This window comes from Hibiscus syriacus, unplaced genomic scaffold (genome assembly GCF_006381635.1).
Source record: "Hibiscus syriacus cultivar Baekdansim isolate YM2019G1 unplaced genomic scaffold, ASM638163v2 tig00110550_pilon, whole genome shotgun sequence".
In the NCBI taxonomy this organism is placed as follows: domain Eukaryota; kingdom Viridiplantae; phylum Streptophyta; class Magnoliopsida; order Malvales; family Malvaceae; genus Hibiscus; species Hibiscus syriacus.
In genome coordinates, this window is record NW_024062777.1 from 43068 (window position 1) to 115156 (window position 72089).

The 72089-nt window shown below is 35.6% G+C and overlaps 2 protein-coding genes and 1 pseudogene across 2 annotated transcripts; 1 reads left to right on the forward strand and 2 right to left on the reverse strand.

Annotated features, from left to right (window-relative positions):
- Positions 1-31534: 31534 nt before the first annotated feature.
- Positions 31535-32448, reverse strand: LOC120131229 (annotated as a pseudogene).
- A 1880-nt stretch (positions 32449-34328) lies between these two features.
- LOC120131225 (secoisolariciresinol dehydrogenase-like) lies at positions 34329-35336 on the reverse strand. The gene is made up of 2 exons (XM_039148268.1): positions 35240-35336; positions 34329-35147 (listed from the first exon to the last, which is right to left on the reverse strand). The coding sequence occupies exons 1-2, from the start codon at positions 35266-35268 to the stop codon at positions 34352-34354; spliced, it is 825 nt and encodes a 274-aa protein (XP_039004199.1). The 5' UTR covers positions 35269-35336; the 3' UTR covers positions 34329-34351.
- A 20556-nt stretch (positions 35337-55892) lies between these two features.
- Positions 55893-56893, forward strand: LOC120131227 (tropinone reductase-like 1). Its single transcript, XM_039148269.1, has 2 exons — positions 55893-55985; positions 56107-56893. The coding sequence occupies exons 1-2, from the start codon at positions 55972-55974 to the stop codon at positions 56891-56893; spliced, it is 801 nt and encodes a 266-aa protein (XP_039004200.1). The 5' UTR covers positions 55893-55971.
- The last annotated feature ends 15196 nt before the right edge of the window (positions 56894-72089 follow it).

Consider the following 72089-nt stretch of genomic DNA (forward strand, 5'->3'; position numbering starts at 1 on the left):
AAAGTTTGCAAAACATTCATTGCATTTAATAAGTGTGTTGTTCATTCAAGCATGCATTGCATTTAAATCATCTAGTTCATTTAGGGAAGTAGTTCATTAATTAAACTAGTTCATTTATTAAATTAACTCTTAATTGTTTCATGCATGTTTTCAATTAAATATTGAATAAAGTTCACCTTGGTGTCTAGGTGTATGAGAGAAGTTGAATGGTTTCATCATATGCAAGAATGTCATTCAGAATTGCTTCCAATTCTGGATGTAATAGAGATTTGTTTGGTTATATAAATCAATTTGAAATTATTCCTCTATCTATTAGCTTTCCAACGCCTTTTGAATCACCTTAATCCGATATCAGGAGCTTGAGAGATGATTGATTTATTGAAGACAGTGCAGGCTGGAATTTTGTTATGAGAATTTTATACATGGATGATTTGGATGAGTTTGATCCAAGGGAGACTCTTTTCAACTTCAGCCAAGTGACAAGCCATTTAAGGACTCTTAATTCACCCATTCAAGGCATTCAAAGCTGATTGTTATCATCTAAGTTCAAGGGTTGTTCATATTCTTCAAGGGAGCATGCAATGAAGGGTGATTTAATTCACTTGTTAAGACAATTTTCAGCATGTAATAACAAGAGTTTTCACCCATTGGACTAAATTAAGGTCAAATTCAGCTTCAAATTGTCTAGATTCATCCCCAAAATGATCTAGAATATTCATCCAACCTTAAAGATAAGAAGACAAAGCATTCAAGTGCATTTTATTGCTAAATTGATGAGAATGTTTTCATCTTTTGAGTCTTTTCATATGCTGCTTAGAAACACTATAAATAGGCACATTTGTGATCATTTGTAGACACACATTGAATATATAAAACATCTTTGAGAGGTTTCTTTCATTCTTTTTCTCTTGTAGAACTTTATCGGCTTCAAGATAGTCTTGTTGTCTTCATCCATTTCCTTTTGTTATAGCGTTGGTTCCTAGCTCATCTATAGCTAGTGGGTCACGTTCCATCTACTTCCACTTTGATTCCATTTATTTATATTTTTGGTTTCTAACTCGATATAGTTAGAGGGTCACAATCCATTTTCTTTTCAATCCATCTTTCATATTCCATGCCATTACCAACCCATACATTCGCCATACTTTCATTACATCCAAACTACAACTTACATCATCTTCCATTCAAAGAAAGCAATTCAATTTCTTACTAGAATCATGATCGGACAATCATATATATGATTCAAAACTCATAATCAAGATCATATCATTTGACATCAGAGCTAGTCGATTCAGTAAGCGTATCGTTTCATTTTCTCTCTCCCGGGTTAGTAAAAAAAAGAAATAAAAAATACAAAAGAAAGAAAAAGTTTAAAGAGGGAGGGAGTAATTCTTTTCATATTTAAAAAAATATTTACTTCATCTTTGTATTCAATTATTCAATTTTGTTACCTTTATTTACCATCTCTTTTCCTTGTAGCCAATTTCTTTTCACCATCCTTACTACCAAGCCACAATTGTTTAGCCAAAGTCAACTAGACCTTGTAAGCCTTGAGGAAGTTCCCAAAAGGACTTGAAATCAAAGCATGAGTGGTAAAAGGCAAGAGTGATCATGAAGGGTAAAAGTCATCCCGAGTGAAACACGAGTGGGAGTGAGTTTTCTTAGAGTGTTTGGTGAGCTTTTGTTTTTATTTTGTGAGGTTATTTTTTTATTACTAATTATGTCTCATCATTCGGGATAAAATTCTCAAGTTACATGTAACATTGAACCAACCTACAAATGCAAGCCATGGTGCGTGAATTGACCATGATTTTGAGGGAAGAGTTGGAACTTCTCCATGAACATATTGACTGTATTGAAGAGAAGCGTACCCAAGGATTTTGAGAGCAAGAAGATGCCAATCAAGGAGGAAATGAAGAACTGGAAAGACCAGAAGAAGATCATGCATCAAAATAAAGAATGAGAAATCGAGGTATAAGGCCCCAAAGGTTTCATTCATTAATATATGATAATCTTGTTAATATAAAGATTTCCATTCCACCATTCCAAGGCAAGACGAATCCCGAGGCTTACTGTTGAAAACATTTTGATGTTTCGATATAACAAATTAAGTTAAATGAATTTTAAGATTTTACAAAAGAATTTCTAAGTATATTCGATATAATTTATTCGAATATCAAAATATTACTCCAAGTCTTTCAAATATATTTTTAAACCTTACCAAAGTGTAAAATTAAGTTTCAATTTTAAAATATTCTCAAAACAATTTTACAAAGTGTTTCGAACCAAAAATAAGCCAAAATTCTAGATTGTCCAGAGGGAACCGATTCCCCCCTGAATGGTTTGGCTCCGAGAAATAACAGAATGCTCGGAGGGAACCGATTCCCCCTAATTCAACGGTTGAAATATTTGAATTTTACATTAAGGGAATTGATTCCCTATGAGGGGGTATTATTCCCCCCATGCTCCAAGCAGTTTTATTAATTGTTTTCACACTTAAACGGCTCCATTGACTTCACTAATCATCCCCAACGTTCAAAATCAATTGAAGGAGTATATAAACAAGCTTAGAAGCCATTGATCAACAACAAGAAACAACAATCAAGAAGAATCAATAGAGAATCAAAGAGAAAGCATCAAACCTCAAGTTTGAGCATTTTCAAGCCTATTTTATTCAATATTCATTTTTGCTTTCAAGAACACTTATTGAGATCAATTGTATTATTCTTGAGTGTTCTTTCTTTGTTCTAGAATTGTGCAAACATCTTGCCCTGTGAGGATTTTCTTGTAAGTTTGCAAAATTTGTATTGTTCTCTTTGGGAGAGAGTGTTCTCAAGAATTTGGGGTATAATTCTTGAGGGATTTGTAAGGTTACTCTTTGTCCTCAAAAGAAAGACAAATTAGTGAATTTGTGGAAAATTCTTAGTGTGGATAGCTAAGGTAGTGGACATAGACTTTGGTCGATAAAGTCGAACCACTCTAAATTGTTGTGCAAATATTTTCAATTTTCTGCAAAAGCCTCCACCAAATTTTAATTGCCAATTCACCCCCTCTTGGCCATATTCGTCGATCGATTAACTCAATAATTGGCATCAAAGCTTGGCTCATTTGAAGGTTTAATCGCCTCTTAAGTAGATCCAAGAAAAGTTACATCGATAATCAAGTCATCAATGGCCTCCACTTCAAACTCCGACTTCGGTCTTGATTCATTACCCGTCAACAAGCCACATTTCTTCAATGGAGCTAATTATGCTTATTGGAAGAATAAGATGATGTATTTCATTCAATAAAGTGACATGAGTATGGAATATTATAGAAGATGGATACATCAAACCTTCCACTCATCCAAGATTGTGGAGTGATGGAGATATAAGAATGTTCCAGCTCAACTCCAAAGCCATCCATATTATCTGTTGTGCTCTTGGACAAGATGAATATGGGAAAGTTTCATCTTGTACAACCGCCATGGAGATATGGGACAAACTACAAGTCACTCATGAAGGCACCGACGAGGTAAAAGAATCTAAAATTAGTCTTCTAACTCATAGCTATGAAAATTTTAGGATGAAATCGGATGAAGATATCAAAGCTATGACGAATAGATTTTCAATGATTGTCAATGGTCTCAAATCATATGGAGAGATCATTCCAATTGAAAAGCTTGTGAGGAAGCTGGTTTACTCACTTCCAAAATCATGGCAATCAAAGAAGACGACAATTATCGAGGCTAAGAACTTAAAGTCCTTAACCCTTAAAGAACTAATTGGCTCACTCCTCACTCATGAAATGATGCTTCAAGATGTGGTAGACCTCGATAAGATTGATTCGGATGAAGATGACGATGACAAGAAAATGAAAATGGCATTATTTTCCAAACGGTTCAGAAAATTGATGAGGCCAAACCGAGGAAGAAAATTCAAATAAAATGAAGGCTTCAAAACTGAACCAAAGGAGAAAGACCCAATCATTTGCTACGAATACAAAAAGCCGGGGCATGTCAAATACGATTACCCTAAATTAAAGAAAAAGGGTCAATCAAAGAAGAAGCACAAGGCTCATGTAGTTACATGGAGCGATGAAGAAGGTTCCGATGAAGAGGAACAAGAAGTAGCAAACTTGTGCTTGATGGCATTCGGGGAAGATTCTAAGGTAACCTCTAACTCATTCGATTATTAGAGGATTATAATGGGTTGTCTTCAGATTATTAGACTTTATTTTCAAAATAAAAAAATGATATTTCAAAATTAAAAAATGAAAATAGTCTTATGTCCAAAACCAACAATGATCTTGAAAGTAAAATAAAAAATTTGCAAATCAAACTAGAAGAGTTTGAAAAGAAAAATCTTGATTTGCAAAATTTACTTTCAAAGGTCAATGATGATCATCAAAAGAAAATTGATGATCTTAAAGCTTCTTTTGATAAAGTTGGAACAAAACGTTTTGAAAATGGAGAAAATTCAAAATCCAACTTTGTTAGAAAAAGTTTTAAAAACTACAATCATAGAGGTCCCCGAAGAATCTCTAATGGAAAAATCGTTAGAAGTATATGGGTTCCTAAAGAACTCGTTACTACCAAAGATAAGGATATCTTACACAAATGGATACCTAAGGGGACTAGGATGTTGGAAACTAATGAATATGGACCCAAAAGAATTTGGGGACCAAAAATAAAAAATTAATCTATGTTTGTAGGAAAATGAGCATTGCTACAAGGCACGGGAAACACACTCAAACTCATGGTACCTTGATAGTGGATGCTCAAGAAACATGACCGGAGACAAAAGCCGGTTCATAGAGCTCAACGCCAAAAATGGAGGAGATGCGACTTTTGGTGATAACTCAAAAGGTCACATTGAAGGTATAGGTATTATAGGTAACACCTCTTCTATACAAATTAAGAATGTTTTATATGTGAATGGATTAAAGCATAATCTATTGAGTATTAGTCAATTGTGTGATAAGGGATTCAATGTCATGTTTGATATTAATGGTTGTAAAGTCATTGACATTGCATCTAATAGGATTATGCTTGTTGGTCATAGAATAGTAAACATTTACATGGTGCATTTAGACTTTATAGATATGACTAATTTATGCCTAGTTGCTAAGGATGAGCCTGATAGTTGGTTATGGCATAGGAGACTAGGACATGCTAGTATGAGTATTTTGCAACGGTTAATTCAAGGAGATTTAGTTCGAGGGTTGCCTAAACTAAAATTTGATAATGATAAAATCTGTGATTCTTGTGCTAAAGGAAAACAAAAGCGAGTTTCTTTTAAATCCATTAACGACGTATCCACTAGTAGAGTATTACAATTGATCAATTTAGATCTTTTTGGGTCATCTAGAACTACTAGCTTGGGTGGAAAACAATATGCATTTGTATTGGTAGATGACTATTCTAGATATACTTGGGTTCTATTCTTAAGTACTAAAGATGAAGCATTAGAAAAATTTATCACGTTTTCAAAAGTAATCCAAAATGAAAAAGGTTACTCTATAACTAGTGTTAGGAGTGATCATGGAACTGAATTTGAAAATCTTGGATTTACTGAATTTTGTAATTCTAATGGTATTAGCCATATTTTTTCAGTACCTAGAACCCCTCAACAAAATGGAGTTGTTGAGAGGAAAAATCAAACTTTAGAAGAAATGGCTAGAACCATGCTTCGTGAAAACAATTTGCCAAAATATTTTTAGGCGAAAGCCACAAATACCGCTTGTTATGTTATTAATTGAGTAATGATTAGGCCTATTTTGAAAAAACTCCATATGAACTTTTTAAAAATAAAAAGCCTAATATTAGCTATTTTCATCCTTTTGGATGTAAATGTTTTGTTTTAAACAACTGTAAAGACAATCTTGGAAAATTTGATGCTAAAAGTGATGAAGGAATTTTTTTGGGTTATTCCTTAAATTCTAAAGCTTATCGAGTATTTAATAAAAGAAATTTAGTTGTAGAAGAGTCCATACATGTTGTTTTCGATGATAATCCCCTTCCGAGGAAGGATTCTTGTGTGAATAATGATGTAGGTATTATAAACATAAATAACGTTGGACATGACATTGGAGAACCATCATCAAAGGAAGAAACGAAAGATGAGGAAACTCAAGATCCTCTCCAGAATCCAACCATTGAAGAAAGGGAAATCTCTTACCTAAGGGAATACAACTATGTCAAGGATGGTGAAATAATAGGTGATCCATCAAAAGGGGTAACAAATCGATCTTCTCTTAGAAATATTTGTAATTATGTTGCATTTATCTCATGCATAGAGCCTAAGAATATTAAAGAAGCATTAAATGATGAACATTGGATTATGGCTATGCAAGAAGAGTTAAATCAATTTGAGAGAAGTAAAGTATGAACATTAGTTGAAAGGCCTAGTAATAAATCTACTGTAGGTACTAGATGGGTATTTAGGAATAAGCTTGATGAAAGTGGTAATATAGTGAGAAACAAGGCTAGACTGTTGCTCAAGGGTATACTCAAGAAGAGGGCATAGACTATGATGAAACATACGCTATCGTAGCTAGGATGGAAGCAATTAGAATGTTATTAACATTTGCATGTTTCAATGAATTTAAATTATATCAAATGGATGTTAAAAGTGCATTTTTAAATGGTTTTATAAAAGAAGAAGTGTATGTGGAACAACCTCCTGGTTTTGAAGATTCAAAATTTCCAGATCATGTTTTTAAATTGACAAAAGCTCTTTATGGTTTAAAACAAGCTCCTAGAGCTTGGTATGAAAGACTGTCAATTTTTTTAATTGAAAAAGGTTTTTCAAAAGGGAAGGTTGACACTATATTGTTTTTAATGCATAAAGGTAAAGATTTATTAGTAGTACAAATTTATGTTGATGATATAATATTTGGTTCTTCTAATGTTCTTTGCCAAGAATTTTCTAAGCTAATGCAAAGTGAATTTGAGATGAGCATGAAGGGGGAGCTCTCATTTTTCTTGGGATTCCAAATCAAGCAAAGAAAAGATGACACCTTCATCAATCAAGCTAAGTACGTCAAGGATATGCTAAAGAAGTTTGGACTGGAAAATGGGAAACCTCGTGACACTCCAATGAGCTCATCTACAAAGCTTGACAAAGATGAAAGAGGTAAATGTGTGGATGTTAAATTATATGGGTAAATGATTGGCTCTTTGCTTTATTTAACCGCAAGTAGACCAGACATTATGTTTAGTGTTTGCTTATGTGCAAGATTTCTATCATGTCCTAAGGATTCACATTTACTAGCTGTTAAGAGAATCTTTAGATACCTTAAGGATACTCCTAGTTTAGGACTTTGGTATCCTAGAGACTCTAGCTTTAGCTTACATGCCTTCTCTGATGCGGATTATGGAGGATGCAAATTAGATAGGAAAAGTACCTCCGGTACTTTCCAATTCCTTGAAAATATACTGATTTCTTGGTTTTCAAAGAAACAAAATTGTGTTGCATTGTCTACAACTGAAGCGGAATACATTTAAGCTGGTAGTTGTTGTGCACAAGTTTTATAGATGAAACAACAACTTTTTGATTATGGAATTGAACTAGGTATCATTCCTATCAAGTGTGACAATAGTAGTGCTATTTGTCTCACTAAGAATCCCATCCAACACTCTAGAACTAAGCACATTGAAATTAGACATCACTTCATTAGAGACCATGTCGCTAAGGAAGAAGTAGTTCTAGAATTTGTTGATACTTTGCACCAATTAGCGGATATCTTTACAAAGCCTTTGATTTTGGACACTTAGGAGAGAATTAGGTTTAACTGACCTATCTTCACTTAGTGTTTAGAATAATTTTAGCCCTTTTAAAAAATAAATGAAAAATTCTTATAATAATTGCATTCTTTGCTTTTGGTTAGGGGGAGTTTATGATTCTTAGTGAAGATTAATTTTTTTGTTCAAATGTAGTTTAAGGATAAAATTGATTGATTGAAAATAATTAATTTTCAATATATGAGTTGCCAATACCATCAGAGCAAATTAATTTAGCATTTTGAGTGTTTAAAATTTGATTTTTAGCATTTTGGTGCAAAGGGAATCTATACCCCCTGGCAGGGGAACCGATTCCCCCTAGGGGAATCGATACCCCCCACAGGGTCTGGAATTTAAGTTCCCAAATACCCTCATTTTCTCAAAACTCTTTCTCTTCTTCATGTCGTTCACCTCTTCTCTTTCACCCTATCTCCACTTTGCTTTAAAACTTCGATTTCTAGTATGAATCACTCCATATTTCATCTCCTAAACCTGTTGGAATCATCAAAATAATGCAAAAATCATCACATTCTCTCAAATTCCAAATTTTCAAGGTAAGTTTTTCTAAACTCACTAGTTTAATTTATTTTGAACATAGGTCGTAGACAAAATCTACTATTTAGGTATTCTCAAATTCCAATAAATTCCTCATCCCAATCCCGATGACCCTTCTATGACTATTTTTAATTCGTGCTTCAATGAACCAGGTCGTAGACAAAATCTACTATTTAGGTATTCTCAATACTTTGAGTCTTACAAAATCCGGGAAGAACGAATCCCATATATTCAAGCTATGTTAGAGATTAATTTTAGATATCTTCCTTCCATTAGAGAGTGGAAATTTGATAAACTCTGTGAACTTGAACCAATAGTTTATCACCAACTTGTTCGTATCTTCTACTCTAATGCCGTTTGCGTCCAAAACCATGATAAAACCGCAACCATAGGAATTTGATCCTATCTTCTAGGAAAATTCTTTTACATTGACCCGAAATACATATCCAGAGCATTAGGATTAGATAATGAGGGCTTAGACAATGAAAAACAAATGGTAGGTTCTCAGTATAAACGGAGGGATAGTGCGAGTGTTTTAGATCTTCATGACCTTTTCCTTCATCTTATGATCTCTTGGTGGTTCAACCATCTGGAGGCCGATACTCCACTCTTCGAGCCTTGGATCTCTTTTGGATACATTGTATCCAAAATAATCTTAAACTCAACCTACCTCATATTATTTTTCTGAAATTGTCGAAACCGTAAATCTTGTTCCTAATAATAAACTCTGTTCATCTCTAGTTTACGGTTGTATTTTGAGTAATATGTTTTCAAAAGCTGAGCTTAGGGTTGGTCTTGATGCGCTTTTCCACTCAAAAACCAAATTAACCTCTTATCTTTAACTAAATTGGGATGGAAGATCAATGAAGAAACTGGTCAATGGGTTCGTACCGGTGAGCAACCTCCGGAAGCACACGACGCCGACGATGAGCCAAAGCAGCACGAGGAACAGGCATGACCAGAGGATCAAATGCCTCCATATTTTCAACCTTTATGGAGACATTTGTTTTCCGGTATGCATTCATGGATTCACGCTTCACTTCCATAGAGTCTCATTTATCCACAATGGAGCTCAACAATTGGAAATTCTTTGGGATATGCGCAAACAACGCAATATGAATGAACGTATTGATGCGCTCTCACATGAGATGGCCGTAATACGAGCTCATTTTCCTCCTCCGATCCTCCTACGAATGTTTGATTCTTGTTGTGCTTTACTTCACTTAGATGAGACTTAGAAAGTATTGTTTTTAAAATTTTGGATGTTTGAATTTTTGGATTGTTTGAATTTGGATGCTTATATGTTTAGATTTATGTTTTGGATGTTATGGATGATTTGAACTTATATGTGGATTTGCGTCAGTTTTAATTTTGTGCATCATTTTAGATTTTTGACCAATTTTACCATTTCACTTTTGTTTATGAATATTGATTATGAAACTAATGACTAATATCTCTTTTGATTATGTTCTTAGTAGCTTAAGCTTTAAATTCCTAAATATCAATTCGCTATTTTTTAAAAAAAACCTTGTTTAAAAATCTTTCAATTCTTTTTGATTTAACAAAAAGGGTGATAAGTGTTATAGTAAGGGGGAGTAATTTCAAAACTTGATTTCAAAAGTTTTAGAAAATCTTAATATTACTAAAATGTTTTGTTATATCAAAAAGGGGAGATTGTTGAAAACATTTTGATGTTTCGATATAACAAATTAAGTTAAATGAATTTTAAGATTTTACAAAAGAATTTCTAAGTATGTTCGATATAATTTATTCGAATATAAAAATATTACTCCAAGTCTTTCAAAGATCTTTTTAAACCTTACCAAAGTGTAAAATTAAGTTTCAATCTTAAAATATTCTCAAAACAATTTTACAAAGTATTTCGAACAAAAAATAAGCCAAAATTCCAGATTGTCCAGAGGGAATCGATTCCCCCTAAATGGTTTGGCTCCGAGAAATAACAGAATGCTCGGAGGGAACCGATTCCCCCTATTCAACGGTCGAAATATTTGAATTTTACACTAAGAGAATCGATTCCCTATGAGGGGGTACCGATTCCCCCCACGCTCCAAGCAGTTTTATTAATTGTTTTCACACTTAAACGACTCCATTGACTTCACTAATCATCCTAATGTTCAGAATCAATTGAAGAAATATTTAAACAAGCTTAGAAGCCATTGATCAACAACAAGAAACAACAATAAACAAGAATCAAAGAGTAAGCATCAAACCTTAAGTTTGAGTATTTTCAAGCCTATTTTATTCAATATTCATTTTTTCTTTCAAGAACACTTATTGAGCTCAATTGTATTATTCTTGAGTGTTCTTTCTTTGTTCTAGAATTGTGCAAACATCTTGCATTGTGAGGATTTTCTTGTAAGTTTGCAAAATTTGTATTGTTCTCTTTGGGAGAGAGTGTTCTCAAGAATTTGGGGTATAATTCTTGAGGGATTTGTAAGGTTACTCTTTGTCCAAAAAAGAAAGTCAAATTAGTGAATTTGTGTAAAATCCTTAGTGTGGATAGATAAGGTATTGGACGTAGACTTTGGTTGAGAAAGTCGAACCACTCTAAATTGTTGTGCAAATATTTTCAATTTTCTGCAAAAGCATCCACCAAATTTTAATTGCCAATTCACCCCCTCTTGGCCATATTCGTCAATCGATTAACTCAACACTTACCTAGCATAGGAAAAGAAGGTAGAGCACATCTTCGGGTGCCATGATTATTTCAAACTCAAGAAGGTAAAACTCGATGCCCTTGAGTTTATGGATTCTGCACTAATATGGTGGGATCAATTGACATCAAGTAGGAGACACAATGGAGAACATCATATCACTACATGGGATGAAATGAAAGCAGTGATGCGAAGGTGATTCATTTCAACCCACTACCATCGGGAGTTATTCAACCATCTTCAAAACCTTTCACAAGGTAACCAAAGTGTTGAAGATTATCATAAAGAGATTATAACAAGGTAACATCGATGAGGATCGAGAAGCCACAATGGTAAGATTCCTAGCGAGACTTAATTTGGATATTGCGAACGTGGTTGAGTTGCAACATTATGTGGAGATGGAAGACATTGTGTATATGGCTGTAAAGGGGAAAAATAACTCAAAAGGAAGGGTGCCACACGATCTTATGAGAGTGTAACTTCAAAATGGGGGCAAAGTTTATACAAGAAGACTCCTCCATTTCCATCCCACGAAAGAGGAGGACCACCCAAAGGAAGTAAGCCTATTACCGAAACCAGCAAGGGTAAGACTGTCGCCACTCTAAATCGTTCCCATGACATACAATGTTTTAAGTGTATAGGGTGTGGACATATTGCAAGCCAATGTCTAAATCGCAACACCATGATTCTTCGAGATGATAGAGAAGTTAAATTGGAACAAGAAGAGGATAAGAATGAATATGCTACCATTGATATGGAAGAATTAGAGCATGCCGTGGAAGGAAAGATTATTGTTGTCAAAAAGAGCCTAAACGTGCAATCCAATGGAGGAGATGAATAACGTAAAAATATCTTTCATACTCGTTGCCACGTTGGAGGAAATATATGCTTTGTTATTATTGATAGAGGTAGTTGCACTAATGTTTCTAGTACCTTAATGGTAGATATACTTGGCTTGGCAACAACAAAGAATCCATAACCTTATAAACTGCAATAGCTCAACGATGGAGGAGAACTCAAGGTAGCCAAGAAAGTTCGAATTGATTTCTCCATTGGGAAGTACAAAGACGAGGTGTTATGTGATGTCGTTCCAATGTACACAAGCCATTTACTACTTGGAAGGCCTTGGCAATTTGATAGGCGAGTGATCCATGACGATTATACTAACCGGTATTGATAACTCCATAAAAAGGTCACAATTTGGGACCTTTTCACTTAAGTTATTGAATGTCTAAGAGCTCATTTAGGACCATGTAGATGCATTTAGGAACATATAATTGCATGTGGTGGAAATCGATTTGCCGCGACATTTTATTTTTAAAGCGGTGATGCCTTATGGGAAAGATGCTTGTCTAATGATGTGCAGGAATTGAGAGCAAGGAAAAGAAGAAAGGAAATGTCGTGACATAAGGAGACTGCTGAGCATAATAAAAATGCTTAGTTGGATTGGCATTTTGAGAAGGATCAAAGTGAAAGAAGATATTTTTGAAACCAGCTATCCCCTACTTTTACGAGACATCTGTCTGATAAATCTGCCTCGAAGATCCGTCCGGAGGGATCATCGTTGCTACAACCAATCCTGCTGACCGTGCAGCCTGCTCTGAAGATCCTGTTTGTCCTTGAGGTTCTGTAGTAGGATTATGCCGAGTACTCAGCCATCAACCCAGGCTGGATCATAGCCAGCTCTGACTGATCTCCACGTGATTTAACTATGGTTTGAGGTATCCTAGGAATTTTAATACCAAGTCCTAGGGTTAATTTCACCCTATAAATAGAGGATGAAGCCACAATGAAGAAGCCTTTGGTTCCACGTCGTTTTGAGGTTAAATAGAGAAAGAAAAAGGCCTCTTCTTTTTCTGTCAATCCTACTTGCCGTGGCATTTCTCTGTGACAAGCCTGAGGGAGTGGCGTTCTAGGCGTTCGCTGGGGGCAGTTCGTGGTGGTTGAGGGAATCTCCGGCAGTTCACGTCGAAGGTTTTTCCTCCTTCCCTTTGTTCTTTGCTTTCATATTTTATCATTTGGGTTGTAAGGAACGAATAAACTTGCTTTTTTCTTGCTTATTTCGAACCCCACCATGAACTAATCCTATTTGGTGGGAGTTTATTTTGGATGTTTAAGTTTTATTTCAATGAATAATTTTTTTCTTTGCTTTAATCTGTTTTGTTTATGAAGTTTAGTGCCTTAAGGTTATAGGAGCTACTAGAGTAACCATTCCTTAGGAGATTCTTAGGGTTTGAGAGATTACTTAGGTAACACATCCTTAGTGTTCAAGAGAAACTATGGAGGAGCCATATAAGCAAGGGGTTCTAGATAGTAACTAGGCCTAATCCACCTTAGGAATAAGGCTAGGATTTCATTCGACTAAAAGTAGTTGTGCATGAGTGATAGGTTAGATGTTAATGATGCCACAAAAAGGTTTTCCCGAGACATATCTTGTTATTTGGACAATTAGGACCAATGCAGGGGTTTACTCCAACCGGTTTTGTCAGAGCATCTTCAATCTGTCGTGTCCCTTACTAGAGATAGCATAAGGCACCCTAGTAGACTCTTTCGGGAAGACAAGGCATAAAAGTAAGACCATTATGAGAAGTAGACTTAGATTTTCCTTAGTGACTCCTATCACTCGTTCCCACTTAGCTTGTCGTGCGAGAAATACAAAGTCATATTAATCAAATCCTAGATTTACTTTTTATTTTGCCTTGACATTTTCATTTGTTTGCACTAAACACAATCCACTTTTCCACGACATATCCATTTGCTACCATACTACCACTATTCCATTTCCACAACATCCATCTCATTTTGCCACAACATTCTCATTTGTACATACCATCACTAACTTTACTTAGGTGATAGAGTAAATTGCTTTGACAAAATTGTTAAATTTCCTCCAATCCCTGTGGAGACGATACTCACTTATCACTGTATTACTTGTTCGATTGTGTATACTTGAACATATATCCGCACCCATATTTAGTACTCATATCGAGTGAACAAGTTTTTGGTGCTATTACCGGGGATTAGCAACTGGAAGTTAATTTGTTTTGTCATAGAATTTTTATTTTACTTGTTTATTTTTCTTTTATATATAGTTTTACTTTTTATTTTCCTTATATTTTTCTTGGTGTATGACTAGATGACATCCTGATGAGCCATTAGAACCGGTTGAACCTGAGATCAAGAGGCTATTTAGGAGAAGAAGACGTGCTCAACATGCAAATATGTATCAAATCACAAGTCAAGGAATTAGTCATGAGGAAGATCAAGATGCCGAGGCAATTCTAAATGCTGGGAATACGGCCAAACCTCGTGCCATTCATGATTACTTAAATCCGATATTAGATGACTTAAATCATGTAATTGTAGCACCAAAAATTCAGGCAGCCCACTTCGAGCTCAAACTTGTCTTGTTCAATATGTTGAATTCCATACGGCAAATCGGGGGCATGCCAAATGAAGATGCCAGGCAGCATATTCGTAACTTCTTGGAGGTGTGCGATTCTTTTTGCCAACAAGGAGTGCACGAAGATGTTTTGAAATTGTTAGGTATGGCTCATAAATATACCGGTAAAGAGGACAAAAGATGTTAGGAGCAAAATTCAAAGTTACGAAATTCGATGGTCAGGGTAACTTCGGATTATGGGAAGCAAGGGTGAATGATCTGTTGGTGCAGCAAGGGATCCTGAAGGCTTTGCGACCTACAAAGCCAACGTCAATGGAGGAGGAAGATTGGGAAGAATTGTAACAGAGAGCGGCAGGAACCATACGGTTATGTTTGGCAGACGAGGTCATGTATCACATCATGCATCTATCGTCTCCAGATGAAATTTGGAAGAAGTTGGAAAGCCAAAATTATGTCGAAATCCGTAACGACTAAACTGTATCTAAAGCAGCGACTGTATAGGCTGAAAATGCAGGACGATAATGATTTGGCGCAACACGTGAATGTATTCAATCAAATCATTTCTGATTTGTGAAAATTGAGGATGAAGACAAAGCGATGATTTTGTTTTGTTCGTTGCCTCCCTCTTACGAACACATGGACTATAAAAGTTGAAAAGATTACTGCAGCCTTGTTGGCTCACAACCAGTAGAAGAAAATTACAAGGGGAAGCTCTCAATCTGATAGCTTTTATATCAAGGGTAATCAAGACCGTGGACAGAAGCCAGAGAAGGCAGGGTTTGGGAAACAAAATTCTAGATCCAAATCCAGGGACAAAAAGACAATTCACTGTTACAAGTGCAAGGAGGCGGGAGATATGAAGCGAGACTGTCCAAAGTTAAAAAAGCATACTGATGAGAAGCGTGATGACTCATATAAGTCTGTGAATGTGGTCGAGGATGACAATTCTGATTGCAGCGAGGGTGATATGCTCTCTATTTCAACGACTCAATTGACAGATGTTTGGATTCTTGATTTTGGATGTTCTTATCACATCACACCAAATAGTTCGACATACAGGTTGGTTAATTATGGTTCTGTTTATTTGGGTGATGATCGTTGTTGCAATATTGTTGGTATTGGTGAGGTCAGAATTAAGATGTATGATGGCTCTGTTTAGACGTTGAGTAGTGTTTGGCATATCCCAGATTTGAAGAAGAATTTGATTTCTTTGGGGACTTTGCACAAGAATGGTTTTATCCCTAAGGCTGATGAGGATAGGGAAACCATTCGGATTGTTAAAGGAGTTTTGACTGTGATGAAAGGAAATATGACTGCAGGGAATATTTACAGATTGTTAGGGAGTACCGTTGTAGGTGGAGTTCATTCGATTGAGTCCTGTGATGATACTACCAAACTGTGGCATATGTGTCTTGCTCATCTTAGTGAACGTGGTATGGCTGAGTTACATAAAAGAAATATGTTGCATTGTGTTAAAAGTTGTTAGTTCAACTTTTGCAAGTATTGTGTTCTTCGTAAACAAACTAAATTTCTTTTCAAGACTGCAAGGTACACAACTGAAGGGATTCTTGATTATGTGCATTCTGATATATGGGGGCCTTCAACGACATCGTCTTTTGGTGGATCTCTGTATTATGTTACATTTATTGACGATTTTTCATGGAAAGTTTGTGTGTATTTTTTGAAACAAAAGGCTGATGTTTTTGAGAAGTTCAAGCTGTGGAAAGCTGAGGTAGAAAACCAAACAGGACAAAAAATCAAGTGTTTGCGGTCTGAAAATGGTATGGAGTACACAGATTCACAGTTTCTATACTTCTGTAAGGAGCATGGGATTAAGAGGCATTTTACAGTGCGCAAGACACCATAACAAAATGGCGTTACGGAACGGATGAACATGTCATTGAATGAATGAGCAAGATGTTTGCGGTTGAATACGGGCCTTCCCAAACACTTCTGGGCTGAAGCTGTTAACACGGTGTGTTATCGTATCAATAGATCACCAAGGGCATCATTGGCTGGGAAAGTTGCAGAAGACGTATGGACTGGTCATGATGTTACTTTTGATCACTTACGGATTTTTGGTTGTCCTGCTTATGTACATGTACCTGTTGATGAGAGATCCAAACTTGTTGCAAAATTGAAGGAGTGCATTTTTCTGGGTTGCAAGAAAGGTATAAAAGGATTCAAGTTCTGGGATCCAGTTGCGAAGAAAATTGTGATTAGTAGAGATGTTGTTTTTGATGAACATTCCATGTTGCAGCAGAAGAAAGACACGACAGTGGTGGATTTCGAGCAGTTTCCAGTTGAGAAAACAGAAACTTCTCAACCGACTTCCGGTGGTTTCGCTACAATGATTTGTAGAATTATAGTCTCGCCAAAGATAGAGTGAGACAGACGAATATAAAGCCTCCAAACAGATTGGGTTTTGAATACTTGGTCTCTTTGGCACTTACTGTTAGCAGTGATGATCCGGTTACTTTTCATGATGCAGTTACTAGTCAGGAAAATAACAAGTAGATTGTTGCCATGGTCGAGGAGATGGAGTCTTTGAATCACAATTGTACATGGGAGTTAGTTCGTCTTCATTAGGGTAAGAAACTGATTGGTTGCAAATAGGTGTATAAGAAGAAACCAACAGTAATAGAAAAAGAGGGGGAGAAATTCAAGGCTCGTTTGATAGCAAAGGGTTTTTCATAGAAGAAAAGAGTTGATTATGATGAAATTTTTTCTCATGTGGTCTGGCACACTTCAATCCGAGCAGTACTTGCATTGGTGGCTAGTTGGGATTTGCATTTAGAGCAGATGGATGTAAAAACTGCTTTTTTGCATGGTGATTTAGAGGAACAGATCTATATGCGACAGCCTGAAGGTTTCACTCAACCTGGAAACGAGCATTTAGTTTGCAGATTAAAGAAATCTTTGTATGGGTTAAAGTAGTCTCCGAGACAGTGGTACAAACAGTTTGACTCCTATATAATCAAGATTGGCTACAAGTGATGTGAGTATGATTGTTGTGTCTATGTTAAGAGCCTTGATGATGGTTGTTTTATTTTTATGTTATTGTACGTTGATGATATGTTAATTGCTGCGAAGAACATGGATGATGCTATCAGTTTGAAAACTTTATTGAGTCAGGAATTTGATATGAATGATTTAGGTGTTGCAAAGAAAATTCTTGGAATGGAAATTTGCAGGGATAAAGACTCGAGGAAACTGTGGCTATCTCAACGGGGTTATGTTGAGAAAATTCTAGAAAGGTTTACGATGAGTAGTGCAAAACCATATAGCACTCCATTGGCGAATCACTTTAAGCTCTCATCAGAACAGTGCCCTAAGATAGATAAGGAAGCTGAAGATATGGCAAAGGTTTCGTATTCTAATGCTGTTGGCTACTTGATGTATGCAATGTTATGTACTCGTCCTGATTTAGCCCATGTTGTTAGTCAAGTTTGTAAGTACATGTCTAAACCTGGTAAGCAACATTGAGAAGAAGTCAAGTGGATCTTTCGATACTTAAAGGGTACTATGGGACATGGAATTGTCTTTTGTATTCAGTGGGATAATCCTTTGGTTGTAGGATATGTGGATTCAGACTATGCATGTGACTTGGATAATAGAAGATATATGACAAGGTATGTCTTTACTCTTGGTGGAGGGCCTATTTGTTGGAAGTCTACTGTTCAATCTGTTGTGGCACTGTCTACAACTGAAGCTGAATACATGGCAGCGGCTGAAGCTGCAAAAGAAGCTTTATGGCTTACTGGTCTAGTGAAGGAGTTGGGTGTTCAATAAGGTGGAGTTCAGTTACTTTGCGACAATCAAAGTACTATTCACTTGGCTAAGAATCAGGTATATCGTGCTAGAACTAAGCATATTGATGTACGTTTTCACAAGATCAGAGAGTTGGTTGCATCTGGAGAGATTCTGTTTCAGAAGGTACATAATGATGAGAATGCCGCTGATATGTTCACCAAGCCAGTTACTACAGACAAGTTCAAGCATTTCTTGGACTTGTTGAAAGTTTCGAGTTGTTAAAGAAGTAAGGTAACCCAACCCACATTGAATGTCTCCTAAGGGGGATGATATTCGCCAAGGTGGAGATTTGTTAGGTATGGCTCCTAATTGTTAATTTTATAATTATGTACCAAGTTTATCTATTATAAATAGAGATATAACCTAAACCTAAGAGACATTGAATAAAACTTCTAGCGCTGCCCTAGAAACCGAGGACGTAAGCACATTGCTGAACCTCATTAAAATTCTTGTGTTCTTTCATTTTTCTTTACCCGATTCATTAATAGAAATTAAAGCTATTTCCATATTCTCTGCGTGACCGAGCAAGAGATTGGTTGAGTGGTTTTCCAGCGGGTTCAATGGAGTCGTGGATTGGTCTATGCAAAAATTGTTTGCTGCGGTATAATCCTCTGAACATGAACACCAAAATGAGGAACGGGCATCGCTTCTTTTCGTCAGGCTGATGACGAATTGATGTATGAGTGCTGGGATTATTACAAAGGATTTCTTCGTAAATGTTTGAATCATGGTTTTCAAGATTAGACACAAGTGGTGATATTCTATAATGGAGTAAATGCACCCACGAGGATGATGCTAGATGCCTCGGTAAATGGGAAATTACTTGACAAATCACCAGCAGAGGCATTTGACATTCTGAATAGGATTGCCACCAACGATTATCAATTTCGATCCATAAGGCTTGGACTTGGGCGCAAATCACACGGAGCTTTCGAGCTAGACTCTAAGGATACAGTTTCCACCCAACTTGCTGCTATTACCAATATGTTGAAGAATTTGCAAAGGCCAAGCGAGGTGAGAGAAGTGAAGGGATCCAATTCAGCATGTTTATTATGCCACAGCAATCACAATGAGAGTGACTACCCGACCAATCAAGAATCCATCAATTATGTAGGCAATTTCAACCGAGGCAACAACAACCCCTATTCTAACACATATAATCCTGGATGGCGTTAACATCTAAACTTTTCGTGGGGAAATCAAGAAACCAACAATGCTCATCAACCAGTTCGGTAGCAGAATTTCAATGACTCCAGGGTTTTTAATCGAATATGCCTTGGCGTAATTCTTACAAGGGAGGTCTATCTTCATCTAATACCAGTTCTTTTGGAGGATACAATGTAAGAGTTCATAGCAACAATGAAGACAATACTGTAAGACCATACGATATCCATCAAAAATCAAGGAGCCTTGTTTCAGAGCCACATTTTGTCACTGAGGGCGTTGGAGAGTCAGGTTGGTCAAATTGTCACGACATTACAAGAACGAAGACCAGGACATCGAAGAAAAGTTTGGGGGAAGACAGAATGATAGTTCACCCCCTGTGACCGTGCAAGCTGATCAAGAAGTGCCGAAAGAAGTATCAGTATAAGAGGATAAGGATGAGGGTTCATCTAGTAAAATGACTGAGGAAAGACCCCCATCTTCGTTTCCGCAAAGACTGAAGAAGCATAACGAGGATATTCAATTCAAAAAGTTTGTTAACATTCTGAGTCAACTTCAAATCAATGTTCCTTTTCTGGAGGCTATGGAACAAATGCCTACATATGCTAAATTCCTTAAGGAAATTGTTACCAAGAAAAGAAAGGCTGAGTAGTACGAGACAATTACCACGAAAAAAGAATTTTGCTCTTCTTTAAGCAAGCTACCAAAGAGACATAATCTGGGCAGTTTTATCATCCCATGTTCGATAGGAGACAAATTTGTTGGGAAGGCACTATGTGGCCTTAGCTCAAGTGTGAACTTGATGCCTAAGTTAATTTTCGTGAAGCTTGGGATAGGACATGTGAGACCCACATTTGTCATCTTGTAATTAGCCGATCGTTCACATGTTCGTCCCGAAGGGCGAATCAAAGATGTCATTGTGCGGGTTAAAAAATTCAATTTTCCAGTCGATTTTATGATTCTGGACTGTGAGGTCGATGCCATAGCACCGATAATCTTGGGAAGACCCTTTCTAGCTACCGGTCGTATTCTCATCGACTGCGAGAGGGGCGAGTTGACCATGAGAGTGGCCAACCAACATGTCACTGTGAATGTCTTCCGTTTCTCAAATACATGGATGATTCTGAAGAATGCCAGAGCATTTTAGAAGTGGATACATTAATCACAAGAGAAACATGTTAATTTTTCCATGGCAATTTCATTCAGCTGGAAACTGATGAGGGGCTACTAGAAGACTTAAGGGCCGAAGAGCTTAATGATTTTTCGTCTGATGAACATCAGGCTAGCTTCCTCAAAGCTAGCCCAGGTATATGTTTTGAACCTTTGAATTTTGATGAGTTTGTACCTCCTAAGCCCTCATTACAGCATGCTCCTACCCTAGAACTTAAGAATTTGCCACAACATCTTAAATATACTTATCTGGTAGTAACGAAACTTTGCCTGTGATTATTTCCTCTACCCTTACTTCTAACCAAGAATCTAGTTTGTTAAGTGTTTTGTCACAGAATAAGGAAGTGTTAGAATGGATGATAGCAGATCTAAATGGAATAAGTCCAACAATCTGCATGCACAAAATCCTGCTGGAAGAATGGCATGGAAAATCCATAGAGCTGCAACGAATATTAAACCTAATCATGAAACAAGTTGTGATGAAAGAGATTCTCAAATGGCTTGACGCTGGAGTGATTTACCCCATTTTTTATAGTTCTTGGGTGAGCCCCGTTCAATGTGTGCCAAAGAAGGGAGGCACGACCGTGGTGACGAGTGAAGACAACGAGTTGTTACCTACACACACTGTCATCGGGTGGCGAATCTGTATGGACTATCGCAAGCTCAACAAGGCCACCAAGAAGGATCACATTCCTTTGCCGTCTATCTATCAAATGCTGGATCGACTTGCTGGCAAGGCATATTATTGTTTCTTGGATGGTTACTTGGGGTATAATCAAATTGCCATTGAACCAAAGGACCAAGAGAAGACAATATTCACGTGCCCCTATGGCTTTTATGCTTTTCGAAGAATACCTTTTGGACTCTGTAATGCCTCGGTAACTTTTCAACGCTGCATGCAAGATATATTTTCAGACATGGTTGAGGATTTTCTGGATATTTTTCTGTTTCCGGTGATGACTTTTAAAAATCCTCAGCAATCTGACAAAGGTATTGAAGCGATGCGAGGAGGTCAATCTTGTGCTGAATTGGGAAAAATGTCACTTCATGGTGACCGAAGGCATTGTTCTAGGCCATAAAATTTCTGTAAAGGGTATTGAGGTGGACAAAGCCAAGATCGAGAAGCTACCCCCGCCAACTTCTGTCAAGGGTATTTGGAGTTTCCTTGGACATGCTGGGTTTTATAGATGATTCATCAAGGACTTCTCCACGATATCCAAGCCCTTGTGCACCCTGCTTCAACAGAACCAGCCATTCGTGTTCGATCAGAAATACCATGGCGCATTCAATGAGCTGAAGTGAAGACTTATCTCTGCATCGATCGTGGTTCCCCCATATTAGACATCACCTTTCGAGTTAATGTGTGATGCAAGTGATTTTGTTGTGGGAGCTGTGCATGGACAACGTAAAGGTAAAATCTTTCATGTTATATATTATGCTAGCCGTACCTTGAATGAGGCACAACTGAACTATACTACCACTGAGAAAGAAATACTTGCCGTGGTATTTGCATTTGACAAGTTTAGGCCATACTTGATAGGCACCAAATTCATAGTTCACATCGATCACTAAGCCATAAAATACTTAGTGAACAAGAAAGATGCCAAGCCTGGACTGATTAGGTGGATATTAATATTGCAGGAGTTCGACTTAGAGGTAATCGATAGGAAAGGTACTGAAAACCAGGTTGCAGATCATTTATCTAGGCTAGAAAACATTTCAGAATGCCATGACATTTTTTATATTAAAGAAGAATTCCCTGATGAGAAAATTGTATATGCCACGACAATCCCGTAGTACGCTGACCTTGTTAATTTTCTTGTTAGTGGTGTTTTTCCTTATGAATTGAATAGTCAGGGTAAGAAGAATTTCTATCATTATGCTAAGTTCTATTTTTGGGATGAGTCGTACTTGTTTAAACAATGCACTGATCAAATGATTCAACGATGTGTCCCTGAAGAGGAGCAACGAGACATCTTATACCATTGCCACACGTCACCCTGTTGAGGGCATTTTAGATGTGCGAGGACTTCTGAAAAGGTCCTCCAATCAGGCTTCTATTGGCTATCACTGTTTAAGGATGCCCACGAGTTTTGCAGAGCATGCGATAGATGCCAGCACATTGGAAATATTTCCAGACGACACGAAATGCCACTGCAAAATATTTTGGAAATAGAGCTCTTTGACGTTTGGGGCATTGATTTCATGGGACCGTTTCCATCCTCCTTTGGAGACTTGTACATTTTGCTTGCGGTGGACTACGTATCTAAGTGGGTTGAAGCGATTGCTACACCGAGGAATGACTCTAAGACGGTGCTCAAGTTCCTTCAAAAGAATATTTTTACTTAATTTTGGGTACCAAGAGCCATCATCAGTGACGAGGGAACTCACTTTGATAAGAAGCTAATTGCCAAGGCATTACAAAAATATGGAGTGCGACATAAAATTGCCACGTCATATCACCCAAAAACAAATGGGCAAGCTGAAGTGTCCAATCGTGAAATCAAGCAAATCCTCGATAAGGTGGTGAACCCTAGAAGGAAAGACTAGTCCCCAAAATTAGACAAAGCACTCTGGGCGTACCGGACGACATTCAAAACACCTCTGGGAATGTCGGCTTACAAGATGGTATTTGGAAAAGCCTGTCACCTACCAGTGGAGTTAGAATATAAGGCATATTGGGCAATCAAGAAGTTGAACTTCAACACACAACTCACTGGGGAGAAAAGGTTGCTTGATCTGAAAGAATTGGAAGAGTTTCAAGAACAAGCATATGAAAATGCCAAGCTCTACAAAGAAAAGACTAAGAAGTGGCATGAAAAAATGCTTTTGCCATGACATTTTCATGTTGGACAGCAAGTGCTCTTATTTAACTCTAGGTTCAAGCTCTTCCCGGGCAAACTGAAGTCACGATGGGTCCATCTTTAAAGTCAATGGCCAACGTCTGAAGGCTTACCAAAGAGTCCCACCCATGCATGACAAGTTTGCACTCCTTTTGCACGATGTCGATAATGGCCAAGCATCTTGAGGACGCCGTGACATTTTATCTTTACTGTTGTGCATAAATAATTTTACCTTGCTATTATTTTATTATATCTTCTTTTTAAGTAATTATTTTATTTTTTTTGCAAGAACTATCCACGTAGTTAGCACGTGAGGTGTACAGTGAAAGCAAATGAAATTTAAGCGGCAACGAGAACAGTAAAAGGAGGGAAACACTTTTCACTTTTTCAATGTTTACTTTTACATTAGAGTTAAAAATTTTCACTTTTCCTTTTAATTTTCTTCCCGCCCATACCCCACCATCTCATTTAATATTCCCCCCAAAATCTTTATTTTGCTCTTATCTATCCCACTTTTCAATTTACTTTTTTACTTCACTTTTTTCACTTTACTTTCTTTCATCTTCTCCTTCCCTCATTTGCTGAAACCACCATAGCCACCAAAGCTCCAAGCGTTTTCACTCCTTATTTGTTTTGTACTATCATCATGGTGTGATCCCGTCCATCTTCCTCTGCTACTGCATCTTCGCCCTGCTTTATGGATGAAGCCACCCGCGATCGGTTCCAAAACATCAAGAACCGACAAGTATTCTTCGAGTTGGGATTTTTCTTCTCCGAGGAGGAGGATACCGACTTAGGCAATGATGTACTCGACGTCGTCAACATGCACAAGTGGTAAAAATTTTCCAGGCACCCAGCTAACGTAAAGGCGTCGTTGGTGAAGGAATTCTACGCCAACATAACTGAGTCGAACCAACATGTCATTGTGGTTCGTGGTATTTCCATTCGACTTACTACCTCTGCTATTAATCGCTATTTTAAACTGCATGTTGTTGAAGATCGCCATACCACTTTCGCACAAGAAGCAGACAACGAAACATACCAAGGCATTCTGGAAGACCTCTGTCTTTCCGACACCCAATGGAATGACCAGCAATTGAGCTGTAGGACGATGGACCGAGAGAAGCTGCTTCCGCAAGTCAAGTTGTGGAATCACTTTATGAAGCACAAGCTTCTTCCCACCTCCCACAATACCACCCTTTCCTGTCAGTGGATGCTTCTCTTGCATTCAATTATTTTTGGGCATCCCATTGACGTAGGGAAAATCATTATAGAGCAAGCTCACTTATGCCTTAAGCGACCTGCAAGTGCCCTGGTATTCCCAAATCTCATCACGACTTTATGCCATAAAAAAAGGTGCATGAAGAACAGTTTGATGAGATTTTACCTGGCATTGCGAGTATTACCAATGCCAAAATCCTTATGTTATTGGACTTGAAGGAAGCCAAAGGAAATGAGAAGAAGGCAACCACGTCTCGCGTTACTGCAACTCCACATGCCAGGGAAAAACCAGATGCCCTTGAAGCGGCCATTCAGCGTACTCAAGAGCAAGTTGGGTAGCTGTCCAACAAAATGATGACCTATTTTGCCTACGCCAAGCGCCGAGACGAGTTCCTCACTAACGCTTTCTTGGAGATTCTCCCGCATACCAATGTCAACATCCCTGTCTTCCCTGAAACGCTTGTGCCACCAACTGAGAATGTCGAAACATCTACAGATGTTCCCCATCCTGCCATTTACGATGCTCACAAATCAGCCAGTGAAGAAGTCACCCAACCCACTGAAGAAGATGAACCCGCTGACCCTGATTCATTCCATTCTGTGTTGCCCGTTGAAGATTGAGAAGCCAACCTCCAACTCGCACGTGGTCTAAAATCCCCACAATTTGTTGAACCCATGATGGCAGAACATCCTGACATGCCGCAACCTGACACGCCAATGGAAGAAGAGCACCCTGAAGTAACGCAGCCCACCGAGTCAATGGAAGAAGAACAATCCGAGATGCCACGACAATTTCCTTTGCGAAGAAGTAGACGCTGACTAAAGAAGGCGTCTAAACACAAGGAGCCCCAATTCTCAACCGTCCTAGAAGGGCCCACTACTCCTCTAGTTGCACCAGCTTTTGACTTCGAACACTCCAGCCCTGCAAAACTGAGAAAGTGCACCCGTCGTGCGACCGCTGCACCACCACCTACATTAAGTCATGGTATCTTGCATTGCATTGCATTCATAGCATGTAGTTTCATTTTCCTTAGTTTTAGTAATCATTGAGGACATTGCTACTCTTAAGTTTGGGGGAGGTAGGGTTCTCAACACATTGCATGATAGTATTAGTAAAATAAATATGTCATGACATTAGTAAGTGTTTGAATAGTTTTCTAGAATTAGTTAAGGATGCCTGATGATGATGAATTCTTGATGGCTAGGATAGAATGTACATAACTGGTTGAGGATGATAGAACCAACTCTAGGACTTGCTTCTTTGAAACCTTTGAATACATGATTGTATGTTTTCTATGCTTAAGAAACTTAGATTTTTTTATAAGAATTCTTAAATGTTGTGGCATAAAACTTTGAATGATGAAAACCCTACAAAAAAAAAAGAAATGAATGAATGAATGAGTGAAACTATAAATAAATGCCTCGACATATCTGTAGAGGGACACTCCGCTATACCATGGCATATGAGTGAATGAAAGTAGTCACGGGATGACTCTACCTGACTAGTTCGGGGGTGGAAGGTATGCTCCCTTTCACCTAGAGTGTGGGATGGTAGAGTGATGGGCTGACTCCCCTCGTAGCAGAATTAATGAAAGAAAAGAAAACAAGGTGGGAGTAAACATTTGTAAATGTCATGGCAATTTAAGAAATCTTGCTTAGAAAACTTTTAGGTTTGTTAAGCATGGACTGGATACAAACACGTACGCACCCACACAAAGAATCTTGCTCTAGGGGGCGGTACTTGAATTCTCAAACTAGTCGAGTATGTTGAAGCCAAATGTTGATGGCTAAAATTTTATCCCATATAACTATTCTGCTTCTGAACTTGTCATGGTATTTTTGTTTTGCTTGATACTATCCATTGCTTGAGGGCAAGAAATAGCTTAAGTTTGGGGGTGTGATAACTCCGTAAAAATGTCAAAATTTGGGACCTTTTCACTTAAGTTATTGAATGTCTAAGAGCTCATTTAGGACCATGTAGATGCATTTAGGAGCATATCATTGCATGTAGTGGAATTCGATTTTCCGCGATATTTTATTTTTAAAAGGGTGCTACCTTATGGGAAAGGTGCTTGTCTAATGATGTGCAGGAATTAAGAGCAAGGAAAAGAGGAAAGGAAATGTCGTGGCATAAGGAGTCTGCTGAGTAGAATAAAAATGCCGAGTTGGATTGGCATTTTGAGAACGATCAAAGTGAAAGAAGATATTTTTGAAGCCAGTTGTCCCCTACTTTCACGAGACCTATGCCCGAGAAATCTGCCTCGAAGATCCTCTTGGAGGGATTAGCGCTGCTACAACTGATCCTACTGATTGCGCCACCTTCTTTGTAAATCTTGTCTATCCTTGAGCTTCTGCAGCGGGATTATGTCGGGTACTCAGCCAGCAACCCAGGCTAGATCATAGCCAGCTCTGCCCGATCTCCACGTGATTTAACCATGGTTTGGGGTATCCTAGGAATTTTAACACCAAGTCCTAGGGTTAATTTTCCCCTATAAATAGAGGATAAAGCCACAATGAATAAGACTTTGGTTCAACTCCATTTTGAGCTTAAATAGAGAGAGAAAAATACCTCTTATTTTTCTGTCAATCCTACTTGCTGTGGCATTTCTACGTGACAAGCCTGAGGGAGTGGCGTTCTAGGCGTCCGAGAGGAGCTAGTTCACTGGGGGGAGTTTGTGGTGGACGAGGGAAGCTCCGACAGTGCACGTCGAAGGTTTTTCCTCCTTCCCTTTGTTCTTTAGTTTCATATTTTATCATTTGGATTGTAAGGAACGGATAAACTTGCTTTGTGCTTGCTTATTTCGAACCCCACCATGAACTAATCCTATTTGGTGGGAGTTCATTTTGGATGTTTAAGTTTTATTTCAATGAATGGTTGTTTTTCTATGCTTTAATCTGTTTTGTTTATGAAGCTTAGTGCCTTAAGGTTGTAGGAGCTACGAGAGTAGCCATTTCTTAGAAGATTATTAGGGTTCGAGAGAATACCTAGGTAACATATCCTCAGTGTTAGAGAGAAACTAGGGAGGAACCACATAACCAAGGGGTTCTAGATAGTAACTAGGCCTAATCCACTTTAGAGATAAGGCTAGGATTTCATTAGACTAAAAGGAGTTGTGCATGAACGATAGGTTAGATGTTAATACTGCCGTAAAAAGGTATTGCCGAGATATATCCTGTTATCTGGACTAATAAGATCACTGCAAGGGTTTACGCCAACCGGTTTTGCCAGGGCATCTTCAATCTGTCGTGTCCCTTACTAGAGATAGTATAAGGCACCCTAGTAGACTCTTTCGGGCAGACAAGGCATAAAAGTAAGACCATTCTGAGAAGTAGACTTAGATTTTCCTTAGTTACTCCTATCACTCGTTCCCACTTAGCTTGTCGTGTGAGAAATACAAAGTCATATTAATCAAATCCTCTATTTACTTTTTATTTTGCCTTGACATTTCCATTTGTTTGCACTACACACAATCCACTTTGCCAAGACATATCCATTTGATACCATACTACCACCATTCCATTTCCACAACATCCATCTCATTTTGCCACCGCATTCTCATTTGTACATACCATATTTCATACTCGTTGCCACGTTAGAGGAAATGTATGCTTTGTTATTATTGATGGAGGTAGTTGCACTAATGTTGCTAGTATCTTAATGGTATATATACTTGTCTTGGAAACAACAAAGCATCTACAACCTTATAAACTGCAATGGCTCAACGATGGAGGAGAACAAGGTGATCAAGCAAGTTCGAATTGCTTTCTCCATTGGGAAGTACAAAGACGAGGTGTTATGTGATGTCGTTCCAATGCACACAAGCCATTTACTACTTAGAAGGCCTTGGCAATTTGATTGGCGAGTGATCCAAGATGGTTATACCAACCGGTATATATTCACCCATGGGGCAAGGAAGATCACTTTAGCTCCACTTTCACCAAAGCAAATACATGAAGACCAAATTCAATTGAGAGGAAAATTTGAAAAAACCAAAGAGAGAGAGAGACCAAAATGGAGGTAAAAGCAAAAGAGTGTGATCAAAATGAGGGAAGGAAAATATTTATTCTTTCTAAAGAGAGAGAGTTGAAAAAGTGTTTAATGACGGCAAATGAAGCACTTGTGTTCATGTACAAGGAAATTTTTTTGAACATTAACTACCTTGATCAAAATTTGCCTTCTTTTGTTGTGTCTTTATTGCATGAGTTTGATGACCTATTTCCAGAAGAAATACCAAGTGGGTTGCCACCTATTCGTGGCATAGAACATCAAATAGATTTTGTTTTTGGAGACGTTATTCCTGAACTGACCAGCTTACAGAAGTAACCCCGAAGAAAATAAGGAATTGCAAAGGCAAGTAACTGAGTTGATGGAAAAAGGCTACGTGAGGGAAAACCTTAGCCCATGTGTTGTGTCGGTTCTACTTGTGCCAAGAAAGGTTGGAACTTAGTGTATGTGTGTGGATTGTCGAGCGGTAAACAAAATTACAGTAAAGTATCGTCATCCTATTCCTCGCTTAGATGACTTGTTAGATGAGCTTAGCAGTTCTAACCACTTTTCCAAGATCGATCTTAAGAGTGGTTACCACCAAATACGAATGCGAGAAGGTGATGAGTGGAAAACAACATTCAAAACGAAGCAAGGTCTTTATGAGTGGTTGGTTATGCCTTTTGGCTTAACTAATGCACCAAGCACATTTATGAGGTTAATGAATCATTTTCTTAATGAATCATTTTCTTAGGCCATTCTTGGGTAAGTTTTGTGTGGTTTATTTTGATGACATTCTAATATATAGTAAAACCATGGAAGAACATGTTCAACATTTGAGGCTAGTTTTACTTGTTTTGAGGAAGGAAAAATTGTTTGCTAATTTACAAAATGTACGTTTTGTACTGACAGGGTTGTTTTCCTAGGTTTCATTGTGAATTTTGAAGGTTTGGAGGTTGACAAAGAGAAGTTTAAAGCCATTAAATAGTGGCCACGACCAACAAGCATTTATCAAGTTAGGAGCTTCCATGGACTTGCAAGTTTTTATTGGAGATTCGTCCCAAACTTCAGCACCATAGCTGCCCCATTAACAAGTGTTATTAAGAAGAATTCCAAATTATTTTGGGGGAAGATCAAGAGAAGTCCTTTAATAGTATTAAAGATTGTTTAATACATGCCCCTTTACTTACTCTACCTGATTTTAATTTAACTTTTGAAATTGAATGTGATGCATCGGGTGTAGGAATTGGAGCAGTCTTGTCTCAAGGTGGACGTCCTATAGCCTATTTTAGTGAGAAATTAAGTGGAGCTACGCTTAACTATCCTATCTACGACAAAGAGATGTATGCTCTTGTGAGGGCAATGGAAACATGGCAACACTACCTTTGGCCTAAGGAGTTCATCATTCACACCGATTATAAGGTGTTGAAACATATTCGGGGGTAGCATAAACTCAACAAAAGGCATTCCAAATGGGTAGAGTTTCTTGAAACTTTTTCATATGTTATCAAGTACAAGAAAGGTAAGGAGAATATAGTTGTCGATGCATTGTTACGAAGGTATGTTCTTTTAAACACTTTGGAATCTCAGTTGTTGGGTTTTACTTTTATTAAAGACTTATATGTTTCTGACTCTGATTTTGGAGAAATTTACAAAGCTTGTGAGAACGATTGATAAATACTTTAAGCATGATGGTTTTCTATTCAAGGAAGGGAGACTATGCGTCCCTCAAGGTTCCATGCGAGAATTGCTCACTAAGGAAGCCCATGGAGGAGGATTAATGGGACATTTTTGGCCCAAAATGAAACGAGGTGTGGAAAGGTTATGTAAGCGTTGCATTACTTGCAGGAAGGCCAAATCTAAAGTCATGCCACATGGACTTTACACACCACTACCCATACCGGAAGCACCATGGATGGATATTTCAATGGATTTTGTGCTAGGACTTCCACGCACAAAGAACAATAAAGACTCCATCTTTGTGGAAAGGTTGCTTTCATTCTTGTTCTCTTGTAGAACTTTATCGCTTCAAGATAGTCTTGTTGTCTTCATCCATTTCCTTTTGTTATAGTGTTGGTTCCTAGCTCATCTATAGCTAGTGGGTCACGTTCCATCTACTTCCACTTCGATTCCATCTATTTATATTGATGGTTACTAACTCCATATAGTTAGAGGGTCACAATCCATTTTCTTTTCAATCCATCTTTTATATTCCACGCCATTGTCAACCCATATATTCGCCATACTTTCATTACATCCAAACTACAACTTCCATCATCTTGCGTTCAAAGCAAGCAATTCAATTTCTTACTAAAATCATGATCGGGCAATCATATATATGATTTGAAACTCATAATCGAGATCATATCACTTCTAGAGTTAGAAGATTGAGAGGATCATAATCCATAGGTTCATACTACATAACAAGCAAGATAAAAAAATTGAAAAAGGTAATTGCAATCTCTTGATATAATCAAGTGCTTCATTTGATAAATAATTAAAATCTACAAACATTAGAGAAAAGGAAAACAAAGGAAATAGGACACTTGAACATATCAAACTTCCTGGAAGCAACATGAAACTGGTGTCCAGCAATCTCTGCATGTTTAAGGATATGACGAGTGAATCAGGTTGCTCATGCAAAAGCCTGTCGATATAAACGGGTCCTACAATAAAACATGATGGGATATAATCTATAGTATTAAATTGCGGCTGCAACACAGTATAACGACCACATTATAATATTATTCAAGGTCACCATAACACCGTAAACTGTATCTGCAACATAAAACATAATTATTTTTAGGAAGAAAATCACGCCATAACATCTGGAACACGAGCAACCACGACGCCGCAACCGTAATTTTGTACTATACAATGATATCCGTTATGCTTTTATTGGGAGCCATGAAACGCCTTGATAATGTTTTATCCAAAATATTTTTAGTGGATAAGGTAAAAAGCCTTCATCATGGTAGAATTGACGATGCTGAAACCTCCGTCCAGAACAAGTTTGATCCCACTCACAAAGTTGGCTTCATCACTAGCCAGGTATGAAGCTGCATAAGCCAAACCCTCTGGCTTGAGAGTTTCCCCTTTGAGATTCCCCATTTCTGTTAGTTTCTGTTCCAGGTTCGTAACCTCGGCTTCATTTGATACAATCATTGGAGTTGCAACTCCATAAGGCGATATACAATTTACTCTTATCCCATGCTGGCCAAGCTCAGCTGCCAAGTTCTTTCAGACCCAAAACTCCATATTTCGACACTGCATAGGCATTGCCCGATCGAAGCCCTGCGATTGCTGTACATGCAATAGCAGTGAAAAGTATTCATCCTTTACGCTGAGGCACCATCACCCTGGCTGCATGTTTCGCTCCTAGTAGAGCACCCACAAGGTTTACCCCAATAACTTGCTCGATTTCTGGCTTCGTGATGTCCAAGATGGTGCTCATGGGGCGGTCCATGATGCCTGCATTGCTGAACATCACGTCGAGTTTTCCATACTTGCTGATCGCAGCGTCAGTGACGTTTCAGACATCGTCTTCATTTGTCACGTCGCAGCTAATGTAGCAAGCACCTTCACCGAGCTTATTGGCAAGGGCTTCTCCTTTGTTGTAATCGATATCAGCGATCACGACCTTGGCACCATTTTTATGGAAAAGGCACGCGGTACTTGCTCCAATGCCGCTTGCACCTCCTGTTATAATCGCCTCTTTCCCAGCTAACCTGAAATTAAACCATAACAAAATCCAACCAATTATATAGTAATAAGCTCAAGAGAAAATGAGAGGAAGTGCTTTTGGGAGTAATTTAATACCTTCTAAGTGGTGATATCAAAGAAGAAACATTGCTCATCTTCTCCTTACAAGAAATCTTAAATCAAGCAGAGAGTAGGAAGAAATGAGAGGCAATTGCTTCTTGATTTGTTGTGAACTTTATATAGTAAAATTAGTTGAAGAAAAGAGTGAAATATATATATTTCATAGACTGAACTGTAAACATTAAAATTAAGCGGCTATATCTGCAAATTAACCCCAACTTTAATAAGCAACATAAAACATCAAGTATATTATGAAGATGGTAGATATGTTAGTTGGCATAATATGGGGAGCACTATAAAATAATTCACTTACTAGTATTTACTTGTGTCGGTGCAAAGAAAATAATCGTTAGTAAATATTTCATTGGTAGATAATGAATCACCGAATTAACATTGCCCAAACATGTGCTGGTAAAATGTTTTCGATGAATTGTCCATCATTGTCAGTAAAAAAGCAAGTTTTACTGGAGATTTTTCTTCCATCGCTTTCAACTCATTATAGCGAAGAGGAGGATACTTGATTTGTTTTTTTTGTTTATTGTTGTTTTCATTTCTCTAAATAGTAGTTTTAAGTTTTGGGTAGTATTGTGTACGATTAAGAATGGCGAGATCAATTTGAACGGTTACCGATCAAATAAAAAATTGAAAAAGTATCAATTTAAAGTATTATTCATATCAATCTAAAATGTTATATATTTTAATAATATTAACGATTGCAATTTAAAATGTTACCGGAAGTTTAAAATTGATTCATATTTAATATTGAAATAATGTTTCAAGTAATGTTACCCTTTTTACATAATTTGTTATGATTTGAAACGTTAAATGGTTTGGTAATATTTTCGACTGCTACTTAAGTGAAATTGACGTGACAACTAACTACTGTCCATAATGAAATTCATCTTGTATTACTAGTTTATTCATTTTCAGATTTGCTACTCGTGACCTTTTTATCTCTAATTTTTCATGCCAAATTATTGTAAGAGTAAAATTTATCGAATCAATCTCCACTTAACTTTTTTTATTGCCAAGTATTTTATTGTCAAGTAATGTGTATAAATAACAACTACTAGCAACTCTTTTTAAATGGTGATATAATTTAAGTGCACATCATTGTGAGTTTTACTAGTATAGTAGATTCCATAAAAGATTTTACCACACATCTTTGACCTATTACCCCTACAACAAAATTGTTGGCATAAATGGGGTTGATCAATCTGGTGGAACAACAATAAGTGTTATGGCAAGTCGTTTCTTTAACTCTTTAAATGTCAGATGTCATGATTCATCAACTTTGAATGTTTTATTCTGTTCAAGGAACAAAGATTTAGATATTTTGAAAAAATCTTTTATAAATTTCTTATAAAATTCTGTATGTCCTAGGAAACTTCAAATTCTCTTTAGTGAAATTGGCGGTGAAAACTTTTGAATTACCTCCACCTTTGCTTTATCTTCCAAGTATATTATAAGGAGGGAAGATATATTAATTGGCCTAATTTGTTCCTAAATGAGGACCACCTATCAAATAATTCACTTTACTAGTATTTACATGTGTCGATAAAAAGAAAATAATCGTTAGTAGAAATTTCCCAATGAACTAGATAGTGCTCCTTTAATTAATGTCGGTTACTTTATTTTTGCTAGACTTTTAGTTATGTACTCTCTTTCCCAAGCAGCCAATAGATGCCACTTTTCATTAATATTAATTAGTTAAAATGTTAAAACTAATATTCTTCTAAAAAATTAATAATATTTTACATAATATTCATAGGTGTTCCGAAATTAAGAATAATTGGAATCTGTTATAGTCTCAATGTTTTGAAATGATTTTTTTTAATTAATATGAGGTTAGTAAAAGCAGTAAATATTCAAAGATAGGCGTATGGCCTCCATTGCTGATTGTGGAATTTGCATCGATGAAAGCACATATCCATAATATTATTCAGAAAGTATTGAGAGTCCCATCTTCCATGATTGATTGCTGAGGCTATAGCCTCCATCAATAGCCAGGTTGACACCGCTCACATATTTGGCCTCGTCACTTACCAGGTACAGGGCTGCATTTGCGAAATCTTCCGGTTCCAAAAGAGTCTTTTTCAGAACTGCTGAAACAGCTATCATCTCCTCCCCCTTCTTCTTGTCGAACAATCCGAGTGTTTTCTGGAACATAGGCGTGAAAATCGCATGCGGCGAGATGCAATTAACCCGGATTCCGTGTTCACCTAACTCGACGGCCAAGCTCTTAGTCAAGCCCGCCACGGCATGCTTTGATGTTTTGTATGCATGGGAGTTTCCATAGCAGATTTTTGAAGCAAGACTTGCTGTGAAAAGAATGCAGCCTTTCTTGGCCGGAACCATGACCCTGGCTGCATGCTTGGCACCGTGGAATGCACCCAAAACATTCACGTCAAGCACTCTTTTGAAGTTTTCAGTGCTGGTCTCCGTCACTCTTGCTTCAAGGTCCCCCATAATCCCTGCATTGTTGAACATGATATCAAGCTTCCCATGCTTAGAAACTGCTGATTCCACGGCTTTTTCGACGTCGGATTCCGATGTTACATCGCAGTGGACATAGCTAATGGATTCTGTTCCAAGCTCCTGGCAAAGGGAGTGACCATATTCATCTTGAACATCAGCAATCACAACTTTGGCTCCATGTTTAGCAAACACCCTGCCTGTGATCTCTCCAAGGCCACTGGCACCACCAGTAATCAGTGCCACCTTACCATCTAACCTGTTTCAAACAAAAAATCTCAAGGCTCAAGGGCAGATTACTTCATAAATTAATATGAAAAATTGTACAACAGTACAACTGTATGAACTTACCTCTTGGTCACTGAAGACTTGGCGCTCATTGTTTCTGACTACTGTTTCTCATTGCAATAAGAATTCTGTGTTTCACTTCATTGTTTTCTGGTTTTTTATATGCACAGGTCTAATCATCGTTTAGATGCTTTAGTTATAAAATTTATGCAATATTAAATTTGAGAGTTGCATTAAAAATCTTCATTTCTGTCAACTTCCAAGTACAATGATAAGAACATTTATATTATCTTCATATATTATATGATAGATTTATATTTTTAAAAATGCAACTTTAATTATATAATATTAAAAAAATAGCAACGACAGCAAACTAATTTAAGTCCAGTTCAAAGTTGGGCAGCTTGAACAAGTTTTAAAAATAAACGTGAGACCAGGCTGACTGTTGACCTTCGCCTAACATATTCATTGAATCTGATCAAACTTCTAGCTGTCAAGTTGTAGTAAGTTACTTTTTCTTTTACTTAAATTCTAATATTTAAACTACATATAATATCAAAATTTTAAATAAAAGATGATTATCTTTAAATATATATAAGTTCACGATCATTAAATGTTAAAATAGCGATAATATTAACTGAATTTATATTTAATTAATCATATGCATTCATTGAAAACTCACTTAGAGATGGGTTTTTTTTTTCTATTTAAGACAATTCCAAATTTAAGTGATACACTTTATTCTATTAATTTTAGAGAAGAAGAATGAAATTACTGCCTTTGACTAGTGTATCATTAACTCTTAAAAATGCTATATCTTTTTAGATTTTATTAAAATATTAATTTACTTTTTGTTATACTTTTGATACTTCTAAATAGATTCTTTCTCTTATTGAAGCTCCCAAGAAACCCATGTCTTTCGGACACATGAGTACCATAGCTTGTGAATTGACTACAGTGCATTGACAAGATATATAATAGTTTCACGTAATCTAACCAACGAAATCTAAGATATAACAACCAAATATATTTGAGAAAATAACCTCAGTAACTAAAATTCCTAGATAATATATGATTTTGACCAATATTTTTTGGATTTGCGAAAATGACTAACAAAATCGCAATGCGATCTCTAATTCGTATTGCGATCTCCACTATCGCAAATTCGCGTTGCATTTCGCGTTGCAATAGTTGAAAATCGCGTTGCGATAGTTGAAAACGACCCGACCCGACCCGACCCGAGACGAGACGAGACGAGACGGACGACGGCGGCGGCGCGCGAGAGTCCCCCTTGTTCTCTATCACTCAACAATGAAGTGGGAAAGCCAAGCCTTAAATACCATTCCCAATAGTGTTTCCAATACTATGTGGGATTGAGCATTACTAACACTTGTTTCCAATACAATGTGATTATTCAGGAAACAATTAACAATCATGCACCTTAAAACAACTGAATCAGCAACCAATTGCATTAGTATTATACGATTAAATATGTCATAATTAAAAGTCAATCTACAATCAATCGCGATTATTGCAATTTTAAGAAAAACATTCAAAAATAATATCACTATTTAAGGCTCAATCCCACATAGTATTGGGAACAAGTGTTGGTAATGCTCAAATCCCACATAGTATTGGAAACACTATTGGGAATGGTATTTAAGGCTTGGCTTTCCCACTTTCTTGTTGAGTGATAGAGAACAAGGGGGACTCTCGCGCGCCGCCGCCGCCGTCCGTCTCGTCTCGTCTCGGGTCGGGTCGGGTCGGGTCGGGTCGGGTCGGGTCGTGGTCGTGGTCGTGGTCGTGGTCGTGGTCGTGGTCGTGGTCGTGGTCGTGGTCGTGGTCGTGGTCGTGGTCGTGGTCGTGGTCGTGGTCGTGGTCGTGGTCGTGGTCGTGGTCGTGGTCGTGGTCGTGGTCGTGGTCGTGGTCGTGGTCGTGGTCGTGGTCGTGGTCGTGGTCGTGGTCGTGGTCGTGGTCGTGTCGTGGTCGTGGTCGTGGTCGTGGTCGTGGTCGTGTCGTGGTCGTGGTCGTGGTCGTGGTAATACGTGTCTTCGACACGTCCGCGCGGATACTATCTTTTTAGAGAAAATTCTTAAGAAACAAAATCTTTTTTTTAACTATCACAACGAATTTTCGCAACGACAACTGTAGACTATCACAACGAATTTTGAAAATTGCAAAGAATTTGGAAAATCGCAACGACAACTGTAGACTATCGCAACGCGATTTTCAACTATCGCAACGCGAAATGCAACGCAAATTTGCGATAGTGGAGATCGCAATGCGAATTAGAGATCGCATTGCGATTTTGTTGGTCATTTTCGCAAATCCAAAAAAAGTTGGTCAAAATCGTATATTATCTGGGATTTTTGGTCACTGAGGTTAGTTTCTCAACTTGTTGAACTATATGTGGCCATAATTACTCTATGCATGGCACATCAACTATGGTCATTGTAAATACCCTTTAGCTAAGACTGAGAAATGATTATCCCTACTTTTTTTCGTTCTTCAGTCTCATTTTCCATCTTTATTCCTTAATCTTTCCCATAAAGAAACACCGACCAACGATTGTTACTTCACCGGTCACGACTCTCCGTCCAAACCAGAAAGGGTACACCAATGACCGACGAGACAAACTTTTGATGCGATTAGCATGGGCGAGCCTAGTGACCAAGAGAATCAGTGAAGATCTACCTAAAAATCAAAACAATATCCTTACCTATCACTTTCTTCCTAAAATCTACCTAAATGAACTTGGCTTCTATGGTTAGTCCATTGTAAAAGGTCAGAAGTATACGATGGGAGTAGAAAAGGAGGGGAAGAGATGGGGGCAGCACAAGCAACATTGCCTGTCTCTCTCATCAAGGTTGCTCTTACTACAAGTGTTCCAACTCGAACCCAACACACCTCTGCCAACCCAGAGGTTTAAGCATATGAACAAAGAGTTTGTGGTGTTACAAAACACATCCTCTAAAAAATAATGGATGTTGTCGCCATAGATGTCCATCACTATGATGACATCCTGGTCAAGGGTAGCATTAGAGGATCATTAGAGTGTAAGAGGAAGCATCCTCGAAAGCACCATGAGTCGTACCTTGAACAACATCCTCTAATTGAGGCTAACACAGAAAAGCTTGGAAAGCATATACAACAATCCTTTACACCACATCGCGGGCATCGCTCTACCGACAAGTAACCATAATAGTTAATGAATAACAGTTAATGAATAACATGTGCTGGAAGGAATAATTGTTTCAGAGATCGTATGGAATACTCTTAGAACATGTATTAAGAAAACCCTCATCGATATATTATGTGAGTTCACTAACTTGTTTTGATAGGAATATCCCTCGCTAAAAACTGCCAAGGTACTCCTAGTATATGTACTTAGAAAACTCTCCTCTTAGAATATCATGTTATATTTGAACAACTAATATATTTTGGTATTGGGGTTTTGATACCTTCGCTTAAGCATTGAATCTTCAAGTACATTTCTATTATCCTCTACTATGTTACCACAATGTGAGAGGCTACATTGTGCTACTATGGTGGAGATACCTCTCTTTTTGGCTAAAAATGTTGGGCGGCCTCTGCTTTAAGTGTTGAGATGTCTCTACTTTTTTCTAGATCTAAATATTGTTGTTATCAGCGATTGGCCAAAAGCGTTGAGATATCTCCGCCTGTTACTTGTAGAACTGTTAAGTTGCCTCTATACCTACAGAATCATAAGTTGCCTCTGAGGGCGTTGAATTGTCTTTACCTAAACTTATGTATACGAATCTACACGAGGGGTCGAGATTCCTTCGCTTCAGTGTTGAGATACTTCTACCCTATTTCTACCACGATAAAGATGTCTTAGTTCTACCTATAGTGACTGACACGCGTTGAGATATCTCTACACATATTGCAATGCATTGTCGTAGACTGAGTAGCCTACTTTACTTGGTTGAAAAATTATTGAGATGTCTCACGCTCTTCCTATACTATAGAATTATGTCCTAAAACCGATTGAAATAGTTGAGAACCTCTACTCTAATGAGTGTTAAGATGCCCTCACCTAAAACTGTTGAGATACCTCTAGAAGCCCGATTGATGTTTAGATGCTTCTCATTCTTACTGATAAAGCCCGAAGTTACCTTCAAAGAGTGTTGAGATGCCTCAACTATGACATCGAGATGCCTTTACCCATGTAAGGGGAGTGTTGGCCTTCCCCCTCTATTTTCATCGATCATGACAAAAATGCCCTCACCTGTCAACCCAACCCCTTAGAGAGAGTTGAGTTGTCTCCTCTCTGACTAAGGACTTACACTACAGCAAAACTGTCTTTTTACGGTGTTTTTGACTTATAGCGGTAATTTTAAGCGCCGCAAAAAACACCTGCAGCGCTATTACAAATGACGCAAAAAGCGCCGCTAAAGTTCGCGGCATTTGTTAATAAAAAAAACCTCAATAGGTAACGATCTATAGCGGCATTTGTTGCAATAGGTACTGATATTTAGCGGCATTTGTCTTACAAACGCCACAATAGGTTTTGAAATTTAGCGGCGTTTTTAGGATGCAAACGCCGCTAAAGGTCTGGTATATAACGGCGTTTTTAAGATACAAACGCCGCTAAAGGTCTGGTATATAGCATCGTTTTTAGGATACAAACGCCGCTAAAGGTCTAGTATATAATGGAGTTTTAGTATACAAACGCCGCTAAAGGTTGGTATATAGTGGTGTTTGTAACAAAAAATGCCACAATATATGTTAATATTTTTGCGGCTTTTTTTTGATACAAACGCCGCTAAATAACACAGAATTTGACCAATTAAAAAATTATTGTCAATTACCCCAAATTTGTTTTTTCAACCTGTTCCATTATCCAACAAACATGACATCAATAATATCAAACTCTATATCCATAACATATTTGGTGGGAGTAACAAATGATCCTTGACAACGCACTCGACCATATTTTTCAGGACCCAAAACATCATTAATAGCTCGATTTTCAATGTCATCATCATTAACAAGACATTGCCTCGAACCAGTAGCATGATACTCCACCCTTTTCTCCCTCAATTTCTCCTAATAATAAGGTGAATAATTAATTAAAATAAAAAATGTCATGGTACAAATATAAATAAAGTCAGGTAAATTTAAAACATCTACCCAATAAACGTACCATAATTTATGCAGCTTCAGCAGTCATAGGAGTGTCATCATTCTACGTACGTGTCATGTCGAATAGTTGGATTCGACCAACTTTAAAACCGGATATATTTTCCTATAATTTACCATAATATAATTACTATGAGTTAGTATGTACATGGAATACAAAAACAATGTCAATAATCTATAATACCTCCTCATTAGCTATACAAGCAAAACTCTTCGATCCAGCCTTGTGTGTAAACTTTTGATGTTGCCTGCTAGCAACACCAACATGCTCTAAGTCCTACAATGTCAAACAACCACTTTTAATGATGATTTATAATTTGTTACAATTATTTCTGAAAAATACATCATACCTGTCCTTTTTGTGAACTCCAAAATCTGACTGCATCTTCCCATTGGTACCTGAGCATTCCAGGTGGTACTGTTTGCAGCTTCTCTTCAAGGATGAGATCATTCTTGAAGTGTTTATTCTTTAAGGAGCTCTTGTGGTCCCTTCAACTCTTCCCTAACGCTTGCTTCACATAATCGTCAGAGACCTCTAAAGAAAATTTATCCTATATAGCAAATAAGTGTGCACCGTAAGTATACATTACTATTGAATTTCTATAGAGTATATACTAATAATGACATTATTACCTTAACAAAATCCAACGTCTGATTTTTGTTACTATTAGGCATTTCGCGCCATGACTCATAATTGATCGGTAACAGATTCGTATTACGTCCAACTATGCCTAATTAACCTACTAGAAAACGTGCTTCTGGGCCAATAGGTTGATCGGCATCGTTTCTTGAAACTTTGACACGATGCCGAGGAGGAAGTTGATATAATTCCTTCAAAGTTGTACGTCCTCGAGTCTTGCACGTTCCAACATTTTCGACTATATAAGAAATTATTAAATGTCCGTTTTGAAAATGAACAAAGTAGTAAATAAAGTTTCGAAGATTACCTTGAATTTCTACTTCTTCTTCAACAGTTTCATGAACTTCGGAAGACTCAGGTGCATTCGATTCCTCGTTATTTCTTTCTTCATGGTCTTCCGAAGCTCAAACAACCCGCAAATAAGTTATTTTTCTCATCGGCATGATATCTGTAATAAACAAACATGTGTAATAAAAAAACGAATTAATTAATGAATATATTGAAAGAAAACATGTTAAAGGTTATAACATTATAAATAAATAAATGAAGATATAAAATCGTACGACATTCTTATGTAATGTTAGTTGTCATAAATATCTTCATCAACGTCCTCCCGAACCCATTGAAATTGTGTTGTATTTATGATAGTTTCATCTAAGTTTTGTGGTAGTAGAGGTAAACATTCTAATCTTGTTTCAATTTCATCTCTACTTCCATCCCCGATTTCTATCAAGTCTATGGGAGTATTTCGGAGCACAACATACCAACCGTCATCTATTGGATCATGATAATAAAATACTTGTTTCACTTGAGAAGAAAATACATATGGTTCATCCATCAAACGTTGACCTGTATGAATTAATTGAGAGAAATTCACCATTGTAAACCTGAATTTATCTCTTTTTATGCATCTGTTTACATCAACCCAGTCACACCGAAACAACACAACCTTTCGTTATCCATAATAATCTAACTCAATAATGTCCGTAAGATTTCCATAATAATAGACCTCTCTCTCCTACGGATTATTGTCCCTGACAGTAGCATAACTTGTAGTTGACGAAGTAACTACGACTCCACAATTTTGTTTCCTCCTTAATCTTTCATAAGATTTCGTGTGGAACCTGAACCCATTAATGAGGAAGGCAGTATATCTTTTAACTATTCTATTCGGACCTTGAGAAAGCCATTTAACATCTTCACTAACTTCTCTCCCACTCGAAACCTATTACACATAAATGGTGAATTAATTTGCATTGAAGTCAATATAAAAAGCAAGACATATATAGCTCTCGCTGATTTAATCTTCGGGAGCGTGCACGAGATCTCAAGACTTCTTTAAACTCACTATAAAGTATATTATGTCGTTAAAAATTGATATATATAAAAGATTAAGAGATTTCATATAGTTTGGGTCCAAAAGACTTACGTGCGAAAGGGATCTATTGAATCGTGATGGAAAAGAACATATCGGTGTGCTTGTACCCAAGACGTGTCATCTAAGTGTGCAATTTCAACTTTCCCTAATGGTTGACCATAACTTCCAAACAAATAATGTTGAGGTAAGTCATCGGTACTTAACACATCATTTCGAATTGGTATATTCCATCTTGTTTCAACATCTTCCAAATATCTAGAGCAAAATGTCATACATTCCTCTGCCAAATACCCTTCAGCAATTGATCCTTCCAGATAACGCTTATTACGACAATAAGACTTCAACTTGCCCAAGAACCTATACACAAAACAACATACTACGTAAATACATTTTATTAAAAGGTATCATCAGTAGTAATTTGAAACGTGTAATTCAATTAACACCTCTATATAGGGTACATCCATCGATAGAAAACTGGTCCACCAACTCTTGCTTCGCGAGGAAGATGAATTAGCAGATGCACCATAATTGTGAAGAGTGAAGGTGGAAATATCTTCTCCAAGTTGCATAAAGTCAAGGCGACTAAATCTTGTAGTTTATCAAGTTCTTCAACCATTAGAACTTTCTCACAGATGGCTTTCATTATATTAGAAAGTTTAATGATACAAGACGTCGCCTTACTCGATATGCAACCGCAAACAACTACTGCCAGTAAATCTTACATTAATATGTGATAATCATGTGACTTTAAACCATAAAGTCTTTGATCTTTAACACTGACACATCGAGAAATGTTTGATGCATACCCATCTGTGACCTTTATGCCATTCAACACTGTGCAAAACACTTCTTTTTCTTTCTTCAAAAGAGAAAAAATAGAAGGCGGCAAGAAATATCTTCCATTCGAATGTAATTGCGGATGAAGATCATGTTGAATTCCCATCTCCACTAAGTCAAGTCGACTCTTAAGATTATCTTTAGATTTTCTGCCATCATTCAGAATGGTCCCGATAATATTCTCACAAACATTCTTCTCAATATGCATTACATCAAGATTATGTCTCAAAATCTGTTTTTTCCAATAAGGTAACTCAAAGAACATACTCCTCTTTCTCAATAAGTCTACCTCATTTGGATCATCCTCTTCATCAAACTCATCATCAGTTTGTTCGTCAACTTCAACCTCTTCATTGACATGCTTTGCCTTTTTCTTTGATCGTGTACTACTTGGTTGATTCATCTTTCCATAAGTAAAATTGATATTTTTCAACATTCTGAAAATTTCAGAGCCGATTGTTTGGTCAAGAGCATTTCAAAACTCTTCATCACCATCAAACATATTCTTTTGACATATAAATCTATGATTATTAGGTAACCACTGACGATGTCCCATATAAGAGAAATTCTTTCCATTAACCAACCACTTTGAAGATGTGTGTGCAGCACAACAAGGACAAGCATAACGACCTTTGGTACTCCAACCAGATAAATTTACATACACAGGAAAATCATTAATTGTCCATAATAAAGTAGCGCGTAAATTAAAGTTCTCATTCGTCAACACATCGTACGTTTCAACCCCTTCCCATAACTATTTCAACTCTACAATTAGCGGCTGCATGTAAATATCAATATCATTTCCAAGGCCTTTCTCGCTAGGGATTATCATGGATAAGATGAAAGGTGATTGTTTCATGCAAATCCAGGGAGGCAAATTGTATGGAACAAGTACAACAGGCCAAGTACTATACGAAGTCCTCATGATTTTGAATGGATTAAACCTATCAGTTGCAAGACCGAGCCTGACATTTTGAGGATCTCTCACAAAACTTGGATACTTGTTGTCAAATGACTTCCAAGCTAAAGAATCCACAGGATGCCATAATAATCCATCATTGGTTCTGCTATCATGATGCCACCTTATAGACTCAACAATCTTGGAGGACATAAACAATCTTTGTAGCCTAAGTATGAGAGGAAAATATCGAAGAATCTTGACCGGTTTCTTTCTTGATGGTGCTTGAGCTTCATCCTTAGTAACATTTTCTGCCTCCCTACTCATCCATCGAGATTTTCCGCATACATGACAAGACTCCTGATTTTTTCGATCACCCCAATACAACATACAATCATTCGGACAACTATGAATTTTGTCATATCCAAGATCCAAATCTTTTATCATTTTCTTCATATCTTTACATGATTGAGGGATTTTTGCAAAAGGAAACACTTCTCCTAGTAACTCCAACAATTGCATAAAGGAGTTCCCAGTCCACCCTCCTAGGCATTTTTAAGTGGAAAAGTCGAATGCAGAAAGAAAGCTTTGAAAACTTTGATCCGTCATAAAGTTGTTCATTCATTTCATTCAGCAACTTGTAAAACTTTGTCGCTTCTCCATTTGGCTCTTCATCGCAACCAATTCTTCCCATCTCAATGGAATCATTAACATCATTCTGCCAATAATTTTCTGTAACATACGGCTGACTATTGTGCATATTAAATGCATCTCGTAACATCCCTTCCATATCATCTTCTCTAAAAGTTAGATGGTGAGAAGGAGCAGGATAAGTCGAATAACTCGTGGAAGCAGATCTATCTGATACAAACTCTCCATGAAAGATCCATTTTCTATACCCCGAACAAATCCAAAAACAACTAGATGCTCGTACACAACTTCACGAATGTGCCAGTTAATGTTAACATAGTTCTTACAAGGGCAAAGAATCATATTCTCTTGGCTTGCATTCAGAAAAGCTAAATTTAGAAAGTTTTCGTCTCCATTTCGATATTCGATGCTTACCCTTGAGAAATCCATTTAAGTCTTATCCATTTCGTATTTATGGAGTTTCAATTTCAAATGTTAAATGCTAAAACTATAGAAAAAGTTAGAACCTAAACATAAGCATTAAACTATCATATTTAGTGCATACTAATATTTGCATAGTATAGAACTAATCACTCCTAAATTATAAGACATTTAAAATTATAAAATGTTATGGGAGCAATTGTATCCCTGTTATTTTATAACAATTATAAGGGTGCGTAAATAGAACTACATAGTATAGAACTAATCATTTTCACAGATGTTTCATCGAAATCGATATGCATTTATATCTAAACAAACTCATGTTTCATTCTTAAAGAGAGATGATTACCTTTGTTTCCTGAGAAATGTGTTCCTCACAATCGAATTAAATTCGAGCTGCTCAACTCAATTAACACCTAGAGAGAGAATTCAAACCGATGAAAGTGTATAACAAAATATGCAAGAAAATATCAACATTCATGTTATGCAAAAGAGCCAAAAAAAATGGTTTATTTATTACAGAAAATATCGACATTGGTGTAGTTAATTATTATAGGTAAACTATATTCATTGGAGTAGTTAATTATTCTAGGTAACCCATTCTCCTTGGGATCCCCTCCCTACGTCGCCCACTGCATCTATGTTTGGGAGATGGATTTCTATGGTCATCGTAGTCCTTTCTTCAACGACTTGATGAAAGAAAATTGCAATCATCTATGGCTTTCACAGTTTTTTTGGGTTTTTGTTTGTTTTTATTGATTTTCAGGAATTGTTTTAGTGTATTCTCACAAATTAATAAGGCGTTGGTTAAGTCCCCGAGCGGATGTAGGAAGTGCCCTATAATTTTATTAAAAGTCCTTACGTCTATTGTAATCCTTTGCTTAAATATTGTTTTAGTTTACTAGATTTTTATAATGGTTTTTGATCTCTGTTAATAGGATCACATCCTTGTTCCGTATAAAATTAAGGTTGAGAATTTCCTTTACCATCGATATCCTCTCAAAGAAGGCTCGATGCAAGGTACCTATTACTAGTCATGGATTATTACCATTTCTTTTTTATGGTATTATCTTTGAGAATCCATCAATGATGAGGAGTTAAATAAACAGATAAACAAATAAAATAGAATAAATGAAGAAAACTTAAAGAGAAACAAAAACGGAGATTTAAATACCAAAAAGCTTGGAAGTAGAACACAGCGATTATCTTGTTATGGAACTACTTGCGAATACGATGCTCAAAATCCTAAGGAACTACTTGCGAATGCGATGCTCTTGTTGGGACCGGAAAAAAACCTGTAAGAAATGGCAATGCAGAAAACGTTATGATATTAGTTGAATCATCCACATTCCAAAGGTGTCTGCAATTTCATGGCACAATAAAGTCGATGTGAAAGTGATAATCAAGAATAACAGTTTAATAAGCTGATCAAGAAAAGGAACGAAGAAATTTTGCATATGAAGAACGTACAAACAGAACAATGATGTATCTTCTCTCTGACCACTAGCATATGCCCAATTGACCTTGATAGGCTATCCAAACCTGCAGATTACATGATATGCTGGAAATGCACACTCAAAACAAAGTAAGTGGAAGACAACAAAAGTTAATACTTACAAATGCCTTCCATTCAGAGACAATATAGCAAGAGCAGCTGATCTACGATCGAAGTCGTGGACGAATCCATATGATGACTGCTCAAGTAGAGTACAGACCAGAAGATCAATAATACAACAATCAAAAGGACCAGTACTATAAAAAAGATCATCCTGACAGTTTCAGATATATAAAAAAGATGCACTATTAAAAATAATACCTTGTTCTTTCGGACAAGCTTGTAACCTTCAATAGGACCAGTACTTGCAAAAACCTCCTGAAGTAGCGATTCAGTCACCTGTGTATGTATGTTTCCCACATACCTGCAGTTGCTCAAAAATTAAATAAGTAAACAAAAGGCTACAAGTAACTTTCTGAGTTGTTCGAAAGATGCAAGAACATACAAGTTCTATCAAATTCCATAAACCATTTAACTATTAATCAAATGAGCCATTAGCTTAAATTTTTGCGCTAAGGGTAGGGGAAAACATTTTTATCACCAGATTCAAGAAGGAAAAGTATCTCAATGAATATAATTATAAGCATAAAGGCAACTTGTACAGTTTCTTAAGAAATAAGGGAAATAACATACACTAAAAATATAAAACAAGTGAAAAGAACCATATAAAAACAACTAAAAAAGAAATTTAGGCAAACACTCACACACTGCGGCAAGTACTTGGATCAAAACCAGGAGGCAGATTTCCACTTGGAATTGGCTCTATCGACAAAATTAAAAAGGAAAAAAATTACGAAAAGAAGAAGAGAGAGAATAGAAAAGACGAAAAGAAGAAATGATGAACAGAAAAAGTCCCTTCCCACTAAACATAATTCTAAATCATTCCAAACCAGAATTGAATAAGAATTTCATGAAAATCCAACAGTCAACCTAAAATACAACCATCAGAAATGAGAACATCACTTCTCCAACTTCACTGATACTTTCAACTTAAAGACAAGATAGATAATAAATTTTCTTTCTTTAAACATAATCTCTTTTTTCCACATTTTTTTCAATGAAAAGAAGGCTAAAGATTTTCCACCTAATCTAAGTACAACATACTTCCAGCACAACTGTAGCCTGCAGGTCAGAGTAAACTCAAGTATAAATACAACTCAAAATTCTTTTTAACTCCCGCATCCAATTTGAAAAACAAGACCATGTCGTTCTATAAAATTCAAAGAAAGAGGCCTGCCAGAAATGTAACTTGAACAAAAAGAAAACAGATTGAAGTGCCATATACTTTTTAAATTTGCTCATGGTGTTATATTGGAGCACCATAAATAATAAACCTAAAGAGGGCCACAATGAAATTCACGAACCATGCTATTTACTCCATAAATGAGAAATTGTACGTTCTTTCCCAACATTAACAAAATCTTCACTTAAACGCATTAAATCATTTGTCAACATTTGCAAAACAACATGTATGTTTCAATTATTAGGGAACCAAATAAAACCAAAGTGGTGAGAAACACAAGTAAATGAGAAAGAAAACACCAAGAGCTATTTACGAGTTTTATGCATCTCATCTTCAACCAAATCAGAGAGAAAAGATTATAAACAACTCAACCAAAACAAGAAAGAAGTTATAAACACTCCTAAGAGGGCAAATGAATGAAGAGAAAGAAAGCCTAACTTGGGTATCGCGAAAAGCTTCTCGTTTTCATCGCGAAATTTTTTATCCAAGTCTCAAATCAGAGAGAAATCGAAGGGAAACAAGGGAAGAAGGGTTAAGAAATGCTGGGTTGGATTTGGGATTTTACTTATCGATCGAAGAATGGGTGTACTACTTGCGACGACGTTGGAGGCGAAGGAGGCTAGGCGCAGTGAAGGAGATGGCTGCTGTAATTGGCGTGAGAGAACGGACAATAGTGATGGAAAAAAGGGCTAGGGCTAGAGGAGAATTAAAACGGACTTTGCGGCGTTTAACAATACAAATGCCACTGAAGGGTAACCAATTACAGCGTTTTTAATTAAAAACGTAACTAATGTTAAAAACATTTGCGGCGTTTTTTGTCAAAACGCCACTAAAGTACGCATCATTTGCGGCATTTTCTAGAAAAACGTCGCTATATGTGAAACCTATTGCGGTGTTTTTACAAAAACTCCGCTAAATTACTAATCTTTTGCGGCGTTTCTATGAAAACGCCACTAATGTCCAATTCTTTTGCGGCGTTTGTATTAAAACGCCTCTAAAGTGCTAATCTATTGCGCGTTTATGGATACAAACGCTGCTAATTACCTTTATTTAGATAAAATTAAATGATTTTACATATATTTCATTTGTACTCTACATTTTTTATACAAACGCCGCAAAAGGTGAGTTATATAGCGTGGTTTTTTGATACAAACGTTGCTAAATACATTGATTTATATAAGATTAACATTTTATAAATATTTAATTTATGCTCTACATAACATAAATTTACTCCTCTTTTTGTTTAACCTAATTACCAACAACCATACATTTCAATTAAGCCATAAGTTATGCATAAATATACTTAACAGTAGAGGCAATACAATAAAATTTAGAAACATTAAAGTTATGCATAAACTGTTTTTTCATCATATTGTTCACTATAATATATTTAGTTGTGCTCCTTCTTGGGGAAAGGACGTAGGAAAGTTGTTTTCCTTGTTTGACGACGCATCGTTAAGTTTTTCCTCCATGTAAACTCCATATGGAGAAACTCTTCATCCATTTCACCAAATAAATCCCCAACATCCGGTTCACCAAGAAGACTCTTTGCGCGCTTCAGTGCTTCACTTGAAATAGATAACGACCTTCCACCTATACTATGAAACTTGATTGGAGGTGGCTTGGGAACTGAATCAAACATTAAACTAAATTTAAATAGATGATATAAACGTTTGCTTGGAGTAACAGTTGAGGCAATGTCGTCTTCATTGAGGATAGATACTGCTTTTGCAATTGAAGATTTTTTCAACGCCACAGAGTTACTAAATTCGGTTCTAAACATCGTGTATTTATCCACTCCTCTATCATCGTTCTCAATAAGCTTCGAAGATCCTACATGCGTACGATCTATGAAATTTTAGTGATTGTAGAAAAATAGTATATATAGCGGCTTAAAGATTTATAGATTATTACCTTCAACTAGGAGATTGGCCATGGAATGGTATGGAGCAATAGAAGTTCCTTTCGGTTCGACATCGAGTTTCGACGGCGAGACCAGACCGATAGCCTCCCAATGATAATTTGATCCATCGTCAGAGCAAATACGCCACATAGACATTCCTATGATAATTTCTCTTACTCAACGCAACACCTGCTCCTTTTTTTCTCTAATACGTTAGCTTTATGGGTTTTCCCCATTTTCAGAATACCAACAAAAACAAAAATGAAAAATATCATTAGTGATAAAAGGGATCAAACCGTACAATTGTGTTATAGTTCGTCGGTCAGAGGGCCGACGTTCAAAAGACGACGACGCTTGGAATCGTGCTCGGCCTGTTGTTGTACCAAAGAAGAAGCTTTGAGGGATGAAGAGTTGAAATGATTTTAGGGTTCAGGTAGGAGAAAAAGGAGGACCATATATTTAACAATTTGCGACATTTTTTAAAAAAACCACTATATCACATATTTTTTACGGCGTTTATACAAAAAAAAAACACCACTATTAAGTAACACTATTGTGGCGTTTGTCTAAAAACGACGTTAAAGCATTATTTATTGCGGCGTTTGAGATATAAACGTCGCTAATTTATCATTCTATTACGGCGTTTGGCCTAAAACGCCGCAAAATACTTCTCTATTGCGGTGTTTTTTTGGAAAAACGTCATTATATGTCTACTATATTGCAGCGTTTGTACAAAAAACGCCGCTAAAGTATCACATATTGATGAAGCATATTACAACGTTTTTTAAAATCGCCACAATAATTAACCATAATGCGGCCTTTATCAATAAACGCCGCACTATTACTACTCTATAGCGGCGTTTTAAACTCCGCTAAATGATTAATCTTTTGCGGTGTTTGTTGATAAAACGCCACTATAAATAACTCTATACCGGCGTTTGTGCCATAAACGCCGTTAAATTACAATTCTATTGCGACGTTTGTTGGAAAACCGCCGCTAAAGTATCATTTGGCGGCGTTCGGATTATAAACGCCGCTATATTCCAAAATATTGTGGCGTTTACTCTCCAAACGCCGCTACAGAACACTTTTGTTGTAGTGTTAGAGAAACTTATGCCATATCTCTTGCTACAACAACTCTATCACCACTACAATCAACAACTAAAAGAGTTGAGAAACCTTTGTTTTCCCTCCATAGCGTCGAAATGTTGATATATTCTATCAAATCATTCACCTGTGATGTCACCCTCCACGAGAGATATTACACAAAGCATTGAAAAAATTACATGAAAAAGAATTTTCCTTCGTCTATAGGGTTCCTCTCGTCACATGATTAATACCTTCATATCTAGCATCAAGAGCCTTTGTACGGGGAAGCCTTTGCATCAGCGCATGATGGAGATGCCTCCGCTCAATCATAGTGTCGAGACACTTCGCTAAATAGCACATTGTAGAGAGACCTCTACTTACATTTATATTGGAGTATCAAAACACTTCTCCGCGAGGTCTCTTACGGAAGCTGCTTTCAACCTGACGTTGGGGGCAGCCTACTATCCTACCTCCCCTTACCCCATTACATATGGGAATAAGGGTCAACTAATTTTATTAACACGAAACAAAAAAAAGAAAGAAAAACGTTGAGACCCTTAAAAAATAACATTGAAACTTATGGGGGCTGTTGCTGGGTTGTGCTTACGTAGGGAGGCTGTTGCGACTTAGGATGGAAGACAAATGGTTGGGATATTGGTGAAAGATTGAAAAAAATAAAAACGAGGTTGGTGGATGTATGACGACACTGTATTTTGCAAGGAGCAGAAGAAAGGTATTAGGTTCACACAGGGGCAATAAGGGTTTGCTACTGCTCGATGAGGTTGTGTTCTCGACATCATGGAGAATGAATGGTAGAGTTGTGGGTGGTGGTGTGCAAAGTAGAAGGCCGTCAAGGTAACACTCTATTCATTTACACCTCTACTCTTAGGCCACTAAAATCTTAGAAACGGACCTGAATATTGAATCCACCAACACAATCATCTAACAAATCAAAAGGCGAAAAAATAGTTGAATTTTGACAAGCTTGCAAGGTAAGAATTACTGAGTGTTCTGAGTTACGGTTAGCTTGTATGATTCGTTGTGTTAATAAAGAGTTCATAATTATGCTAATCCCATGATCTAAGTTTCATAACTAAATATTTCTTATTATTTGTCTTATTTTGATTAATTGTGTCCATATGAATAAGTGATGTATTATGTGATGATTTATTTTAGCATATGAGTTATAAGTTTATTGTTTTAATGCACATATTTGTAATATGATATGATAGTCGTAAAATCAGTCCGTTTAACGATGCAAGTTCTCTGTTCACTCTTTAGGTGGGACGCATTGATAACTAGGGCAATTCCATTAGTTTCTGGACTAACGGATGGGAAGAAGATTTTCGATAGGAGACGGAAGCAAGATTTTACGTTAAGAGAAAAAAAGTTATAAAATTATAGAAAGAACAACACATTTGTAAAAATTTCAAGGAACAAAAACATATTATCAATAAAAATATTTAAAATATATAAAAATTTAAAATTTTTAAAGAATAATACCCTTCATCGGCTCCTTTTAAGTTCAGCCCTGTTTCGAGAAGTGTGAAAATTTATGCTCTTGCTACAAACCAGTTAGGTAAATTAGTCGATTTTGGGAAATAGAAAGAAGAGCATTGAATTTGGGAAATTAATTAATTAATTAATTGATGAAAGTCATCCATGGAATAGTTTGCCGATGCTTACCAATATAAGAATCAGCAACCTGTGGATAACTTGAACAAGTAAAGGAGGGCTATGAGTCTCCTTTTCATGTGACTCTTCTACTTCATATATGTTCCTTGTCAATTTAACCATCTGCCTGGTTTTTCATTTTATTCGATTTCGTTTACTTCGCAGCTTTCATATTTTCATATATGAATGCATAATTTTATGTTAGAGAATAAATTTATAAAATTTTAAGGTATAACAAATTTATAAAATTCTAAAAAAATAATAATTTAGCAATAGAAAATATAAAAAAATTAACATATATAAGAATTTAAAACTTTTAAGGGCAACCGTTATGAGTGTTCAAAAATACCCGAATCGAATTACGGACCTGCTGACTGACGGACCCAATTAAAAAATATTGTGCACTTATAATGAAAATACTTGAATTTGTTGGTCGAGTATTGATCCATTATTTTTATGGGTTTTCGAATCAAGCACGGGTCACAAAATTCCTAAATTCCTCTTAACTGACTACTTGACTATTTGGTACCCAATTTTAATTTTTTATTTTTTTAATATTAATTTTTTTATTATTAATTCTTAAAATTATTTTACCTTAACGTTCTATATTCATAATTTCTTAAATTATTTCACCATAACATTCTAAATTCTAAATTTATTAAATTATTTCATTTTCTCAAATTATTTGTTTAATTTTGAAATAATTTATATTTAAGTATATTTATTTAATTCTTTTAAATACATTTTATCTTTTAATTATGTAATTTGAAATTTGAAATTTATGTATGAATGATGTATTTTAGACTTTTTATATTTTTTAAAATAATATAATTTAAATAAAAATATGACACATACTGATATTTTAATATCTAAAAATTTGAATACTCAATATTTCAAATACCCAAAATACAAATATCCAATTTTAAACCCCTCTAACGACAGCCCCCAACTACCCTCATTTGGTCCATCCCTACATATTTCAACATTTCTACGTTAGACACGAAAACAAATACTATATAAAACATCTGATTAAATTAATGTTTTGAGTTAATTTGAGTCTAAAGTAATTTAAAAATTATTAAAATATTTTTATTTTAAACGATAATTAGTATCATTATAAGCATATTTTCCATGTTCATATTTTTATTTATAATCTTTAAATAAAATATTTATATAATACTGATTATGAATAAATAAAAGCAACAAATTCATATATAATTATCTTATCATCCACAAATAACCATTTGCTCAAATAATTATTATAAATATTTTTAATGAAAATTATTTATATTCACACACATGTCATCAAGATGGACCGAGACGGTTAGTAGGGAATCCTTGAAAATTTTAAATTCTCATATAAATTAGGTTTTTTTATATATTTTTTACTGATAATTTATTTTCGCTATTAAAATTTTATATGTTTATCTCTTCAAAAATTTTATAATTTGACCTTCTGACATAAAATTTTTCGTCCGTCCCTACACACCATAAATAAGAGAAAAATATAGTAATAGCTAAAAATAAAGAAAAATACGAAAGTTGTCGCTACAAATAATTTTTATTTTATTTTAAGAGAATCAACTCAAAAGTAATAGTATATTTTCTGATGAATAAAAAAATACATCAACGGGGTTGGTTCAAGTGATAAACAACTTGATATTGTTCAAAAAAGTCTCGAGTTTGAGTTATTATGTATGCAGAAAATCTCTGTTGGAAGTCTCACTCACAAAAACTAAGTGTATGATCCAGATCAATCTGGATTAATAAATAATAACCCTAAGGAACAGGGAGGACAAAAAATATTGTACGATTTTGTATTAAAGAAATAAAATACGTAAAAATTAGCATTGTTGGTAACTTGTACGGATGTTTTTCCTTTCCTGCTATGTTATCAAACGTGAACTTCTGTTTTTATTTATTTTTCACGCAAATGATCATCGCAAGATTATGCCAATCATCGTTCCATAACATGAACAACTCTCGGGATACAATAATCTTTTCTATAATTCAACAAATGAATATTTGAAAATTCTAGTATGTAATTTGTAAAAAGTAAAAAAAAAAATATCCTTAATTTAAGAGAAATGAATAGTTTAAATTTATAATTCGTAACTTCTAAAAAAATGTTAAGGGCAAAAATGGATGACATTCGTGGATTTGGTAAATTCAGAGGATTAATCGGTAAGAGTTTGCTATAATGATTTCCCATATGTTTCAAACTTTTTAAATTAACGCATGTTCTCTGGTTGAAGTTCTAACTTTTTCTCCCAAATATTATAATAAGGGATAGACGAAGGAATTAGCGGGATATTCACCTCAAAATTTTAAATTTTTATATAATTTAAATATTTTTATATTTTGGATAAATTACGTGTTTAATATCTAAATTATTAGTTATGATCCATTTTAGTACCTATACTTTTAATTTTTTTAAAATCATACCTAACATTTATTTTTCGTTTCATTTTAGTATATTGCCGTTAAAAACTTAACGACACTGTATTTTTATGGGTAAATTACATCATTCATCACTCAACTATCTTTGCACTCCTTTTTTGGTACTAAAGTTTGAAAATTTTCAATCTAACTACTCAACTTTTAAATTACTCATATTTTTAATCACTCTAATTTATTTTATTAATAATTTTTGTGACATGATTTTTTTATTATTTTATTAATATATAATTAAAAATAAAAAAGAAATTAAAAAGTTAGTGTGATTAAATTAGAAGTAATTTGAAAGTTATATAATTAAATTAAACAATTTAAACTTTAGTGACCAAAATAGGAGTGAGAATATAGTTGAGTGATAAATGATGCAATTTACCCATAAAAAAGGTGTCACGTGCAAATCACCCTTAAGTTTTTAACGGCGATGAACTAAAGCAAAACAAAAATAAACGTTAGATATGATTTTAAAATTTTTGAAATTTTGGGTACTAAAATGGATAAAAATTGATAGTTTAGGTATAAACGTGTAATTTATCCTTATGTTTTTTTATTGATAATATTTTTCTTTTAAATTTTATAAATACATCTCTTTGAAATTATTTAAACTCATCGCCAACATAAAATCTTACACCCGTATGTAATGGTAATTACTGGTATTAATATTGTCAATTCTGTTCTTCAAGAATTAAAAACGAGTTTTCCCATTGACCGACATAAAATGAACCAATAAAATGTTCTGGGTGAAGTATAGGTTAATTACTAGTATATATATGCACATACATAAATGCCTGGACGCCACTGAGAGAAAATACGCAAGAGCCAATCCTCTAGCTTCTTCCACTTCCTGCTAAATTATAATTTTTCACAGACGTGTGAAAGTAGGCATTGCAATGTCTCAGAAGAGGTAACAAAGAACTAGTATATAAGTTTCTGAAGCAACTGTTAGTTTTAACAAATTTAATCTTCAAATTTCTAAAGATGATCATAAGTTTCATTTGCACGAATGCATAATCATCAAATTTCAGGCTTGAAGACAAGGTGGCGATTATAACGGGTGGCGCCAGTGGGATTGGAGCAAGTGCTGTTCATGTTTTCCATGAAAATGGTGCCAAAGTTGTCATTGCTGATATCCAAGATAGCCAAGGCCAAACCATAGCCGGCAAGCTCGGTGAAAACGTTTGCTTCATCCATTGCGATGTATCGAATGAAGACGACATCCGCAATCTCATCGACACCACCATCACCAAACATGGAAAACTCGACATTATGTACAACAATGCAGGCATCATGGACCACCCAACAATCGGAGGGATTTTGGATGCTAAAAAATCTGACCTGGAAAAGATGTTTGAAGTCAACCTGATTGGTGCTTTCCTTGGAGCCAAGCATGCAGCAAGGGTAATGATACCCCAACGTAAAGGCTGTATTCTCTTCACCGCCAGTGCTTGCACTTCGATTGCAGGGCTTGCGTCCCACAGTTACGCAGCAACCAAGTATGGAATTCTGGGACTGGCTAAGAACTTGACGCCTGATTTGGGACAATACGGAATAAGAGTAAATTGTATATCGCCTTACGGCGTCGTAACGAGCTTTCCGGGGATTACTGTAGAACAGAGATCGATTGTAGAACTGAAATTGAGCAATATGGGAAATCTAAAGGGTGAAATTCTCAAGCCAGAATGTGTAGCCAAGGCCGCTCTATACCTGGCCAGTGACGAAGCAAATTATGTGAGTGGACTCAATCTCCTGGTCGATGGAGGGTACAGTGTGGTGAATCCAACCATGTTCAAGTTTCCTAACCTTGTTAATTAAGAGATCAATTATGTTACACGTGTTATAGTATTGAAGTGTCATAGAAGTAAAATGTAGATACAATAAGTTGTATTTATAATTTGATGAATGATAAAATTATAAATACTTATAAATTGATTTAATATTCAATATATAAAAAGAGTTAGTTATTCCCAAGAAATATGTTAACTTGTATTTTTTTCCATCCTATCATAAAATTTTATAACAAGAAAAAACTATTTTCTTAAAAGATCAAAACCATAATACCCAAGAATTTCAAGATATAAATGACATTTGGAAAGTTTACCATCCTTGTTGATTAATTAGAAACCAAGCAAACAAACCATTGACCTTTGGAAAGTTTACTTCCTTTCTAGTGATGCAAAATGTCTTTCGAACTATATAATCATATATGAATAAATCAATAAGGACACGGTAGTATTAATGTAAATAGGGGTAGGCATGGTCGGGTGAGCTAGGGTTTCGGCCAATTCGATTCGAACCGAAAAGTTTAATTAGACCCCCTATCAGAAATTTGACTCAACTCAAATTTAGGATAATTTCATTCGACCTGAAACTCAACCCAACTTTTGAGATAAAACCCAACTCCGACTCCGATTTGAACCAAAATAATATAAAATTATTAATTTTATTCAATAAAATAGAGACTTAATTGTAAAAAAAATAATATAAATAGAGGTATTATTCTAATTATCTCTAAATATATAAGGTATAATTATATTATTTTTCATATCGGATTGTGTCGGTTCGACTATTTTTTACCCTAAAACTGAACCGAACTTATCCTCTAAAAAGCCCGACCCGAACCCATAATTTAAAAAACCCCAACTCGATTGGGTCGAAACCTGTCAGGTTCGAGTCCCGTGCCCATCCCTACATGTAATTGATGTTGGATTAAAATCTGTAATTGTGAGCACATATGTATAATGTATAATGTTATTTTAAAGTATGATACAAAATTAAGTGACTTATTATGTTACATGTGTCATATTATTATTGTGTCATGGAAATAAAGTACAAATATCATAAGTTGTATTTATAATTTGATGAGATGTAGAATTATAAATACTTATAAATTGATTTAATATCCAGTTTATAAAAAAATTTAATGGTCCCAAAATATAGGCAACTTGTCTTATGTTCAATGGGGAGTTTTACGAAAAGAGAGGAAACATATCTTCTTGAAAGATCAAAACCAAAATATTTAAGGTTTTAATATATTATAAGATTCACATACGCTTTTGCATTTAATATTATATTTTTTATGATTTGACATAAAAAATCGGATTGTATGATACTATTAGCTGATTGATGTACTAGTTTTATATAAATACAATAATTATTCAATTTCTAATTAGTTTTTACGTTTAATTTGATTATAATGTGGAAGTGATTGTATTGGTGGAAGTGTTGTTTGGTTGGTGCAACCAAAGTAATTGCTATGCAAAAGATATTGTAAACTTATGTTGCACTACAAATAATTTAATGAAATTTCATTTGAAAGGGTAAGTTTAACTTCTAGCTAACAAAATTTTATAACTTGAGATATAATATATGCACATACTTCCAACGAAATTCCACATTTTCAAGTCCTGATCTTTGAAAAAACTATATTTTAAACACTCTGCAACAAATTAAGGATAAAAAACCTCTAATTTCTAAAGCATTTTCTTGTACATTTTATATACGCAAGGCAATATTTTACTTAATTTGATATGCGTATCTAGACTCTAGATTAGATATGTAATAACATTATGATAATGTACGTGAAAAAGGATGAATTTAGCATACAGCCCAGTTATTCTAGTTTAAAGAATTTTTGTGTCACTGGAGTTTGAGATCATTCAATATCATATTTACCTCTTCAATTTGATATTGTTTAGTTATTTTTCTTTTCAAATTTGGTGTTTATCATTGTAAATTTGATATTTACCACTTGTTCTAGCATACAATCCACTTTTTATGTACTTATACCGAAAATATAAATAAATAATTAGAAGTGAACTGAGAGATGTGGGGAGGGGGCGACTGTCCCCTAGAATTTTTTAGTTTTTATACAATTTATTTTTTTATATTTTGAATTGATGATCTATTTTCGTGCTCTAAAATTTTATAATTCGTCTCATGACATAAAATCATGTATACATCCATGTAAACAACATATACTTTTAGAGACAAGTACATCCTATGTATATAAATCATGTTCAAATGAAATTTTTGTCACTAAACTTTCAAAATTTTTAAAAAAATGACAATTAAAATATTTTAACGGTTAAAAAATATCATTGTTACATTAAATGTCGTTAAGAGATGATATGACATAATAATTTAATGATTAATATCTTTTTTGGCCGTCAAATGCAACTAAACTTTTATTTTATTATTTTTAAATAATAATTTAAAAAATCTAAAAAAATTCAAAAAAATATAAGAAAATTTATATTTTTCAAATTGTCAAAATATTTTAAATTCCTCCACACTTTAAACTCCCAAAAGAGACTAGAGACCTCACAAAATATTTTTCCCTATACAAAGACTGCATAAACATCATGGGGTCCTCACATACAAAATTGATAAGAGTCATTACCTGCAAGGTCAACAGGGGACATTAAACAGTTTTACATCTTTTTATCGATCAGTGCCTAGCAAATAAAATCGTCCACGGCTCGAGAGCCTTCATCCTCGGCATAGTCCAAAAGTTTGGCAAGCCATTGAGGGGTTATACAGAAATATTCTCTAGAACCACCCATTATGTCTATGACCTGTCGGATGAGTAAACGGTATCTGCGTACATCTCGAGTTCCGCCACGAGCCTTTGAGGTACCCCTTGATGGATAGTCAAAAAACAAAGATCAATCAGTTATATGAGATAGCCAACATATACGTTGAAATAGAAGAAATGAGGTCTGTCACCACCACTAACCACATTTAAACCTCCCCACGCTCATACTAGTAGAACCAGCAGACTAGGAGAAAATAAGAAAAGAAGAAGAAGGAATATTTATATGATTTTAGTGGTAACCAAACAATCTCAGCAATAAACAAGGAATAAATGCATGTAAGTACCTTCGTTCCAATGCATCAAGACAGATCCAGCCATAACAGACTTAAATTTTTTATTTTATTTAGTAAAATAATAATCTTTTTAGAATCTTTCCATAAAGTAGTGAGGTTTAGTTCTGTCTTAAAATGGTTTTAATATTACGGTAATGTGTACTGTTCATAAAAGATGAAACATCAGTCGACAAAGAATAAAAGCCCTTCTTTTTTAAAACCAACCAATTGGATAACAAAATTGTGAATGAAATGCTTGCCCACACATCTCGGAAGTCGGCAGAAACAGGAATAATGTAGCCTTGTTGTTTTAACCTAGAAAAATGCTTAAAGTCGTGCTTTTGGGAAATAGCCTTTTTATCTATGATGGGTGGAATATTGAAGCCCATGCCACTAACCACATTTAAATCTCCCCACGCTCATACTCGTAGAACCAGCAGACTAGGAGAAACCCGAGGCCCCCACCAAGGTTTGACGATTACTTGAGTGTGAATAAGGGAGAAGGTTCTTCTCCTCTAGAAGTAGAGATGACAGGTGTCAAAACTGTCCCCGCCGACCTTTTAGGGCTTTCTCGAGATCAATCCGACTTAATATTGGGACATGTCGGTTTTTAAATAAATAGACAAATTTAGAGTCGCCATCGACTTTTGAGTTAGGTAAGTCGAATACTTGAAAATACCTTTTAAAATAATTTTAAAAGATAAAAATTGACCGGCGTTTGACCAGGGATTCATTTTGAAAAGGTTTGGGAATCGGTTACGTGTGGGGAAGGATTAGCACCCCCACAACGCCCAAAATTAGGACTTACACGATTATACGTCATCTTAATATTAAAATTGGCAAATTCGAATAATATTTAAATTATGATATTTGTTTTTTAGAAAAATAAACAGGGATATTATTTTATACGAATAGTCCTTAGAAATACATTCATTGTCAGTTAAGGCGTGATTCTATAAATTACTTGAGTAAAATAATATTTAAAAATATTATAATTAGTAAAAATTAACAAATATATAAATAAAGAATTAAAATAATAAATATAATAAATTTAAAGATTAAATTATAAAACTACAAAATATTAAGTTCACAACTGCAAATATCTCATACTTTAGGTACTACAATTGTAAATAAACCAATAATAAAAATAAAAATTAAAAATGTTAAAGTTCATGGATTAAATTGCCAAACATCGAAAGTAATAGCCATAAACATAAACATCATAAAATTGAGGTACTGGAATGGTAATTTAACCCTAAGTATTATTCAGGATTAAAATATAAATTATTAAAATGATAGGGACTAACTCGGGTATTTCACACAAAACTTATATAAATACAGTTAGTGACTAAAATAGAAATAAAATAAAATTCGTAAGACAAATTAAAACATGTGGAAATTAATTTCAGTGACCAGAATGTAAAGATACAAAGTCTGAAAGATTGCGAGAATGATTTCCCCATGCTCAAAATAAGTAGATAGTCCCTCCCCCAAACGACGTCATTCGGGGAGGGTATTTATATCCTTTACCCGACCTAATAGGCCTTCTATCTCTCATTTTTTCATACCCAAAATTTAAGCTTTTTAGTCCATAAGCCCAAATCCGAGCCCTTTTTAGCCTAAAACTCTTCCAAACTCTGTAGATCTAAGGAAATACCTAGGAAAATCCGGCGGTTCCACGTGGTTTGGAGAACTCCGACAATTGTGGGTAGGATCTCTCGTTCTCTTTTTTATTGTTCTATAGCTTTTGAATGATTTGGTTGCTCTTGTTTGCTCCGTTTTTCTCTGGTTGCCCTATGTTAGTGATTTTATGGTTCGAATCGTTGCCATTTTTCTCTCTTTTATAGGTTCGAGGTCCTTTTTTATAGGACCCCATGGTGCTCCCTTCGAACTAGTTAAAAGGGTGAAGCCTGGTGAGTCACCGGAGCTACGGTGGTGACTCACCATAGGGGTGACTATGAGTTGACTGGGTGCATTAAATGCACCCAGATCTTTTTTCGATTTGGCCGGTGGAGTCTGACAACGACAGCGGCGGTGGTGAGGTGGCACTGGAGGCGGTGACTGCTAGGGTGAAAACCCTATCTGATGGAAGATCTGGGCCTTCCATCTCCATCTTGATTAGACGGTTGAGTAGGTTGGCAGCGTTGGGACCTTGAGAAGAAACCCTAGACGGGTTTTGGACCTGTTGTGTTGTCTGGGCCTAGAACGGGTCTAGGCCTAGATCGGGTTTGATATGTTGGGTCTTGTTTGTAAAAATTTTAATTATTAATTATATAATAATAACCATAATAATAATCATAATAAGAATCATAATAAGAATAAATAAACATTATTATAAAACATGACGAAAATGAATGTCTACAGTTGCCCCTCTTTGCTCATTTTTTTGTTCACAAGAATATAGCAAAGACGAAAAGACAGGGAGTTTTCGTCTAGTTGACTTCATGCTTTGATGGGAAATCCACTCTACTCTTCTTTCAGGGGAGATCAGACTTGATCTGTGCCTCTTTTTTGGGTAGTTATATTAATTTTGGAAGACGTGTCTACTCCACTATTCACTCATGGAGATAAAACTCCAAAAATCTTTGAAAAATGGATCAACTTCACTATTCTTTCAGGAAGATAACATCCAAGGGAAAATGAATATGTTCCACTCTTCTTTCAGGTAGATAAAATTTGAGATTGATTTGATTCGCTGCTTTTCCAAGAAGACCAAATCTGGGATGAGAAGAATATGTTCCACTATTCTTCTGTGGAGATCAAAACTCAAGATCGATTTGCTTTCACTACTCTTCCGAGGAGACCAAATATGAAATAAGAATGATTTCTCTTTACGAGGAAGTCCAAGATTGACTTTGTTGGGGAGTTAGATATAACAATTATTGATTTCTCTTCACGAGGAAGTCAAGGATAACAAATATTGAATTCTCTTCACAACGAAGTCAAAGATAACAAAGATTGACTTATATTCATGAGAAAAATCAAGGATTGACTCTTCTCAGTGAGGGAGTCAGGAATAAAAATGTTAATTTCTCTTCACGAACAAGTCAAATATTGACTCTACTGGGGAGTCGGGGATAAAGGTTGAAAACATCCTACCCAAAGGTTTTACGGATGACCTGAAGGACTTATCATCTTGTTCGAAAAACTTACTTATGGCCCAAAGGACTTACAAATTTGGGAAATAATTTATCGGGTAAGAAACTTTGGAAATCGTTTTCTTACTTTTCAAAAATTTCATTTTCTGAAGACATTAAATGAGAAACTTTTTTAATCGCTTTCTCATTCTCGTGTGAAAATCATGTGTAAACATCCTACCCGAAGGTCTTATGGATGGCCCAAAGGACTTATCATCTTTCTTAAAACACTTACAGATGACCTGAAGGATTTAAGCATCATGCTCGAAAGACTTATTGATGACCCGAAGGATTTACGAATTTTGGAAATAATTTACTGGGTAAGAAACTTTCGAAATCGTTTTCTTACTTTTCAAAAATTTCATTTTCTGAAAACATTAAATGAGAAACTTTGGTAATCACTTTCTCATTTTCATGTCAAAATCATATGCAAACATCCTACCCGAAGGTCTTATGGATGATCCGAAGGACTTATCATCTTACTCGAAAGACTTACAGATGACCCGAAGGATTTAAGCATCATGCTCGAAAGACTTACTGATGACCCAAAGGATTTATGAATTTTGAAAATAATTTACTGGGTAAGAAACTTTGGAAATTGTTTTCTTACTTTTCCAAAATTTCATTTTCTGAAAACATTAAATGAGAAACTTTGGTAATCGCTTTCTCATTTTCACGTGAAAAGCATGTGTAAAATCCTACCCGAAGGTCTTATGGATGGCCTGAATGACTTATCATCTTGCTCGAAAAACTTACAGATGGCTCAAAGGGTTTAAGGATCATGCTTGAAAGACTTACTGATGACCCGAAGGATTTACAAATTTTGGAAATAATTTACTGGGTAGGAAACTTTGGAAATCGTTTTCTTACTTTTTAAAAATTTCATTTTCTGAAAACATTAAATGAGAAACTTTGGTAATCACTTTCTCATTTTTCAAAATTCAATGGTTGGGTAACATGCCCTACTTTAAAGTAATGCTTCTTCTTTGGATTGCGACCATTTATTCTTCAGGTCTTTCCTCTCCTAAAGTGATTCCTGTATTTGAGGTTTTGAATTCTACTTTCCACTTGTAAGGATTTTAACATTATGAATCTTCTTTTTTCACATGAAGATCTGTAACCATGTGTTTATTCGAAATACGAATGCAATTAAATGTATCAATGTAATGCATTTTCTTTTATGCAAATGATGTTCTCATTAATGCATGAATGTTGATTAAATCTTCATTTGACTCCAAAGTGGCAAACTTGATATTCTTCTACTTGATTATTCCTTTCCTGGGTTTACGTCAAATATCAGTGTAGCAACTTATAATTTCAAGCTTGCATTTCTGAGGAGCTATCTGATCAACCTTTATCTTTGTGTCTTCTTTACCTCCTGTTTGCATTAAAGTCTTAGAAAATATGTTTCATTTCTAGAATTCTTGCTATAGTCAGAATTATGACCTTGGTGCCCTTTTTTGTCCCTGATAAGATTGGCTTTCTTCTCCTGACGTGTGTAGAAATCCAATATGGTTCTTATCTTTGAAAGGAGGATCTATCATCTTGGGGGAGAATCATCTATTCTAATTTGACTCTTGAAACACATCACAAGGAGGATATATCCTAATTCCTTTCATGTCTCCACATCTAATTGGGTCTCACACAAGGCTATTTGTACCATATCCTGTAGATACGCTTAAAAGCAACTCATCATTCAATTTTAGTTGGCTCCACTATTTTCTTGTTGTTAAATTTCCATAATCCTTTCCGTGGAAAGAAATCTTCACAATTCTTCTCCTTTATCAATGGGGGTTGTAGATCATTCGACAATACATTTATCATTTCATGTAGCTTCTGCCTAGATTTTTCATCCAAGGAAGCTCTTTGCATGGTGTTCAGAGCTTTTGTATAGCATCACAAGAACACTGAAGAACAAAACTCAATGGGAATACAAGTGGGACGCTTCGGCCTACTAACATTAATGCATGTGAAATCACCAGAATAATGCAACTATATAATAGACAAAATGATTTTATATGGTCAGCTACACTATCACAGTTTCACCATTTTCATTCTTCATACCTTTCTATCTCATTTGAAATATTTACTCAATTCTATGATCTTTCCACATGATGATATGGGCCTTAAAAATCCCCACATTAGTACTTCTAGTTAATATGAGTATTCAAAATGCCCTAACATTCCTAGTCATAAGGCTTACTCTCAATATTTGTTTGATTTTAATCTTATGATCCCCGTGAGGTCTAGTTTTTGTAATGCCCCAATGTGGGTACTCGTGGCTCTCTTTGTGCCCAAATATCTTAAATGTTCTAATTTTGGTGTCACTAAACAGTAGTATTATCAAATAGCTTGAGAACTTCTCTTCATGTTGCCACAGACACTTAAGAAGTGATCAATTCTTCTAACAAAAATGTATTGCATTTTTTATATAATCTGAGATACGTACCCCTTCCGAATGAGGTGATTATCTTCTCCTTGACTGGTTGCTGACAACTTCACAAGGTAGCGTTACAAGTTCTATCCTCTATCATTTATGATCTCTTGGACTACTTACTTTCAAGATTGTGGAATGCTTCATCATTCTGGCATCACTTTATTATTATTTTTTCAATAGAGGCAGAATAGGCTTCACATGCTTTAAGGACCTTTCTCATTTGAGACTGTCATGTTTGAAAATGTTTTTTCTCATTTCTTTTATGTTAGAAATCATAGAATGAAAGAATTTTGTAAAGTATTGCCCCTTAATTCAGGCTCACAACTGAATCAAATCATAAACATAAGTTTAATGAATATCAAACAAATCAACTACTCTTTTAATCTTTCAAAAAATCATAGCCCAATGGCAAGTGTCAAAATTACTGACAAATTCAAGGTGTAGGTTGATTCTGAAAAGGTAAGGTTTCTCAAGTTGGTCTTTTATTACAACATATATGTCTCTTTGAGTGTCCACTAACTTGACAAAGTGGTTGTTATGCTCATTTTATAGAGATACTTCTTGGTTTCAACTCTCAGGAACATCTTAGGGATGTGCTATACTTCATCAATAGCTTAAGATCGTCTCTTATGTCGTTGTTGCACAATTCAATATTCGAGCTATCTTTTCAGGTTTTCAACTCGAATCCTCATTTGACTTCAAGATGTTATTCAAAATTTTACATCTTGAACCCCCTTTATTATTTTTCCTATCATGCATTAAAGATTTTTAGAAAACAATTTTTTGCAAATAAAAATCAATCCTGAGAAGCGAAATGAAATCATAAGATAGTCTCTTTCACTTAGATATCTGTGTATGATTATAATGGACTTTTCAGGTACGTAACATAGGCCAGGGCTCACCCTTATGAAAGAAAGGGATAAATAGGCCCAAACAAGTGTTTAAGGGTAATTGAACCAAGGATTAATTCATTCCAATGCCTTCAATCTTGCCTTGCTTGACTTGGATCTGCTTTGCTACTTGTATTTCATCATTTCTTTTTTTGAATCCCTCTAGACTGCCCATTTTTGCGTTTTCACCCTAGAGTTCATTTCTACTTTCTTATATCTTCAGCATTTTTTACTCTTTTTGTTGAATATGAATCTTTGAACTGATTGCGCTTGATCAACCTTGTGGCTTGAGGCTCAATGAGTCGCCCATCTTAAAATACTTGATTTATTTTTGCTTTCTTTTTTTCCTCTTTTTCTTTTTTTTTCTTCTTCTTTGGATTAGTATATGACTCCAAGTGCTTTGAGCAAAGTTTTCTCTTTGTTTATTGTATTTGGAACTTCTTTCGTTGTTCTTGACTGGATTTGATCTCTGAGTAATTTGTATTTGATCTACCTTGTGGTTCCTTGTTTATTCCTCTTTATTTCAGGGAGACTTGCCTCTGTAATAAACTAGATTGACGATCTTTATTCCTGCGAGAAAATAACCTTCACCTTGCCCCTAATGTGGAGGGTGATCCTTGGTTAGGGTTGAATTTGAAGAAAAATAATTCAGGCTCAAATGGGGAGAACAAGGGATTTATTTTTCTCTTTTTGCGAAGGGATAAATGAAAGAAGGTCGTTCATCATTTCATACACAAAAGTCCTTGTAAAAAAGGTATCCCCAGGGGGATGAATATTCAGGATTAACTTTTATTTATATGAAAACAATGTAATTAATGCATGGTATAATTATTTAAACCATTCCCTTTATATTTTTCTTCTCCCTTTGAACATGCCCCAATTACTCAAGTTTCTCTTCAACAAGTTGATCTATAATGCCCCATCTCATCTCTTCTTGCAGGAAGATTCATAGATAAATGAAAGTTTTGTACTTTGATGCCTTTCGGTTTTACTGGAAAAAAATGACTATTTTGCATCTGAAAAGACAAATATGTGACTTTTGAAGGAGTGTATATGGTGGAAGGTAGTGTTGAAATTTGGGTTTTGGTAAGGACTAAGAATATATCAAATAATTGTATTTTTGGCTTTGGACGGGATATAAAAGGTTTAATTTTACTACTTGCCAAAGATCTATAACTCTTGAAAAATTAAATGAATATTTAATTCACTTGATACTAAAAAACTTCAAGATTAAAAATTTGATTCTTTTCTCATAACCTTAAAAAGTATCATAAGTTTATTTAAATATCCTTACAAAAAGAAAGATGAGAAACTACAAAAGACAAGTTCAAACAAGATGTTGCAAACATAAAGTGCTATTGTGATGGATCACGACCTTCACTTGTTTATCTAGAATGCCCCATTACTCTTAGAATGTTGGGTGTATAATTGGACTAGGGTCTTTGTCCTCATTTGCTCCCCACTTCTCGGTCATTTCTCTTATCAGGGTTTTTTTGTATAATCCCTCGGACGCAATAATCTCTACTTCTTGCTTAACAGTTTTTTGGTAATATCTTACTTCCTTATCTATCAGCTTTTTCTTTCCTGGTTGTAAGTTGGGCCCAAACTTAGATCCCAAACAATTCTCCTTGGTGATGATAATTTTCTCTTGGTTTTGAATGCATATTGCAGTCATGATTGGCATGGTATTCATCAGGCTCTCTAAACTACCCAAAGCCCCACTTGCCATTAGGAAGTCTGATATAGGTATTTGAGATGTTTTCAGGGTGGCATATTCCCAATTTATTTTCAAGCCTATGGGCCAGTCTCGGATTAAATCTGTAGGAGCCCTTTTGCTTGACTTTCCTTTCCTATCCTCTTGCACCATATGTTCTTCACAGAATTTGACTATATTAATTTCTGTTGAGGAAACGATTTCTGAGCAATGAACCTTAACCCCTTTCTCTTCTACCTTGTATTTTTGAATTGCTTGCTCTAAAGGATCCTGGAACTTCCCATTGAGGTCACTGGGAACCTTAGCTGAACAATCTAGGGTTCTAGTATGGTTTATCTAAGGAACCTCCTTATAAATCAACTTGTCATTCTAAGGCCACTGTGGTTGGACGTATCGCGGTGTACTCAATCTGGTTGTCAGTATTTTTGAATGCAATTTTTCACACGAAAAATGGAAAGGAGGAAATTTTCAACTTCTTAGCTTTCTTGATCAGCATTCGACCATTTTCTATATTCCTCTTCTTTGAGTAAAGCTTATCTCTTAAAGGAAACCTTTATATCTTATTACTTCTTCATTCATTTTTGATCCAATGGGACCCTTCATGACCATATCTGATTTTTGGAATTGGCTTGAAATATCCTATTTCTTAATAGGCTCTCGATCACCTATTACTGTTATCTCAACTTCACCACTGACATTCATAATTCCATTCAAATCCTTTACAACTAGATCCTCTAGTGGTTTTTCTCTATGGATCACAACATTCATCATTTCCATTAATTTGGTTATTTGTTCTCTTGATTCATTTTGGAACATTTTTTCTTGATCGATCATCTCTTGTTGGGTATTTACGAGTTGCTCCTAAATTCTCTTGATCCTACCAACACGTGAAAATCTCTATAATCATCTACAAACTTCATCAATGTCTTATTTTTGGCTCTAGTGGCTTCTAGTTCAACATCATTCTCATGCTTGTGGTGTTGATATGAAACTTCCATAACATCTGGTTTTTTGCTTGACATCTTTCCAAATCAATGACGATTGTATTACGCTTTCCTTCTACAATCTGTAAATCATGAGAGAACTTCTTGATTTGACCTTCTTTTGTCTTACAATTCTTTTTCCAGTGTTCTTCATCATTTTTCAGTTTATTGTTGACCACTCCTCCGGGGTATTTCCTACACCAATATTTTTAAAAACTTTCATAATCCTTTGAAAATCATTACGTATGGCTTTCATCTCTACACTCAGTTTGTCATTTCCATTTTCAAATGACATGTTTGAGCTTCATGCTTCAGCAAACCTCCTTCGTTCTGGATGCCCTCACTTATACTCTTACCTTTGAACCATTTTGGTATCAATCTAATAGGACAATCAGTTACCAAACTTGGTCTATCTTTTATCTCGAACTCTAAGATTCCATGATCTTAAAAATGTTGGACTCGATGCTTGAAAGCAGTGCAACTCTCAATGAAATGTCCTTGAGCTCCGAAATGATATTCACAATGAACATTGATATCATACCAATTTGGATACAGAGGTTGCCTAGGTTTTACATAATGTGGAGCCACATATCGGGCTTCTAGTAACCTTTTGTACAACTCTTTATACGATATAGGGATAGAATCAAAATAAGAACCACTTTTGGCTTGGATTAAATTTGAGTCTCCGAATTTAGGAGCAGACTCTTAAATACCAACGAGTTGTGATTTCATAACTTCTTTTTATCTATGGGAACCTCTACAGTTGTCACCATTTCTGTTGTATTTCCAAATAATTTGTTGATTCGAATGATGACTGTGTGTGATCTCTCAGATGGATTAGGATCTGTAGTCCCTTGTATATCTGACATCGCATGATTATCTTCATCGATCTCTTTTTCTTTTTGTGTAGAAGTCTCTTTTTCGTAGATATTCTATCCATCATTTTGGACATTTTCCCTCTTATCTCTGTATCTCATTTTGCTCTTCACCGACATATGATCTTTAGGTGAATAGCTCTCCACTATCTTAGGGTTTCTTTCGGATACCATTCCTTAGCTGTGTTATGATTTACTTGATCATGAAACCCTTTGTCCATTATGAAATCCTTTTACTTTGATGACCACTCAAAAATCAACGCCTTCTAATTATGTCATGATCATGCAATGCAAGCGAAAAGAAAGAAACATAAAAACAAGTTAGTATAAAAAAAATAAACTAATGCAAAACAAAAATACAAATATAAATAAGAGATAGAGAAAAATAAGTCAAGTGGAATTGTTAATACCAATCAGTTTAATGGAAAGAAAAGATTATATCTACCCTGACATGCTTCGTTCAACATATAAATCCTAACCTCATGCTTTCTAGTTCGCATGCTTCACATAGAGACCTAACCACATAATTTTCTAGTTCTCATGCTTCTTGCAAAACAAATAAATAAATTCGAGGAAAAGGTTAGAATTAGTTTCCTCTAATGATAGAAATTCAATATAAAACGGGCAGATGTCGAAACGATTTTTAAACGGGGGCGAGGGTGATTTGGAAAACCACGTCATTTTTAATTATTCTCTTTAGGATTGAATTTTAATTAAAAACAATGTGATTTTAGAAAACCTCTCGTTTCGAAAATTTGGAAATTCCTTAATGATTAAAACGTATTGTTCGAGGAGTCGCCACCAATCTTTGATTAGGGTGTGATTGGACACCCAAAAACGTTGTCATTTTAAATAAAAATTAATTTTAATTAAAACGACAAATTTCCGGTCTACGTTACCAAAATCTGAGTTCGGGAGTCGATTACGTGTGGGGAAGGATTAGCACCCCTACAACGCCCTAAATCGGTACCTAGTTGATTAATTAATGTCTTTGCAACGAATTTCACGAGTTCGAGTTTAATTTGATTAATGATCCCTTAAAACCATAATAAATGCAAATTTTATAACATTAAAAAAAAAAGCAACAAAATAGGTTAAATTAAAATTGCCAAGCCATTAGAAAGATAAAGAATATTCGATTATTTACAAATATTGAGACCAGATCTTTAGGTGAGTTCTAACGATCTTTTCTCAAATAATTTAAATAGCCGAATATTTCTTTTTCTTTCATTCCCAAATTTTAAAGTGATTAATCCAAATTTAATTAGGCGTTACTGGTGGGATATACTTTAATTTAAAATCGTCAAAGCGGATATCTAATCAGTTAAGACAACCACTTAAAACAATTTTAAATTAAAAAGATATTACCCTTAATTAAATTATGTAATACATCGAGTTATGCACACGAGGTTAACATACGATATTAAAAATTATCTAATTAATAAATAATATATGAAAAACTAACATGCACTAACATTACTTAACATATTAATATGTAACATACTAATGGGACTTAATATGAAAAAATAAAAAACATAACATACCAAACTATACATGTTACACTAACAACCAAATCACATTAAACCGAACTTTAATATCAAAAATATAAACAAAATAATCATTGAAATGAAACATACGAGTAGTACACATAGTAACAATGAAACCAGAATAAAACAAATCATCACCATAATGGACTAAAATTATAATAAACCCTAAACATACATAGGACTAAAAAGAAGCATGCAAAAACATTCAAAGTCAAAAGTCTAAGAAAACAGAAACTAAGTATATTACCACTCAGGACTAAAATGCAACATGCAGAACACGAGGGTCAAATGTTTAAAACAGTAAAGATTCAACTACAACACTACTTAGGACTAAAATTAAATGCGGGTAAAATAAAGAGACAAAATTATAAACATGCAAATGTTGATTTATGGACTAAAACGAACATGCAACAATTCAGAAGTTAAATGTCTAAAGTAACAAAAGCTAAATGACACAACATTTGGGACTGAAATTAAATACGGGTAAAATATGGAAACAAAATTACGAACATGCAAACAACGGTTATGGACCCAGATGCAACATCCGAAATAAGAAGGC

Bases quoted from the DNA above. Each gene is read 5' to 3' on its own strand.
- LOC120131225 (XM_039148268.1), bottom strand. From the start codon at position 35,268: ATGAGCGCCAAGTCTTCAGTGACCAAGAG. The intron at 35,148-35,239 runs GTAAGTTCATAC...TGTTTGAAACAG, and splicing joins AAGTCTTCAGTGACCAAGAG to GTTAGATGGTAAGGTGGCAC.